At 44.5% G+C, this 72,089-nt stretch overlaps 1 protein-coding gene across 1 annotated transcript; it reads left to right on the top strand.

The window, feature by feature from the left end:
• Window positions 1–20,785: 20,785 nt before the first annotated feature.
• APCDD1 (APC down-regulated 1) lies at window positions 20,786–51,796 on the top strand. Its single transcript, XM_032875768.1, has 5 exons — window positions 20,786–20,968; window positions 34,093–34,276; window positions 37,287–37,818; window positions 49,454–49,775; window positions 51,264–51,796. The coding sequence occupies exons 1-5, from the start codon at window positions 20,911–20,913 to the stop codon at window positions 51,713–51,715; spliced, it is 1,548 nt and encodes a 515-aa protein (XP_032731659.1). The 5' UTR covers window positions 20,786–20,910; the 3' UTR covers window positions 51,716–51,796.
• The last annotated feature ends 20,293 nt before the right edge of the window (window positions 51,797–72,089 follow it).

The raw sequence follows: 72,089 nt of genomic DNA on the forward strand, positions 1-72,089 counted from the left end.
CTCACATCCTCCCCCGTCCTCGGGCTCCATGAAGAATGAAGGCTATAGCCACCATACAGCTGGGAGGATGTCAAAGTCACAGTGTAAACACTCGTAGTGAACAAAGAGGCAGGGCAGTGCGATAGCAAATGCTTGCTGTTGGGAAGTACTCGGTTCTCGCTCCTCCCCCAGTGGACATGTTGGCCTGGGCCACTGGGTCAAACATTCACAGTCTCCTATCTCCGCCTCTGAAAGGATGCTCTGTTCATCAGCACCCTCCACTCAGCTACCCTCCAGTCCTTGATGCCTGGAATCCAGGGCAGCGGGTCCAGCAATCGGTTGGCTAGAATATTTCCTATCTTTCTCCCTTACCCATCACAACTCAAACGCCTTGCGTCAGGTCGCACGTGCTCTCGCTGGGTCCTTGAGTTCATTCACCCCAGCGTCTTCTTCCCTGCTCGCCTTCCATGGCTCCCTCTTTTAATCGAGACCATCCACCAGACTTTTGAAGTGATTTTCCTAAAACATAAACCTTACTAAGATTCTCTACTGAGGGTCCTTTCATGGCTAACATGGCTTCCCTGTTGGAGGTAAAGCCCTGTGACTTGGCTCCAGGGAAGGTTGGGGTGTGACTCATGCCCACCTGCCTGGCTTCATCCCCTGTTGTTCCTAAGTGAACAATCATCCAGGTTTGTCCTGGTTTTAGTCTTGTATCCTGGGAACCTCCCAGTCATTGAACAACCAGAAGGACTGGTATCCCCACTGGGGCTCTTCTCTACAGCCCTAAGGGCTATTTATAGCTTTCCAGAGGCTCCCTATCTAGGCCCTCACACTCCGTAGACTTTCTAAACTTAGAATGATCCTGTCTTTCTCCTTTGACAAAACTCAGCCAAGCACCTCATCATCTGGGACAGCGGTTCCCAAGCAGGGGGTCCCCAGTAGCAGGTTCAGCATTCCCCTGTGAACATGTCAGGAGTGCATAGCCTTGGGCCCTACCCCAGCCCCACTGAATCAGGAACTCTGGGTTGGAGCCTGCTAATCTGTGTTATAACAAGCCCTTCAGGGGAATCTGATGCTCCCTGAAGTAGGAGAACCACGACTCCAGAAATCTTCCCTGAGTAAGTGTCCCTCCCCCCGCAGCAGCCTTGCCAACTGCCCACTCTCTGCTACCAGGAGGCCAGTTCAAATTTGTATCGTTGTACTTAGACATCAGACTGCAATTATTTGAGGACATAGCGATCTCCCCAGTCTGACTACAAAGTTCTTTGAAGGTAGCCTTGCCACTTTCTACTGCTTTCCAGGTAATATCAGTCTGTTTATAAATTTGGGGAAGTTTTATTAACTCTTTTATGAAGGGAACAGACTTACTAAATTATATTTAGTTCCCTAAGTCAAACCATGTTGTCCAGAAGTGTGTAATCCCAGGAGAAAGAATGTCAGAGAACGACGAAGAAGCAGGTGTTCGCATGCTGCCTGGAAGAATTGGTAGATTTTGCCCTAATTCTCATTAAAAGCCACGATTCTTGGCCACCCTTATTTAATTGTAATGATAGACATTCTTTTCCTGCTCAAAGGATTATCACTACTTTTCAAAATATCTTATTCCTTGAGCTCTAAGTCTCCACACTACATTTTTAAGCATTAAAAAAAAAATCCTGAGGTACTAAAAATTGATTTTGAAAATTTCACAGCCTCTGAGTTTGCACCGTCTTTGTGCTATGAAGAACCCACACTTTTGGTCTCAATTAAAAACATTGCCACATGTCTGCTATTAATAATGACAGTAATTTACTTCTGTTGAAATTAAAAGCCTTCAATTCTCTTTGAAAAACCTAAATGCAATTCACATGGTTTACAGACATGTTTCAAAGCTTTCTTCCCCTCTATAGTTGTTTTTTTTTTCTTTGTCGGGGGGGTGTTGTTTTTTTTTTAAATAGACTTAAATCTTCAAAGTTTATGATTGCCATTTGGTGTCTGAAGATACAGATCTGAGCACACACATAAGCATATGCGTGTGCGCGTTTACATTGATATCGATATTTGTATGTTGCGGCCAAACGAATTGTCTGCCTTCTGAGGTAACTTGTTATTGGTTCATGCGAATGTAATTTAACTGATATTTTTTCCCTAGCATTTTTACTTGACATTTAAGAGTCAGTGAAACTATGAAGAGAAAAAGAAAGAAAAGAAGAAAGAAGAAAACCTTTCAATGAAAAAACATAATTGTTTTCAGTAAACCACATGTGTCATTTCAGATGCATGTTTTATATGGTATTGTCTTGGAAGAGTATACATTAGGGGAAATTTTTTAAAAAGTAAATCATTAGACAAAACCTTAAACAACTAATTAACATTCATCAAATACATAAGAAGAAGAGATGCAATTTGAACCACATCAAATGTCCAAGTCTTAATGGTCCAGTTTCAGACACTGAACATTGGAAAAACAGATTCTGATTCAAAAGGATCATTCCCTCCCCCAAACAAGTGCATATGTTCCAGAGTTGCTGGTGTGGGTTTAGGGAGAGCCATCTGGAAGCAATTGGGAAAAGACTTCCCCAATACTCACTTGGAAGCAAATCCTATGCCAGGGTCCTGGATTTCTGAAGGACTAGGAAAATTTAGGGTCAAAATTAAGTGGAAAGTTTTTAAGGCAATAATGCAAAAAATTCATTTAAACATTTTCTTAAAGCCATTAATAACAATGCTTGAGATTTTGTTTGAAATTTGTTCAGTTTGACCCATGTCCATTGATATTTGTTGAAAGGGCTTGTCTGCCCCATTTTGCTGAATAGACACAAAATAAACTCATAGACCATCATGTAATCACACACAATACAGTTCATACAGAAAATGTTCTATATTTGTGACAGCTCAAATGGGCATTTTGGGTTTTTTGTTATCCCCCACGCCCACCCCAGTTAGTTTTATTTATTTATTTACTTATTTTTCTTTCAAGATTTTATTTAAATTCAAGTTAGTTAATGTATAGTAAAGTATGAGTTTCTGGTCAAAAGAGCATTTCGCCTTAGGTGCTTATTTGCTCACTGCTGAAACAATGATTGGTTCATTATAGATGCTTGATAGGTTGGATGTTTTAGTAATTGTTCAATCACTATGGTAAATTCCTAACAGACATTGTCTTGCACTAGATTGTCTTTTTAACTTAACTTTGTGTGTAGGAGCTGAACAGACTGGATATTTCAGGGTTATTCAGTTTGGCTATATTTGGAGACATGACATGAAAAGAGTGTATAGATACATAGACGTGGGTGGTGATAAAGTAGAAATGAGTTGGAAGTGACCATGTTTGGGTGGATCAAAAGTAACCAGGTAAATAGACCCAAAACCCAAACGCTGCTGTCACTTGCTCCAAAGGATTCTGTAATTAAAATCAAGTGAAACGCTAATTATGAAGAGCTAAGTTAACATAACTAGATTTCGCTGAACCTGTAGAACATATAAATCTTTTGGATGAAGTTAATGTGGTATAAACATTACCCAAACCTCTGCTTAAAAGTATATTATTTATGTTCTAAAAATCCTTTAAAAAAAAGTTCTGATATTTATTAAACCATTATCTAAAATGTCTCAAAATTAGAAGCTGAAAATAAGTATTTTAAGATAAATAGAAATTAAACAGCCTAAAATTCTTCTGACTATATTCAACTGGTCAATTTTGTCTGTCCTATTAGAATTTTTAATCTACCACAACCAACTGTTTTTGACCTTCACTTATTCAGGCAATGTTTTAAAAAATTTAATAATCAACATATTTATAAATAGCTCAGCAAAATCATACGCATTTTCTCAAGTTAGTACTTTAAACTTTGTCCTTAACTTTTTGAGACACAAAATTGGCAAAGTTCAATAAACCCCTTGAGGTTTTAAATTTAGCTTTACATGGTACACGCCTCTAATGGATGAGAAGACCATCTTCCATTTGCCTTTCCTATAGGATGGGGTCCAATTTTGCCCAGTTTTGTAAAACATCTAAAGCTGAGATCTCTTAACATTTTTGGTTTTATAGCCCTATCAGTTAAAAAAAAAAAAAAAGGCAGTACTTTACGACATCCTTGATAAAACATACATAAAGACGATTTTTAAAAGGATGAAATAAAGTTAAACTAAACGGTATCTTAAAAATTATTAATGGTGTTAAACAATATCTTTTTGCCTTATACTTTTTTTTTTGGACTGTGCTGTTTAAAAAAAAAACTTTGAAAATCTTGCTTTAATCCTTTGTGATAAGGGGAATTAAATGGTTATCTTCATTCTTGCCTGTAAGATCTCTGGCAACTGAAGCAGGCAATACTCACTTACATCCCTCCAGATGGAAGAAACTTTGTAGTGGTTGGGTGCCCTAAATCATGACATTCATTTTTCAATCCTATCTACCATTTGATCAAGGTTTCCATTGAAATTGGCTAAAAAAAATTCCATTTTCTTATGTCAATCAAAACTTCGAACTGTTCTATTTCATTGCAAACTAGTCAGAAACTTTGACACTTTAGTATCTGGGCATTTCATTGGACAGTTTAGAAAGTTTTCTTTCCAAGTGTTTTAGGGGAAGAAATATGAGGGTGTTTATACTATGTATATTATGTGTTTATACCATACAGTGATTACAACTGCAAGAATATATTTGCAATATTTGAGGGTAGAATAGTCTCCTTTGAAAACCAGTTTCTTCCTCATTTATTATTTTTATAGTCACCTTTGTTTGGAGGGTAATAAGTAACTCCTGATTACTTATTTTTGAGCCTTGCTTTTTCAAAAGATTACTTCCCTCATCTGCCCCTTCCCCACCTGTCCCCCCAAAACACCCGACTAGGTAGCTTTCCAATGACATGGACTTATGGTTAAAGAAAAGGTCAGAGTTCCTTGGGTTCCTGGGTGGTTCAGTCAGTTAAGCATCTGCCTTTGGTTCAGGTCATGATCCCAGGGTCCTTGGATTGAGTCCCGCATCAGGCTCAAGACTCCTAGGATGTGCACAGCCGTGCCTTCACAGGCCGTAACCAGCACCTGTGAGGGTCCTGCCAGGGCCAGGCATTTGATCCCTGAGACCACCTCCCACCCCACCCTCCCCTGACATGCACAGACCAAATGAGGGTGACAGGTCAGTCTCTGTGTGAAAAGTTAAGAAACCTTCATTCTTCTTATCTTTGACACAAGAATAAAAGTGCTGCTATCTTCTTCCATCCTCTCTTGAGCCAGGAAGTGCACAAGACCACTTTAGAAGTCACTGTCTTGTGGCTTTCCCAAACATGTCTGTGTATCCATCCTCCTGTCTCCAATCTAAGGTCTGGGATAAGGCAAAAGTATAACCACGTGGTATGATGTTAAATCAGTGCCTGACAGTTATATTCAGAGAAAGCTGATGCTGGCAACTCTTTCCTCTCCATGTCATGGACCCGGGAATAGGGAAAGCATTGGTGAGCTTTCAAGGATTTTCCTGCCTTAAGTAGGAGTAGAAGTTCCATGAGCTCCCAGTAGGGGCTCCAGGAGCTTCTTCAACCCTCATCAGTACACAGGGTTGGGACAATCCATGCTGGAGCCAGGCGACAAGGCATAAGCTACTCTGAGCTGACTTCCCGGCAACCCAGAGGCTCTCCCGGAGCTTGGGAGGAGAGCCAGTGATACGCTGGGGATTTTGAACCTATGCCTTTGGCTGACTTCCCTTCTCAAAACCCAGTGATGTCCTCTTTCATACTCATATTTCCATATATTGCTTTCTATTCCCACTGTGTGTTCTGTCATTTAACCCCCTGGATGTCTTCTGCATGGAGACCCACCAGTTCCCACTTTCTAAGCTTCAGGGAAGACAGAGACCGTTACAGATGGGTGGGCCGAAACACCCAGAGCCCAGCCACCAACCAGTTCTCAAATATCCTTTCTTGAGCCACAACTGGCAGGTGCTGAAACAAACTTGATCCCCACTCCGGAATCAGGCAACCCCTAGGGGGCAGTAGTGCAGTCAGCCGGAATGAGGGCACGCCTCCTTCCCCAAAGAGTAACTTCAAGGGATTCCAAGAGTGCCAATCCAACTCACCCACCCCAGGTTTGTAGCTGGAGTTCATGGTGACAAAAGGGGTCCCCTAGGAATCCATGCTGGTGTGGGTGTAACCAGCAGGTGAAGTCAGTCATCATCTTTGAGGGGAAGGGACAGTAGTTCTAGTGGTCATTCCCAGGGTTCAGTGTCAGTGGGGCCCACTGGGCAATCTTCAGGGACAGCCATGGCTGTGTCTTTACCAGACCAGCTATGTGCTTTCAGTTTAAACCAACTGAAGTTGGTCTCTGTTGCTTTATAGGCAAGAATCCTAGCTTGTACAATTAGTGATTCAAACAGATTTCAGGGAGAACGTGAAGAGTTGCCACGGGCTCTCATACTGGCTGCTGGCACCATCTAGCACCATTAAGAACTCATCTGCCCAGCTTATCTCAAAGGCAGCTCAGCTCTTCCCACTAAACACTCTTTTATTGGCATCTGCTAGGCGCCAGGCACGGTGCACAGAGCTTTCGGTGTCATCTCAGCTAATCCTCACACGATGCCATGAGATCCGCACAGCTGTCATTACCATTTTACAAAAAAAAAAAAAAAAAAAAAGTGTTTCGAGAGATTGACTAATGCACCAAAGCCCCATCGCTATAGTAAAGATTCAAAACTGGCCCCATCATACACCCAAGCCCATGTACTGACCTCCAGTCCTGTCTTCTCTTTCCCCCAGATGCATAGTTATCTACCACCGTGCAGACCAACAACACGTTCCTAACCCTGACCGGACCTCACAATTTGATCCGGCATGAACTAATTTTAAAACCGGGAGCAGTTTGCAACCTAGACGTCAGACCTTTGCTGCCAAAATGTAGGTTTGAGAGACAGCTGTCAACTTGGCCAGTTCGCGTCACTGTAGCCATGGCCATGACTTTCAGGGTCACTGAAAAAGAAATCGCTGAAAACCATCATTGATGCCATAGCCTTAAGTAGCAGAAGAGAAACCTGTCTCCCACCATGCAGCACTATGTGGGTCTCTCTGCTGGGACAGATTACTCCTTTGAATCAAGTGGTTGAGTGACCTTATCTGACTGAACGCTTACCAGGAGACATTATCAGAATTTTCCCTAAACATCTTATCAGCAGCCTTCCTGCTTTATATGTAAGCCAGTGCCCACCACATAGGTGCTACCTAATTGAACATCTCTTTTGTCATCTGTCTTGAGGCTGAGCAATGTCAACGCTGATGCTGGGACAATAGAAAATCAGCGCACTGAATGCTCTCATTCATTGCAGATCCTAGCCCCGGTCACGCCTTCCCTGCGCACCGGTCTTTGCCCAGCAGATGGTTTAGTTTACTTTTACAAAGCTGTGTTGTCTAATCTAGTGACACCATCTACACTTCATACACTTCATAAAAGGGGTTGATTCTCTTCGCTATGGTTTTAATATTTTCCCTCTTTGTAGGAATGTTAGTGCTCAAATGCTCACAGGAGATTGTTAACTGGCTGACATGTGAACTTCGTCCAGTCCTGTTGTGTTTTTCTCTGGTTTATTCATATTACCATGTGTGTTCCGTGAATATGAAGCAGGCACCCCCCACCCTCACACCCACACAAAGCTTGATTGTTTAACAGCTGCCTGAAGATGGCTTCATTGTGTAGTAAGATACAATGTTGTTTAATATGATTACTATTTTTCTTTGTGTGTGTGATTTCAAGCTAGCTTTTAGCCATGCTGTATATTTTATGGATTATAAGTAAAATTGAGCCCCCAAAAGCAAATGAGTTAAAACTAAACTATTCCATTTTCCCTTTGTAATAACTTCCGTTTCCACTGGAAATTACCTGAATATGTTGAAGATGCTACATCTTTGAATTACTAGAAGAAGTTTTTCTACTTTGAAAGAAGAAAATAAGCCAAAGGGAAATTTTAAATAAACATGGACAGCCCACCTCTCAGTGGGACAACAACAAAATACACACCACTTTTCTTTGCATTTCCTATCTCATAAAGAATCACAAGGCTTACTGCAATCCAGAGAAATGTTTTTTGTTTTGCTGTTTGTTTTCTGCCTTCTTATTTCTATTTATTTTAGCTTCAAAGAACTTTGCATCCAAAAGAAATAGAAATTGTAAAAAGTTATTTTGGAACTCTGATACGAAAATGTCTCTGCTTTCATCCTCAAAAGGGGAAACCTCTTTCCAAATGAAAGAAGTGATAGTAAGTTGTTTGCTAGAACGTGTCCTGTTTGTTTATTTATTTATTTAAGCTAGCTACACTAATTTTCATAATGAGTTAAAAAATAAGTTTGTTATAGCTGAAATTTATCACACCAAGTCCCACATGTAAAAATAGACTTAAATTTTCCCTTAGTTAATACTGAAATAGCAGTGTGACTTTCTCAGCTCTGGGGCCAGGCAAACCTCAACTCCAGGCCACCATGACCATTTTCAGGGTCTTTGACCCATCTTTAGATTCATCTAGAGCCTGCAAAGTCCATCCTGACACAAAGGGCTTCTTCCAGCGGCCATCCACATTTTCCCATTTCATAGGTGCTCTTAGACAGCAGGGGAGACCATCAGCATGTTCAATGATGGGACCATCAACCACCTCTTGAAATGCGCCAACTTCCCATCTATTACAGAGAACTCATCTATTACTAGACCTCATCGGGATGCCACTGGCCAATAGAGAACAGGAGCCAGGAATCTCGATCCCTTCTGACTGATGGTGGAGAATTCGCCACCAGGAAAGCTAAGATACAGAAATCTGAGCACAGCAGGTTATGAAAACCAGGTAGCGCTTCCAGTTACACCGTGTAGGTTAAGTCTTTCCTCAGTGATACTTTAGAGAAGATACTGACTAGCCAAGCGATAGTAAAAGAAGAGGAGATGAGAGAACCTCTCTACATGTGAGAAGCAAATGATGCTACAAATCTAACTAAATATGGGGGCACCTGGACAACTCAGTTAAGTGTCTGCCTTCAGCTCACGTCATGATCCCAGCATCCTGGGATCGGGCCCCTCATCAGGCTCCCTACTCCACGGGGAGCCTGCTTCTCCCTCTCCCATTCCCCCTGCTTGTGTTCTCTCTCTCTCTCTTTCTCTCTCTCAAATAAATAAATAAAATCTAAACAACAACAACAACAAATCTAACTAAATATGTACACGACTATCTGTAGCCATGTCTCATATTCCTCTCGGCTTTCACATGGGAAAAGGAAGGGTTTTGCAACCCAATTAATGGTTCAGGTAATCTAGATACTGAAGTTATATTACATAAAGTGGAAAACAGAATAGAACGAGATAACATTTACAAGTTAGAACAGAGCGAGCAGACAACACTCCAGTGGTGTCACCAATTCTCCACCCCCAGCTAGAAAGAAAACATAAAACAACCAGAGTCATAATGTAAACGAAAGAGAAATCTGGCTTCTCCGGAGTTCAAAACAAACACAGCAAAGCCAAGTCTCCACCACTCCCTCACTCACACCCCCACAGGGGAGTGAGCAGCCTCTTACATTATGAGCACAGAGGTTCACAGGCAACGTGAGTGCTGCGAGAAGGTGAGATGCTCTGGGATCTGGTGGTTACTCAAAATGGTGCTTGGATATCCTTCTACTTCCAACTGAGATGCTCTGGGGTCGGGGTTGTTACTCAAGACAGTGCTTGGAGAGCCCTCTGCTTCCAACTGATCCCTAAAACTCCACCTCTCCAGTTTCATTCTGGGTCAGGGTTTCATGGGCAGTTTAAATGCTGACACTTCAGACTGATTAATTCTTTGCATTTTAGTATGACTGGTTTTATGAGATCAACTCTTGTTTTGTTAGGGAATAAGGGCAGAGGACATAAGAGCATTCTGGTATCTTTGGGGAGGAAGGAAGAAGGTCAAGTCAGATGAGTGCTGAACATGACCCAGGGCAGCACCAGGGAGAAGGGGATCTTTTGGAGACTTATTTCTCTAATCCTGATGCTCTTCTGTGTTTTTCTGGTAAAAATAGTGGTGCACTTATGTAAACAGAGTCTGAAATACAGTGGATGCTAAGTAAATGTTTATTGAATGAATGTATGATTTAAGGTAAATGTGGAAGGCTCTTGGGCTGTTCGAGCAATGTTACAAAGGAGGCCCAGAATGCAGGAGGACCTCATGGCAAGAATAATATCCTTTGGAGAACATATTTCTTAAGATCAAGTTCACAAGCTACACTTTCAGTGGGTTCTGAAAAGTACATAGCATCGTGCCAGGAAATCAACAAAAAGATAATTTAGAGTTTCCCCCGGCTGCATTTTCTCCTTCCAGCAAAGTCCAATTGATATAAAAATTCTTCCACTCCTCCTTCAAGACAGGACTTAGCGCTGGGAGGGGCCTAAGAAAACCCTGGTATTGCAAATGGGGAAACTGAGACCTTTAGCTGTCAGGAGCAGAGCTGAAAATAAATGTCCCCACCCTCCTCCTCATGGTCTCCCAGATTCCATGTGGTCTCATGTTGCCCTGACTCAGATTATCAACAGAATGTGTCCAGAAGAAGATATGATTCTCAACATACTCTTCACACTGACTGTGAGATCCCAGGGGCAGAATTCTACTGGATTCTCATTTATATTTCTAGCACCTAGCTAGATGTCTAGAACATGGTATTCATTCTCTTAACCATTCAGCAAAAACGTAGTTAATGCACAGTTGTGCCATGCCTGTCTTCGAGGCTGGCCTAAGGCCCTGCCTTCCCACAGTCATCGAGTCAAGTGGACTGGCATCACTCCTCGAGGTCCAGGCTGGTGTGTGGGATGGCCTGAGGCCCAGGAAGTCTTCTAGGAGGAAGGGGCATCTGAATTCTGACCTGCGGGATGTGTAAGAGGAGAAATAAGACTCAATGAATATTTGTTAAACAAAGCAAAAAATGTATTGAATATTTTCCTTTCTTTGCATTTGGCTCTCTGTATACATCAGCTTTATTCTAAGATTGTTCAGTTATGTTTTTTTCCTTATTCTTCTTTATTCTTAGCTTGTTCCTGTTCTTTGGTTCATTGGAGAGAGCTGCTATTTGTTTTCAAATTATTTTGTTATCATAGGATTTCCGTGATGGCTTGTGCAGAAGTCTCTGATTAGAGACATGCTTAACCACCGACTTATCTCTTTGAGCTGACCTGGTCAGCCATGGAACTTACTTATCCAAGATGGGAGTTTGGTTTTGTTTTGTTTTTAATTAAGGTTTTTATTATAATTCCCGTATAGTCAAAATACAGTGTGATATTAGTTTCAGGCATGCAATAAAGTGATTCAGCACTTCCATACATCACCCAATGCTTATCATCACAAGTGCCCTCCTTAATCCCATCATCTACTTCACCCATCCCCCACTCACCTCCCCTCCAGTGACTTTCAGTGTGTTCTCTAAGTTAAGAGTCTGTTTTTTCGGTCTGTCTTCCCCCCCCACCCCTGTTCATTTGCTTTGTTACTTAAATTCCATATACAAGGGCAATCATATGGTACTTGTCATTCTATGACTGATTTCACTTAGCACTGTCTGGCTCCATCCATGTGGTGCAAATGGCAAGATTTCATTCTTTTTGATGACTGTGTAATATTCCAGTATACATATAGTGTATATTCCATAATATACTCCATATATAATGGACATATATACCATATCTATTATAGATATATATTCTATACATATAGAATATACATATATATTCTATGTATGGGATATGTATAGAATATATATCTATAATAGAATATATTATATATAACGGAATATATTATATATAATGGAATATATTTTATATGTAAGGGTATGTTGGACACTTTATATGTAAGGGTATATTGATGGACACTTGAAGGTGAAGACTTTAAAAGTGTTGGAGACAGACAACTGCCCATGTGGCCTTGTCCCCTGGCAGCCATTGTAATAACCACTGCTGACTGTCCAGTGCTTTGTGGCTCTTCTGCTCCAGCGCCCACCTCCTGCAGCCAGACTCAGCTCTGTGCAAATGCTTGGGCTCCATGGGAAGGTCACATCTCTAGGGCAGAGCCATAGAGGTGTGTGTGGGAGGGGGGAATGGAGGGTCTTTTGTGAAAAATTGTATCCAGGAGATTGGATTAAGATGTTAAATCTGAGTCACTGAATTCAAGTATGATATGTGGGGTCAGCCGTCTTCAAATGGCCTTCCAGAAAGCTGTCCCACCTCTAAAAAGTGGCAAGTCTCAGGAGGTCTATCTGTCACCGTGGATTCCAGGGAACTGATGGCAACAGGGCACTGTGTTAAATTCAGTGTGGGTCAGGCATGCTTCAGCCTCTCCTCCGAGAAGCATGGAATCAACCATTGCCCCTCTCCCTACCTACCATGTTCCTGGAGAGCCACCAAGTGTTGGCATACTTGTCAGTTATGCAATGGCAAGGAAGAGGTCTCTGCATTTCATTCTGCATTAAAATATTAGAAAGATGAATTGGAGGGTCTAGGAAGGTATGACAGAGTCTGTATCAACAAATAACCTCCAATTTCTTTCCTTGTCTGTCTCTCCCCAGGCCTGCTCCACAACATGAATGAATTTTCAAGAGTAGTTTTCCCCAGCAGGTCATCTCACAGAATCACAGTGGCCCTTCTGCACAGAAGGGCACAAAGTCAACAGCTACTGTGATGGAGACTTAAAGAAAAAAAAATTGTAAGTACCACAGATAAAGTTGAATTACTTAGTATACCACGTTAAAAACTTATAAATTAGGAGCTTTTTGTAAAGTAGAAAATATTTTGATCCAGGACAGAAAGACCTCATGTACCTCCAGAAGCAGCAAAGGCAGAAGAGATGCAGTGAAGGAAAGAATTAATGATGCAGAATATACAGTGACGAGGAAATCCAAAGTGTAAGTAATTCAACAAACCTAATGCCTCATGAGGTTCTGCTTTCCAGGATTTTTCCAGGTTTTTGATCATTATGAGAAATAAAATACAGATCTGAAGCAACAGGTGGAAGGGAGAGATGCTCTGGAATGAGATGGGACACCTGGAGTCTGGCCCCGGCTCTGGACCCAGACCCTGGTTTGTGTAACCTCGGGAAAGTTTGACATCAAGAGGCCTCCATCTCCTTGTGGCTGTGAGCCCTCTGGTTAACCTCAAGGTGTGCATGACTCAGATTGTTCCCTCCTTGTCTGTTTTTCTAGCACAATTTGCCAACATATGTGCTGCTTTTCATTTCGCTCAATGGAGACATTGCAGTACAACGTTAGGTTAGGTCCCATCTCATCAACTGAGGGTCTGTGAATAACTACTAATTTAGGCACCAGGCTAAAGCATATGAAAAACCTAGAGATAAAATGTGAAAAAAATAAACTATATACCCTTATAGCTTACCTAGATTAATATGATTAATTTATTTTTTTAAGATCTTATTTATTTATTTGACAGAGAGAGAGCACAAGCAGGGGGAGAGGCAGAGGGAGAAGCAGGCTCTCTGCCGAGCAGGGAGCCTAGTGTGGGGCTCAATCCCAGGACCCTAGGATCATGACTTGAGCCAAAGGCAGACGCTTCACCGACTGAGCCACCCAGGTGCCCCTGATTAATTTATTTTTAACTGAACTCTGGTGCTTTTTGAGTGCTCTGTCTATTCAAAAAAGATTCCCTCTGCTGCCTGCATAAGGGTAGAGGCAGCAAGGACACCAAGTTCTGTATAAAAAACAAAACAGTTATGGGGGCCTGGGTGGGTCCGTCTTTAAGTGCTCCACAGGAAGCCTGCTTCTCCTTCTCCCACTCCCCCTGCTTGTGTTCCCCCTCTCTCTGTGTCTCTCTCTGTCAAATAAACAAATATATTTTTAAAATTTTAAAACATAAAAAATAAAATAAACAAAACAGTTAGGGCCTAAGCTAGGGCCTCCTGTGCCCCAACAGAGCTGGAGTAATATTGTCAGTGTGTGGAGATGCAAAATGGTCTAGTGTTCTGTGTCATGAGATCTTAGCACGAACATCGTAATCCTCTCTGAAACTCGAGTTGGCATCCCGACATCAGCACAGCCCTGGCGGTCCTCTGGCCTTCACCAGATTGCACGAAGGTCAAAAGAGAACATGTCCTTGGACATCTTTTGAGAATTACAAAGTGTAACACCGTCCCGGAGGTTAGACGTTGCTACAGACTCCGTGAGGTTGCCATTGGTGGCCCAGAGGACTGTTTTGTTTAAGTGCCTTAGAGACCTGCACTTCAGGAAGACGAGATATGAGTGCATCTAGTTATGCCTGCGCAGCTCATCACCCTGAATATATGCCGCAGAAAGTGCATATAAGCTTACGAAAGCGTGAAAGCACGGTGACACAGACCTGGACCTTCTGATGGGGCCGGGCCCGCCCTCCTGCGGAAAAGTTGGAGTCGCAGCAGCGCACAGCCCTTTATGACCTCCTGCTCAACCGCCCTATCTTACAGACCTCAAGAATCTACTAGAAATTAGGCTCTTCGGATATTTTACATGTGGAGCTGCAGCACCAACCATCCAGATGACCGTTGCAAGAAATGTCCAAAGAGCCTCAATGGCATTGTCTTTTTAAGTTTGTATGTCTCAAAACCCAACTCAAGGTTGTTTGTTTGTTTTTACTTCTGAGAGGTAAAAGGCATTTATTCTTGGTGGTATGGCCTTAGAGCTGAAGGTAACACCTCCTTTGGAAGTTAGGAACCCTACCAACTCTGACCCTGGAAATCTGTAAGACTTTTATGCAAACCACTTAATCTCTTTGGCCTTGACCTTAGCGTTCGATCTGTGAAGAGAGCTAGTAATTGTTGAAGTATCTAAATCAAAGATAAACAACATTTGAATGTGATATCATGATGATGTAATCAGATGGTAGAATGCCATACCAGATGGTCAGTTGAAGTAAAACATTTGGTTTCATATAATCAAAACGTATCAAGTGAATTAAAGAATCGAAGTTATTATAAACAGTTGCTGTATGATTAATTACAATAGGACTCCCTTAATTTCATTCCTCTAGTACTGTTACTCAGACTCTTCTCATTATTGGCCCCCAAGGAGCCTTTTATTTTTTATTTTTTTTTAAGATTTTATCTATCTATTTGACAGAGAGAGACACAGTGAGAGAGGGAACACAAGCAGGGGGAGAGGGAGAGGGAGAAGCAGGCTTCCCGTGGAGCAGGGAGCTCGATGCAGGGCTCCATCCCAGGACCCCAGGATCATGACCTGAGCTGAAGGCAGAGGCTTAACGACTGAGCCACCTAGGCGCCCTGTCCCCAAGGAGCCTTTTAGACATTTATTTCTAACTGCTTCCTGCCCCCATTAAATCGTAAGTAATGTGGATATACAGTACACCTGTTTAAGCCCTGTGTCCCTTTGGAAAGCCACAAACCATCAGAAGAGCTTTGTTTTTGTTTTTGTTTTTGTTTTTGTTTTCCACACCCTCTTCCCACCCAAACTCAATTTTCACCCTCTTGGGGGCCATTTCACCGTCACTGAGAATGTATGGGCTCGTCTGACATCATCATTGTCAATAAGTGATTTATTTCAGGGTGCGCTGGCATTGCTCTTGACCCTGTGCAGGTATCTGCTACTCTTATTCCCACTTCACAGCCACGTTAAGTAACCCAAGGTCCTGGAGCTATGAGACCTGAGCCTGGTAGATCTGGCTCCTTACCAAGCGTGCCACACTGCCTGCCATTTGACAAACATGTTTGAGCGTTGCTATGTGTGCCATAACAACACAGGGCGTGCTCGGATTGAAACCCAGGGTTTTTGTGTCTTCTTGTTTCTATAGTTGTGTGCTGCAGTGGCTTAGGGAGGTATCGGCCTCATAAAGACCCTTTCTTGATGGTCTGATCTTATCCTTCCTCATCTACCAGCCTAACAAATGCCCATTATGGAAAGACTTGTGAAGGGAGGGGATGGGGGGAGAGGCAAACATAATACCCAATTTTCTTCCCGCCCTCCAAGAGCTAAGTAATTTCGTTAAGCAGATAAAGCAGTTAGACCTACAGGGCAACCAGGCAGACAAGAAAAGATGTTCTAAGGGGCACATGAAAGTATAAACAAAAAATGTTACTGAGGTCCGTTATTGCCTCCTGTCCCCATTGATCTCATATTTTCCTTCGGTATTAAGGGTCCCAAGTCTTGTCATTGGCCCTGCAAAGGCTTGTGACATGGGATAAATGGATGGGTAAGCTGGGCCATCCTCGTATACCTCTCTCCCTATTTTGGGATGATTGTACATATATACCTATATTCAGCAGTGGTCACGTGTTGGATGATTGACTGGATGAATGAATGAATGCTAAGGTCACAGACATTTTAGTGGTTTCCTCTGATAACCGCCAAGAGGATGCAATGGAACGTAACCTTTAATTTCTGAAGCTCAGAAGACCATGTCGCTCAGAAACACAGCTCAGAAACCACACTTTATTTTCAAAATAGAGTTTGTTCTAGCAAATGTATTTTTAAAATGTAAGTCAGACATATGTCCCTTTCTAAGGACTTCTCAGGATAATGTTATCAGCTCTGCCTCTGAGGAAGCTGTACAAGATTTTCTAAATGTAATGTCTTTATCAACTACGGAAGTCCTGCTAGGAGCAAAAGACTGAGAACACTGACACAGGTGCTCAAAGTGGGGCTGAGTCATGACTAGACACCATTCCTGTCCTCCAGTCTCCCACACTCAAAGGCATTTCCACGGTGTTGTAGGCTGGTCACTGATGTCCAGCAGGTTTCGAGAAAAGTCTATTCCCAGTGAACCTGCCCATCTTCTGAGGATGCAGGTGCAGTAAAATGCTTTCAACTTTATTCATAGGTGCAGTAAAATGCTTTCAACTTTCAACTGAATTCAACTACAGAATTCACATTTTCATTCCTCCAACCCTTCTTGACACTATCATTTTCTCCAAGAAAGACATGGAATCTTCAACATTACAAATGACATGCCTGATGGTATGCCTTCAGTCAGTTTTCCCAAGGACTGATTGGGAAACCAAATTTTGGCACAGGTTTTAAAGGACATAGGTCCTTGTGCCTTCCGGGATATCAACGCAGTTGAGCTTTCCGCTACTCTGCTCGGTCATACTTGAGACAACCTCCTAAGAAAACCAAGCCAGAGTGATCCACTCAAGCTGTGTGGCCAGTACAGTCCATTCCAGAAAATGTGCTCATGGTTCAGAGTGACTGGGAAAGAGCAAGAGGGTGGTTCTGACTCAGAGACGGAGTCGAATGTAGAGGCTCAGAGTTAGGATCAGCAGTAATGGTAGGAAAAGACTACTCCCTGGACATGTGAGAGGCCCTGTGAGCTGGTGATTGAATAATCACGGAGCTCCAAGTGCACCCCTGACTTGCCGCGTGCCTGAGAACTTAGCCCCTTTGACTTTCCTCTTCCCCATCGACACGCCCAAAGTTAGTTGAGTAGCTCTATTGCAACGTACTGGTTGATACTGGTGAGGGTATCTTGTCCAGCTGTCCGGGCTAGGGACTCTCTCATTATCACCAGGACCTGGCTACACACACTCCTGCTCAAGGAGTTGTTGAATGTGGACTTGGTCCTTGCATGTGGCCCCGGGAAAATTCCTTGCAGGTGGCCAGCTTCTGAGCTGGAACTCACTGCCACTCTGTTACCTCCCAGAAAAGGCCCTCCCAATTCTATTACTCTAGCCACATACTATACAATCACTCTAATACAAATTCCTACTGTTGTTTTCATTAGTCCCTTCCAGAAATGAGCACACTCAGGACAAAAGCAAAAATGAATACAGAGAGTGAACCCTACAGCTAGGACAAGGCAGAAGGCAATGGGGAATTTCTGGGAGCAGCGTTTTGGGCTGGATATTATGTGGAGCGTTGAGGGTCAAACCTTTAAGTCTATGACACTACATGTAGAAAATAAACTGGCAAAACACATTTTAAACTGATGACACCATTCTGGCTATGTTTATACCACACCAGTAAAACCAGTTGGAAAAACAAAAATTGAATGAAATTGACTGTCAAGATGATACCCAATTATTGGCTGGCCTGCTGGTTTTCTTCTTCTTTTTCTTAAATAACAGAACCAAATAATTATTTAACTAAATACATGACCTAATTTTTCTCCTAACATGTGATGAATGACCTTAACCTTTTTCTTACTTTTTTTTTTTTTAAAGATTTTATTTACTTGAGAGAGAGAGATCACAAATAGGCAGAGAGAGAGAGAGGGGAAGCAGGCTCTCCGCTGAGCAGACAGCCCGACGCAGGGCTCGATCCCAGGACGCTGAGACCATGACCTGAGCAGAAGGCAGAGGCTCAACCCACCGAGCCACCCAGGCGCCCCGAACTTAACCTTTTTCAATCACTATCAACTCAGTCTCTTATTCATCCCTAATGTTCTCCCCTCTTGTTTGCTTCTTTCAAATATTCGCTGATAGACTTAAAAAAGCATCAAATGACTAGAAGGCATAGAAAAGTTAAACACTGCCTAGTATGGGTTCTTGGTGACAAGGCGAATGTTCTGCTGGAAGCAGCCAAGTCGTCCGTTTACATCATTTCCAACTGCCCAGCACTAGTGAGGAAACCAAGTTCCTGCTTTAAACTGGACTGACCTTTGGGCAACATTCAAATCCAGCAAGTCATAATCTGCTACCCAAACCTCTTAATGGGGACAAGCCAGAGGCGGGGGGAACAAAATGGGCCCAGAAAGATGCTGCAAAACAAACCCAGCACAAAAGAATGCTCCGGCTCAACCTTGCCTTCTCTCCCACAGTGAGAGAGTCTTTCATCTCTGAGATTTGCAAACATTGGCTTGGAATCCTCACAACAACCTTGTGAGCCAGGCAGGTGGTACATGTTATGATCCCCTCGTATTAAAGATGGAAAAGATGAAAATGATGGTGATAAAAACTGAAGCACATCAAACAGTACCAGCACCGTCCCATGAAAAGTCCCATGGCTTTCTCAGGAAGAAAGAGAAAGAAGGAAGGGAGGAAGGGAGGAAGGGAGGAAGGAAGGAAGGAAGGAGAAAGAAAGAAAGAGAGAAAGAAAGGAAGGAAGAAAGAAAGAAAGAAAGAAACGAGAGGGAGGAAGGAAGGAAGGAAGGAAGGGAAAAGTAGAAACTGTCAAATATATTCTTATCTATTTTACGAAGTTTTACACCCATGCTAAGGTCCCACTAGTTTTGAAAGTCTAGAGCATAAGGAGTTGAATTGTTACATTGTTCAAAGGGGCAGAGAACTCTCTTGGGAAATTAGGCATTCTTTTTAAGTGTTTTATTTATGAAAAACACTGGCAGAGTCAAGAAATGTTCTCTTGATTCCATCTGGTCCCGTGGCTGCTCCTTATCCCAGTGTGAGGAGGGGGTGACATTTAGCCTAAGAGCCTGCAGAAACCTCCAGGGAGTTGGTGAAAGGCCCATGGAGGAGCTCTGCAGAGACTAGGACTCCAGAGAATTCAGAGAGCCCTGGCACATCAGCCCAGCGGGGTAGCTGCCATGGACGGAAACAGCTTGTCCCCCTGCCCTGGGGGAATCAAGGGAGTGGAAGCCATTCCCGCCTTTGGGTCTTAAAAGCCACTGTAAAATTGGCCATACCCCCCAAAGGCCCACAGAACATAGATAAAATCAAGTTTTCGGCCGGGCGAGAGGAGGAATCAGAGAAGGGGCCTCGGTGCACTTTCCTGGGGACTGACAGCGAGTGTTTCTCGGAGATTTCTCCCGTGTTTCAACAAGTCTTTTGCCTCCTGGAAGGGGAAGGGGAGCAAGAGCTCCTGTTGCCTCCACCATTCCCTTCACAGGTTGGGGCCTGCGACAGGGCTCCTTGCTCCCGAGGGTAAGATTGTCGGCGAAGCCGCACACGGCACCCCTGAGGCAGCAGACACTGCAGCGTCCCCACCCTGAGCAATTTTCCAGAACTCAACTCCTCTTTGCACTAATCTCCTGTCTCTCCTACTCTCTTTTTCCCTCCTGCGCCCGGACACGCGCGCGTGCGAACACACACATACACGGACTTTTCTCAGGCGCCCTCCACGAGTCCTCCAGCCCTGCAGGGCCCCCCACCCCTCTTCGGAACACCTTTCACAAGAGGTGCCCCCACCCCAGCGGAGGGGAGGGAAAGGGTCCAGAGTGCCCGGGGTAGAGGCCAGGATGGCGTAGGGCACCTCTTTCCAGGCCGGCGCGGAGAGGAGGGAGAGGGGCGCGGAGCCCGGGGCTGGGAGAGGGGGGGATGCTGGCGGGAGGGAGGAGGTTAAGGACTGGGAGGGGAAGGGAAGGTGCAGGGGAGCGGCGGCGGGGAGGGAGAGGGAGGAGGAGGCAGGAGGAGGCGAAGGGGCTGGAGAGTAGGAGGGTGGGAGAGGAGGCTGGAGGAGGAGGCGGGAGAGGCGGTGCCCCATGCGCCCTTTCAAGTCTCGGCGCCCCCGGCCCCCGGCCCCCCGCCCACAGTCTGCGGCCGGGGAGGCGGTGGCCCGGCGGTGCCGCCCCGACTCCTCCCCCGACTCCTCCCCCGGCCCCTCCCCCGGCCCGCGGCCCGGCCGCCCCGCCGGCGGCGCTCGGGAAATATGAAGAGACGCTGCAGCTGCGGCGGTGGTGGCGGCCAGTGCAGCTCGGAGCGGCGCGCGCTGCGGTGGTGGTGGCGGCGGCGGCGGCGGCGGCCGGGGAGGGACTCAGAGGGCCCGGGTGCTGGGAGGCCGGGAGCAGGGACCGGACCGGGCCGGGCGCGCGGGGCCCCGACGGCGCCCAGAGAGCGCGCGCCCCGCAGCCCCCGCGCCGCGCCGCGCCTTCCGAGCATGGGGCGCGCCGCTGCCGCCTGACGCGCGGGGCCTGGGCCGGCCGCCCGTGTCCCCGCGCCGCCGCGCTCGCCTTGCTGGGCGCCGCCGCCTCGTCGCGTCCTCCGGGTTGGAGGCGGGGGGACAGAGCGCGCGCGGCGCCGCGGCCGTTCCCGGGGAGCGGCGTCCCTGGACGGCGGGCGGCTCGGGCGGTCCCGGAGGAGGACTGGAGATGTCCTGTCTGTGCCGCCTCCTGCTCGCGTACCTGTTCCCGGCCCTCCTGCTTCACGGTGAGTTCCTGCGCGGGCGACCGCCGCTCCCCCTGCCCGCCTCCCGGGAGAGGGTGCTCGCGGGTCCCCCGGCGGCGGCCGGAGCCGGTTTGCGGCTGGAGCTTGCTTTCTGGAAGGGTGCGGAGCTCACACACAGACCCCTTTTAGCTCCTGAATGGATTGCATCAAGTTCCAGGGAAGACTTTTACGCGCTCTTGGGGTTTCAGAGTGCGGACTGTCATGAAATCGTGGGCTTGGCCATCCCGTCTCCAAAGTGTCAAGAGTGCCTGCCAGAGGGGCTCTTGATGTGGTGCAAGCTTTTGTGGGGCTGGAAAGCGAAACCGTGGTCATTTAAGAGGGAAAACAGCCCGCGCGCGTTTCTCTGTGCCCTCGGAGAGGACTAGTGTTTGCTGAAGGTGTGGTGGTGGGGCTCTCCCCCAAGTGGACTGGGTGCAGTCTCAGGGAGCAGGGGACTCTGAACAGTCAAGGTGTAATTATGAAAATCGGTCTCCGAAGGTTCTCCGGCCCCGGACACCTTGTTTGCCTTCAGACTCTTGCTTAATGGTTTTGTTTCTGCGCCTCATGGGCCCCATTTCCTCGGGGGCTCCAGTAAACCTTAGCCGGAGAACATCAGCTCTTTCAAAGAGTTCCAGGAATTGCACTGAGAAAAATAAGGCCGATTTTGTGGGAGATTGGTGTTGATCCTCGCTGCAGTCGGTGGCAGAACACGTTGTGCTGATTGAGAAGTCCTGAGTGAATTTTCCCTAATGGTGGGCACCTGACATTTAAGGGAGCATCTCCACCCGGAGCGTGGCTCTCCTTCCTCCACACCACCAAGCCTCCCCAACCTCTGCAGGTCAGATGAGCACCCTCAAAGACAGTTTCTCTCGTGGAGCTTCAGAATGCATGGATGCACCTGTATGTAGCTAGCACCCAGACCAGACTGTGACCCCCATCCCACCCCACTGCAGCCCCCCACCCTGTGTGATCTAGAAAGGCAGGAGCCAGTGAATCCTGGAGCTATGGAAGTGGCTCTTTGCTTTGTAGTCCTGCTTCAGGGCAGACAGCTCCAGGCCCTGCTAAGGTGTCCAGTGGGGCCAGACCTGCCGGATTGCCAAGGTGTGTCTGTGAGCCCCAGTGATCCCAGACTTTAAAAGTCAGGATGGAAGGCTTGCAGTTCCAGGGCCAAAGAGAGAGGGTATAATTATAGGGTTGCACTCCTAGGCCCATCTGCTTAGAATTACAGAGCAGTTTTAATCTTTGGCTGAAACATGAAACAAATCAGAGCCAATGAACAGATCAAACAGCAGCTGCCACACACACCAGAAGAAAGAGAGTGAGAGAGATGAAACAGAGAAAATTGTCCCCCTAAAAAAAAAATCTGTTGTAATATCTGCAAACAAAAATGGCAGGATGGTCAAATGACTTTAACATGAGAGATTACTTGAAAATTGGGCATAAACGGAATTTTTTTTTTTTTTTTTGCATTTTGAACTACAGAAGTGGTCCACATATGCATCGTGGACCGGCTAGTTCTGAACGCTTTCTCCCTCCTTTCAGAGACGGGTGTTGTAATTATACTTCCTACCCTGCCCGCTAGTCTAAGCTGGAATGGTAACTAATAGTTAGTAATAAAAGCCCCAGTATACCCTTGTGAGTGTAGCCCCAAATCTCCCAATTTGAGTCTGTGTTGGCCTGAACTTCTCTGGATTAGAGATTGACCCAGTTGTGCTAGAAGGAGAACCTTGTGATGAGGAAGGAAGGGGTCAGTCTTCACTCTAACCCGAGTGTGGGGGCGGGGGGGGGGAGCGCATCAGACCCTGTGCATGGTGATGAAGAGGATATAAGAGAAAAAAGGCAGTTTGCAAATTCTAACTGGATGACATGGATACCCTGAAAAAAATGACCCAATTTAAAAGTGAATCTGCAAAGGCAAAATTATTCATGCTGTAGTTGCTCACAGATCCCCTTGGATCTGGCAGGGAGTGTTGGACTCTAGCTCAAAAAATAAACAGATAGAATGGTGGTTCAACGTATAAATCCTTGGGATTTAAGAAAGGCTTGTCATAATTCGTTAGGATAACGTAAAGCACCAGGAAATGATTGAGTATTCTCCTTTTCCTCCTGATTTTTCCCGATTCATGTTAATTTTAACTGAAAATGGGTATTGATCGTCTTAACCCTAGTGAATGGCTTGATGAATGTGTCCTACTCTATAGGAGGTTTTACAAGCATTTAAAAATTCTGTAGTGACAGATGAGCTTAATCGTATATTTTAGTAGTTATGAGTTGAAGGAAATTACCTAAAATCTTCTTAGAATTGCTTAATGGTTTTTTTCCTGATACCTAGGCATCTTATTTTACTAACCCTAGGACATTATTTGTCTGTTTATGGTAGCAATTGTTAGGTAACAACAGATTTTTTGGGGTCAGGAGTGTATTTGTGACAAACTTTGAATATAGTTTCAGACATCATTTATAGATAGTTACACTAGCAAGTCACATTAATAAGATTAAAAAGTACACGAGGCCTTCAGGAAGATTCTGTGTAAGGGTGACATAGAAAAACTATGATGTTTGGCCTCCAGTCTTTGCTCAGTTTGTTGGTTACTTTTATTTCAACTCATTGCAAGTCATAAATCACCCCCATGTCCTACTGGTGAGTAAATTAGGCTCTGGCCAGACTTGGAGCCTGTTGTTTGTTTTTGCTGTTTTTTAAACTGTAAATGTAGAGCAGGACTCAAGTTCAAAATCTAATGGCATAAAAGTATACACGTCAGTTTTACTTTCCTCTCCTTCCACTTCTGAAAACAATTGAATTTCTTAATCCAAATAAAACCTATTGAATGTCACGGAGGTATGCAGCTGGAAGACGTCCGTTATCACTGTTTTCTTTGCTTAGATGAAAAGCCACAAAAATCATCCGGCTCCAGAAACACAGATTAGCATGAGGTATTCCAGATTAAGTGGTGCTTTAATGCACAGCAAAGTGCAGACTCCCCTTGCTAATGGAAATATTTGATTTTAAGTTTTGGAACTGATGTTGGGGGAGATGTTCTACCCCCCATGCCGTTTACTTGTGTAGCATTCGTTGACTTTTCTGAAAGGTGAAGGCACTTTTGAGCTATTCCCTTTCATCCAAAGAATTCTAGCAAAATGGGAAAAAAAGAAAGAAAGAAAAACTAAATTTCCAAATGCGAGCTTACCCAACAAAATTGGCCAAAACACTTAAATAGGGTAAAATAAGAATCTTTGAAATACCGTTATACCAAAGAAGACAGTTTTTGTAACCAAGAAAACACTGTGTTTCCTACACCCTCTCCCCCTTGGTCATAAAATGAAATCTTGAGAAGAAATCTGACTCAGTGGTACATAACAAGGGGCAAGGGTCTTAGATGTTAAATATTCTCTTGCGAAATCAATTGACTTGCTTCAAATACACAGCTAGGCAGATCTATAATAACAATGTTCATTCTTTTTCTCCCCAAACAAGAAGAGAACTAAACCTTAAGTGGATTATATGACTGTGTAATTACATAGTGTTTAGGGACAGACTGATGACAACTTGATATAATCAGTTAAAGTGAAGCATAAAACATTTAAGACTTGAAACATGAAAAGCTAGGTTAGTGATTGTTTACATCTGCTGAAAGCTCACACAGCAGGACGTGTCTTCGATAGACCCCCGCGTGTAGCTTTGAAATGAAGACCCTGCCATCGTTGTCCACGCACGCCTTCTTACTGTGTCAAGATTGTATGTGTTCGGGTCCTTGTGTAGCTCTGATTTGGGAATAGAATTATTCTGGGATGTTATGGGATGGGTATCGAGGTCAGAGAAATGATAGGGGAACACCCTAAAATTATTAAGGGTGTTCTGTTCTGTAAGGGTTTTCCAGTTTCATTCATTCAGCAAGTACATTTATGAGGCCCTACTGTGTGCCAAGTACCACTGTGTGCCAGGGACAGGAGCTGTGAGGAGGCCCATACTCCCTTTCCTGCAGAGCCCCAAAGAATATTGAGGGGGGAGGAAGGAAAGCTTGTTGCAAGGCTCCAGAGCTGGGAGGATGGCATGCTCTGTAGTACTTTCCTTGCTGAGAATCCCACCAAACTGTCCCAAACCTACATATACCCCACGCACACCATGCACGTGTGCTTGCACATGCACACATGCACAGACACACAGACACACACACACCTGCACATGTGCACGACTGTGCTGAAGAACATTGTGCGGCAGCAACAGTCAGCTACAGATGCAACATGCAAATTGTGCAATTGACACAGGATGTCAACCCCAGTGTCTAACCTGGAGACTGTGGCATTAGAAGAAAATGACATAGACAATTACCTCATTTGCAGCTACGGTTGAATGGAGCCAGGAATTTGAAATCTTGACTTTATTATATTTCTCATAAAGGGAAAAATAGTTTTAGATAAAAAGGTTTAAAGATTGGCAAGAGCTGTTCTTTCAGCTTTTATCTCAAAAAACAATTTGGAAATAAAAATAAGAGCTTGGTAGGCATAGCTACCCACATGGTAATGAAATCCAGTTTGTCTGCAACACATACAGGCTTTTATTCCAACAGCATGAAAAGCTGTGCTGGAGTTTATCTAGCAGAATCCATGGTAAAGCATACGTTTACAGTAATGACTGCTTATTTAATTGGGCAGGGCAATTTCATGGCTAAGTAATTACCTGCATTTAATCTAATCAGTCGCATTTTATCTGCTTTGGGTTTTTACATATCCCACCAGTTCTAACTTGAGAATACTTTCTCACTCTGATTATCCAAGTGATACATGTCACATTATTTAAAACAGAGGCATGCAAAGTGAACGAGAAAAGCATCACTCAGAACCCCCTCCTCGGAGACAACCATTGTTAATATTTTTCCATATGCTTATTTAGCCTTTAAAAAGTTTCTTTAAAGGATTGCACTACATGTTATAGAGACTGTCCTGATCAAAGATTAGTTTAAGTCCCAAGTATGCTTGAAAATCATTTCCTTCCCCACTAATTTTACATTTTATTACACATAAAATAGTGTGGAGCTTTTGCTTCTCCATCTCGAGTGGCAGGTGAGAAGCTCTGGAATGTATCTAAATAATTCAAATTTTTTAAAATGTTATTGAAAAATTGGGAATTTGGACATGGGGCATATTTTCCTTCTATTTCACATTTCCTTTCATTTAAAAACAATGGTCCACACGTGAGGGAGAACCTCACAGGTATTCAGCTATTTGGTAAATGAATGAATGTTGACTTTCAAACATTCAAGTAGTCATTGCTCACCAGTTCCCTGTTCCCCCATCTTTCACTCTTCTGTTTAGTCCCTCCCTGTCCCTGGACTGGCTACTTTCTGAAAACACCCTGGATTTAGGAACAAGCTTTGCTGGGGATGACCACAGCAAAACTAATATATTCATTCCCTTTGAGAGCTATGCTAAGGACTGCTTTCTGAATGCAAACTGGTGACTTCAGTGGTGTCAATGGTCACCTGGTCACACGGGCTTTGTATTTGGGGTGTCAGTCTCTGCCTAAATGGTCAACCCTATGCTTCCTTTCATTTCGGGAAATCTGGGGCTTTTTATTGATGTCCCTGAGAGTTTTCAGTCTCTGAACGGTAGACCATGACAATTATGATAGTGCTTGAGGTCTTTCTGCAGTCATTTTGGATTACTGTTACAGAGTGATTTATTCCCTGGGAGTAAATCACTCGTGCACACACACACACACACATGCAGGCATGTGAGTCAGCCTTCCAGAGCTCCGGGATCTCGTTTAGTTCTCTAGAAGTGGTAACCTGTAAAATAATACCCTAAAGCCTTCATGATTTTTTTTTTTTCAGTAGGTGAATAATTTTCTTCCAGAGTCTACTATTCTCTCCCACATTTACTTGAAAGAAATACTCACTTGTCGTCATAATTTTATCTGAGCCCAGGCCCTAAGACCCCCAGTCTTGGAGACCATTTTATGGGGAAGTCCTTTTCCTGATTGAGAGCTCTGCTGGACAGGGAACAGGGCTATGGAGAGCTTCCGGCTTAGTCGGTGTCATGGACTGGCAATTTATAGAATACTGCACATTTAAAAGTGGTTCTCTGCTTCTAACTTTCTATACCTAGGTAGTAACTGGCATTTGAGAATGAGATAGCCTGTGCATAAAGTAAATTGTTCATTGTCACACAAACTTTACTTATTATTATTATTATAATTTTTACTTTTATCCAAATAGTAGGCACATATGGGATGATCTGCCCAAAGCCACCTTGAAGACCAAATTCACAGTCACTTTCTTACTGGATGGTGGTTATTTTTTAATCCTTTGAGGTATTTTTTTTCCCTTATTAAGCAAAATCTTAATAAAAGAACCCAATTAACTTATCTTCTCAGTTAACCAAAATATCTAGAATCCTCAGTTGACCCATATGTTGACATGGTTTGTGCCTGCACTCCCCCACACAGACTTCATCACTCTAGTCTTCTAAGAAATAAAAAAAAGAAAGAAAAAAGAAAAAAATACACTTCATGGCTTAAACAGGGCTGTTACCTGTTCCGTCCAGCATTTCTGTATCCGGCACTGATGTTCCTCATAATGACCTTGAGTCACTTTGAGAACCTGAATCATCAAAGAACGACCATAAATGTCAACTGCATTCAACATAAAACGGCAGAAATTTCAACAACCAGCTCTTGTGATTAGCCACACTTTCAGTTACATAGGTAGTCCAATTAAATGGGGGTTTTAAAAAGTTATATATAACAAGCGGATTTATTATAAATAATAGACAGCAGCTATTCTAATAGTTGCCACCCCTGAGTACTGCATTGCTAAGTACCGGGATGACGGATTTACATAATTTAAGATTAGTACATATAGGACATATAAATTAGGACTCGTAGGACCTAAAAATATTTTGCACAAGTCTTTTTAGATGCAGTGCTAAATTAGTATTCATTCCTACTTTTCTCTCTCCCTCCCTTCCCTCCTCTTTCCTTTCTTTGACTATAACTTCTTATGTACCTTCTCCACAACATGTAAAAGATGGTCAGGACAAAAAAAAACTCAAGAGACTGTGAAAGAGATTTACTGCTGTTTGTCCAGAGTGCTTCCCATCTCTTATCTTTCTCATTTATTCAGGCAAAAATGATATGCTGAGCCATCGTCATAGAAGCTTCAGAATGGATCTTCCTGTTTCCCATCTGTTTCCCATACCTCCGAAATTGGGAAAAGTGATCTTCCCAAAATGGAATTCCTGTTGTGCTAGGACACTGGTAGCATCTTTCATGGTTTCTCTTCACCTTTCCAGTGAAGGGCACGTTCTGTCTGTTATGTGGCACTCTTGATCATGGATCTGCCTCTCTCCTTCTGCTCCTCTATTGTGGGCCACCCCGTGGTGCCCGCTCCTGAGCCCAGCCCCAGTTCCTCCTACGTGAACCCCTCCTGTCCACGTCCTTATATTTGGGTATGCTATATACTCTGCCCAGACCACTTCCACTCAGCATTCAAGGCACGGTTGTCCCTCTACGAACCTTCCAATGATGAATTCAGAGCCTGTTCTCTCTGTCCTACGAGTCCCTCTACAAGCCCACTTGGGGTCTGGTTTCTGGTCCAACTGAGACTCCCTCAGGCCATAATGTTTACAGCTTCCATGTCTAGAACAGAGCCTGGCCCTTCAGAACCTTTCTGATGGTTAGAATGAATGAGTTGCTAGTTTCAGTCCCAAACTGGAATTGACCTATTCTGAGCAACACAGTGAACACCGGGGTCCCTGGGTTGACCAGAAGTCCTTGGAGGGTGCTCCATGGGCGATCCTAAGATGGAAGTCTGGGGGATAAGGAAAGCTGTTAACCTTGACCTCTCCTACAGCTAGACTTGGCGCTTCAAATGGCCTTTTAATTCTAAAAGGCATTTCATAGAAGTAGCACTCATGAGAAGGCCAACCAGAGTTTCCATGCCAGAAAAACTAAATAAATATTAGAGACCACTCCTGGCAGTTGACTGTAGACCTAAGAGACAAGCTTCTCTGACTGTACAGCAGCCCCGGCTTTCACATGACCCATTTAATTTTGTTCCCACCAAGGTGATGGGTCCTGGAAGGGCAAAGATAGAAAGGAACCAATCCCATTTTTTTCTACCTTAAAAATACAATATCAGGGGGCGCCTGGGTGGCTCAGTGGGTTAAAGCCTGTGCCTTCGGCTCGGGTCATGATCTCAGGGTCCTGGGATCGAGCCCCACATCTGGCTCCCTGCTCAGCGGGGAGCCTGCTTCCCTTCCTCTCTCTCTCTCTGCCTGCCTCTCTGCCTACTTGTGATCTCTGTCAGATAAATAAAATCTTAAAAAAAAAAAAAATACAGTATCAGCCTCAAGTATGAACCCTAACTTACTGTATGCTGAAGAGCTATGCTAACTGTAGAATTCTACCTGGCTGTTTATGCTGCTGCCTTTCTGCACTGACAGTCTTGCTGTGTCTGTGACCTTTGGTCTGTGACCATAAGAGCAATGGCCAAGTGCAGAGTTGTCCCTAGAAACCCGAGTGACGTATGATCTTGTGCCTGCTTTCGAATGATCGGCGTATTGGTGGTTCTGGGATTTTATTTCTTCCACCCCTGGTTAAAAAGCATCCCTGTAGTTCCCTTCCTTTGTGACTGGCCTTATGAACGACCCATGCATATTCTGACCACCACTCCCTCTTCCTCTGTCTTTGAACTCCCAGCTTCCTTCCCAGAAACCCCCTTCATCATCCCCACCCTTGTTCTTTGACATTCAGGCCAGTGAGCCCTTGAGAGCCTCAAGGTCGGAAAAAACTTATCTTCATTCTTCTTCATGCTTCCGGCTCCTAAAATATACAAAAGAGTGAATAGGTATTTGTTAAACTGAGCCACAGAGCCCAGCGCTTTGGGTCCCGCCTCTTCTGCACAGGGGTCACCAGTTAACTTGGTCACAGAGCCCTGTGTCTTTTTTTACTCTGAGCTCTCTGGCCTTCTCAGCGCTCAGAGGGAGCCTGGCTGTGGCTGACTTTCACCGTTATTTTAACTCTGCTGTTAGTTAGGAGGGACTTTTTGAGGGTGGTCTAAAAGCCTAATCATTATGGAAAATAATAACACATTTCATGAGAACTATGTCTGCGCTCGGGAAAACAGTCTCAGCAAATCCTGAAACCAACCCTGAGAGATGGGTAATGTTATCCCCTCTTCATAGATGAGTAGACGGAAGCTTGGAGGTTAAGTTGTTTGTTTCAGGTAACCATGCTAATGGTGTGTTACATTGATTGGAAGACCCACCTTTTTTTTTTTTTTTCCCCTTATTTTAAGATCTCTGCAGTGGAAGTGCATCTGAGAGTTGATGGGGGTCCCAGTCCACGTTAGCTTGCAGGCAGCAGTCACGGGCGGGGTGCTGCAGGCTTGGCCTGCGTGAGTCTGGACACAGCAGCTCACACTGTCATCACATCACTTCCTTTACGTGGCCCCTAGTTACTCCCTGTCTATGGACTAGTTGCAAATAGGTCAGTTTTGAAAATAGAGTCGATGTCTGAATCACGCATGCTTGGCTATTTTCTCCATAAGTCACTTAATAAATTTCACCCTTCAAAACCAGCGTGGCTTGGAGCAGAGCAGTAGGGGGCAAGTTTGACCTCAGTGAGGCAGATACTTACATTGCAACCGTCAATTACATAGAAAGGAAGATACCCACCAAAAGATGAGGCCCTGTTCCTGTTTTGCTGTTGAGATATGTGCAAAGCAAACCCATTACCTGCGTTGTAATGGAAGGCAAGAAATGTTGTCAGATCTCTCTGACCAGAGCAATGTCAGAGAAGTGGGGTGCTGCTGTGCACGATTCAGGGGGATTTCGGGACCCTCGTGCAGAAATCATTGAGCGGCAAGTGTTTTTGTCACTGGTTGTAAAATAATAATGCATCTTAATAATCCTTGAAGTCTTGGATTCGGGGAAATTCTTTAAGTGGCAGATCTAGTTTCAGACTCAGGCAGCCTAGCTCCAGAATCTTCACCCACATCCACTCTCCTTCCGGCTTTTATCATCTTTACGGGAAAGCAGTTGCAGGGTGTAAAGAGGTTTACAAATCAATTTTTAGAACACAGCATGGTCGATAGGGAGATGATGATGGTTCTTTGCCGCACGCTCGGTGTCCCATTTAAAGCAGCATCTTCCCCAGCTCCCAGTGCTTCATAACTTGAATTCAAATCTGTTTTAAGTTAGCCACGTCGTAATTGATCACATAGACGGTTGAGACACCAGAGAGCGAGCTGTCCTGTCCTTTATTTCTTGATTGCCTAAAGGGGAATTCAGGAACTGCTTCCCATCTTCGAGGTAATTACAACTCTTGGGATTCATAGAGGTCCCTAGTAACCCCCTCTTCCTCCTCTAGTTCAAAGCCAACAGAGAGATCAGCAGAGGTCTCAGACAGATGGGGGTGAAAACATGAGAACTGTGATAATACGCAGTCAGAAATCACAGTATCGGGGCACCTGGGTGGGTCAGTGGGTTAAGCCTCTGCCTTCGGCTCAGGTCATGATCTCCGGGTCCTGGGATCGAGCTCTGCATCAGGCTCCCTACTCAGCGGGGAGCCTGCTTCCCCCTCTCTCTCTCTGCCTGCCTCTCTGCCTACTTGTGATCTCTGTCAAATAAATAAAATCTTTAAAAAAATGAAAGAAATCGCAGTATCGACAGATGTCCATGGTGGGATTGCTAACAGTTCACCCCTGAATTTCTTGGCCTTTCTACCTCGTGCCACAGCCAGACAGCCAAAGGGTCCAGGTGCCTACTACATAGCAGGGCAGGCACTAATAAAATGCATGTGCAGTTGGTCCTTGAACAACACAGCTTTGACCTGCGTGGGTTCATTTATATGAGGCTTTTTTTTCCATAAAGACAGTACAGTACTGTATGAATATTTTCTGTTCTTGATAACATTTTCTTTTCTCTAGCTTACTTTACTGTAAGAATACAGTGTATAACACATAGAACATGGTGTTCAAGGATGAACTGTATTTTGAAAAGAGGCCAGCGCGGCAGACGGAAAAAGACGAATGGTGTAGTTACGCACACCTGTTCCCGTCGTGCACACAGCTTCAGAGGGTTGGGGAGAGAACTCCCAGAAATGTCATTCTGCCGTCCTCCGTGCAAGCAGAGGCCACTGGTAGGAAGGGCCTCATTGAACCTCCAAGAACCCATGAGCACCGACACCGCCAGATGTGGATTTCAGGGTTTTAATATTTCTTACATATTCTTGCTGGGGCCTGAATCACTGGGTTGGACTAAGCAGGGTTGGTGATGAGGTTGCATTTCGTTGGAACGCAGCACTGTCCTCTCATTTCGAATCTTTTTTCACTCTTTTTGAATTAGTTGAATCCTACTCATGGGTGTCTCTCCCTCATTCGTTGCCTTTTGCTTCACTTAAGATCCATGGGAACAATTCAAAGTCACTGCTCTAGTCCAAGGCCAGCATTTTGCTCAGAGGAAGAGCCCAGAGTTCCCATGTGTCTTCTCAGTACCAAAGACTTCCAACAGAAGATTAGTTCAGCCCTCTCAGTTATGGCCAATATCTGAATATTTTCTAAATATCTGAATGTTATCAGCATGTCATCCGTGTTTCTCCTATAGATTTTCACCCTGTTGCTCTGAGTCACCATGTTCTGGGTCTAACTTTTCATTTTTAAACTATCCCCCCTCAAGCCCTGGTTTCTCTATGAAGTTATTTAGGTGTTGATTACAAAGTATATAATTGCCTCTTCCTAGTACAATTCTGAGGGGTGCATTTTATTTATTTTGTGTACATTTTTATTTTGCTTTTGTCTATTTGTCAGGGGCTTTTGGTTTTGGGTCTTTTTTTCTTTTTTGGTTAACAAGGTGCTGAATACTTAGTAGGTCTACAATAAAGACCTACTAATGTGTTAGTTACTTCAGGAGTAATTGACAGCAGAAGTCAGTCAATTTCCTTTGAGAAGGAAAGGAAAGCAAAGGAAAGGAAAGGAAAAGGAAAGGGAGAGTAGGCTTTCAGATTATAACTCAGCTGACTATGCTTTCCTCTGAACAGGGGCTGGTGGTTATTTTTGCATTCCTTTAAGTGTCTGCCAACCTAAACTGCTTATACTGAAGATGAACTGAGTCAGAATATTCCTTTACCTGTGGAAAATAAAAATATGTAGTCTTCTTGGAGTTATTCTTAATTTAGAACCCTGTATTAGCACTGCCTTTATGGGTGTGAGGGGCTGGAGTGGGAAGGTAATTGGGGAAAAATGTCCCCCACGTCCCCCACTGAAGGGGGGTATATGACTTATGCCCCACTGATGGGCAGCCCTGTAGAAGGTGTCCATCTAGAGACAGAGAGAACCAGAAGATGCCCGGCTTGCGGGGAGCCGCCGGGAGCCGAGCCAGGGAACAAATGTCAGTTAGGAGCCCTCTGAGTTATTCCTGGGCCTTTTTCCGCTCCATCAGAATTCCCCTTCCACTGAGGCTGGTCTCCATGCTCTTGCCCCTCCTCATCTTAATGTGTCACCGCACAAGACCACCCTTCCTGCCGACCCCTTTCTTACGCCTCCGTTGGGTGGCTTTGGAACATATTAATTTCTCTCTTCAGCCCCTGTTACATTCATTTGTCTGCACTGTAAGCTGCTCCCTTAGATGCACCGTTTTATATGCCATTGCAGAGAGGCACAGGTTTGAGCTCAGGCTTTGCCAGGAACTAGCCAAGAGATCTCCCAGGAGTCTGCATTGTCTCCCTGGGGTTTGGTTTTCCTGGCTTTCCCACCTGGGAAATACGTCCCCCTTTGAGATGTGAACTCCAGGAGAGCAGAGGCAGTGATAAACCTGGTAGGGTAGAAGTACATTTCCTACTTGCAGTGATTTCTTTTTTAATCATTTTTAAAAAGATTTTATTTATTTATTTGAGAGAGAGATACAGAGAAAGAGCAGGAGCAGAGGGGAGGGGCAAAGGGAGAGAAGCAGACTCCCCGCTGAGCGAGTAGGCTGAGATCAGGACCTGAGCAAAAGGCAGACACTTAGCCAACTGAGCCACCCAGGCGCCCCGGCCATTTGCGGCGATGTCTTGTCAAGGAGGCCGTTCCTCAGCCTGACTCCAGTGTACTGCTCAATCTCCCTTCAGCAAACTTCCACTTTTTTTTCAGGGCTGGGAGAGGGCTCTGCCCTCCTTCATCCAGACAGCAGATCCCATCCCAGGTCCTTAGAGAAAAGTTCCTGGAGGGCTTTCAAGGAATCACAGTGCCATCACATGCTCAAACATCTCCACAATGGCGCCAGGATCACCGTGCAGATGCCGCCAGCAATCGAGGGCCACTGGGTGTCCACTGGGTAAGAGGGTCGGGGCTGGACCAAGGCGGGGAAGGTGGAGGGTGGGGGTGGACCAGAGAGCACACATCTGTGGAAGGCCTTCCTCGGGGCTTCTCAGATGCCCAGAGACTGTATCCTATCTGCAATGGTGCATGTGTTATCTAAGTTCTAACTAAAAACCAAGCAACACTTTGAGACTTCAGTGGGTAAAGCACGGAGCTCAGGACTTTAGAAATGTTAGCCAAAGCAGAGATGATGCTTACCACTGTTAACCACAGGCTGTGAGTGAATGGGTCCTTGTTTACCGAACTCTCCTGTATGAAAAGAAATCATTAGCAAGTGAAATTAGGAGTCTGTGTTTCACCAACCCTGAAACATGACTTGCAAGCTTCTGAGGGTCTAAATATTCTAGCCATATTCTGGTAATTTAATATATGGCTTCAGGGTTCTAAGAGTAGGTGGAGAGGTACTCAGGCTACCTCCACCAGCCAGGGCGTAGTTCTTGGACTCGAGACCAGGCTACAGAGCTGAGATTTATCCCAGTTTGAGCTCTGGCTTATCTTCCATTAGAGCTTTTAAAAATAGCCTAGAGGCAGACCTGCAGTTTTTCCCCTACCCATTAAATTGTTGAGAATTAACAAGGCTCGCTCTGGGATCTGATCACTTCTCCCTTGCAGCCTGCGGGTACCCCCGGGGAGGGATCAAATGCGCACAGAGAAGAGAAAAAAAGGAATTTTTATAAGATGATGAAGACCCAGAGGTGGTTCCCCCCCCCCCAAAGAGGGGGTTTCTTAAAATAACCGCATGATAAATATTTGCACAATCTTAATGTGATGTACTTTTAAAGAATTTATCATCTTATTCAAACACCTATTTATTGAGTGTACAAATATTTACAGTGTGCCCAGCACCATTCTAGATTTTGTGTATCTAGCAGTGAACAAAACAAGACACGATCCCTGTCTTCAGGAATTTTACAAATAAACATACAAAGAAGTACTTTGAAGAGGGAAAAAAACAACAGGTGCTAAAGGAGGATACCAGGGGCCTTATTTTAGGAAGGGGGTGGGGTCAGGAAAGGCTACCAGAGGAAAGGACACTTGAGCTGGGATGTCCTTAGCTGTGCAAAGATCCAGGGAAGAGCTTTCCATCTGGAAGAACTAGCAAAGACTGGGTTGGAGAAGCAACTGACCAGGAGTCCTTTAGCAGGGGAGTAGTAAACCCCGGTGGAGGGACTGGGACGGGGGCGGTGAGGCAGGGCAGCTCCAGATGAGGCTGCCAGGGAGGGCAGGGACAACTCCAGAGCAGATCTGGCCAGATTGGGGTTAGAACTGGACGGTCATTGAGCAGTTCGCAGTATGGGCCATGCTTAAGACACGATCCAGCTTTCACATGAGGCACTGTGGCTGCAGTGCGGCAAATGGGTAGTAGAAAAAGTGAGAGGAGGATGACCAATTAAAAGATGGTTGTAACAGGTGCATCTAGAGATGACAACGTGTAGGTGAGGGGGTGGCAGGCCGGTGCAGTGCCTGAGGACTTAAGATACGTTGAGCCCTGAGGTCAGGCAGCACACCTTCAGGGCCCTTATGAACAGATCGCGATTACGGCTCTCGCTGGACAGGGCCTCCTTCACAGCGGGGAGGACCTTTGCAGCCCCTCTCGTGCCTTCTCTGCAGAATGCTGGGCTCAGGGTTCCACCGAGTGCCTTCTGAGCATGCGCCCTCCCCCGACTTCCACCGACAGCCTTTCCCAGAAGCGGGTGTCCGCTTGGAGTGATGTTTACCTTTCAGCAGTGTGTTAACTGAAAAATGGAAGTGTTTAGCAGTTTTGAGAATGACAGGTCTTTAGGATTTCAGCTCAAACCATGCTGAGTCTGCTCAAACCATAATTTCTATAAATAATGCATAGTAAATATATATATGTAATATACTATATATTACTGAGTTCTGATATTATATCATTATATTTTATATATATAATATATATGTAAACATATATATGTAAATATATATATATATATATATATATATATATATATATATATATATATCACAGACTCGAGTTATAAGGCCAAACCTGATGGATGTAAGTCATGATGTAACTGAGATTCTGATCTACTGGAGAGTTCCAAAGGTTGGATTCTGTGGTGGGTATGTTGAAGAAGCCCGCCAGCGTTTCCCTGGTATGGGCTGCGCTGCAGCGATAGGAACGGGCCTCAGGTAGGGCAGTGATCAGTTCCTGCTGGCCATATGTGTGCTATAGACCTAGTCCAAGTATTTCTGGCCAGCGAACCTAGTATTGATCTAAGGCCACAGCAGAAAACCACTTTGTCATTGCCATTTTGTCAATCAGCACAATCAAAAGGAACCCTTAGTTCTGTTCCTTTACCTTTGCTTTCACTAATGGACCCTTTTCCCCAGTAGAGGGAAAATTCATTTTCACGAGATGAGAGGGTGAATTTCCACTTGTCCCTAAGAGACTTCTCCCCAGACTAGATTCCATGGCAGAATGACAGACATTCGGCACCCGCCTGCTCTAGACAAGGACCATAAAATGGAAGTGTTCAGGGGATCAGCTCTTTTTGAGCTAGCATAAGGAGCCTTCCTTCATAGGCCAGCACCACTCTCTTCCCTCTTTCCACCGGAAAGACCCTTCTCTGAAGTCAGGCCCCCAGGGAGGAGTGAGAATGGCAGGTTTGGGCTCTGGTGGCTTGTTCCTACAACGAATAAAGACTGTGGTGTAGAGAGATTAGGAACACTGCTTGGAGCCAGACTGCCTGGATTCAAGGTCTGGCTTTTCTCCTGGTTACATGGCCTGGGGGCACCTTCCCTAATCTCTCAGGCCTTGGTTTCTGCACTGTGCAATGGAAATGATACCTCCTTTAGCCCTAGGTCGTTGTGGGGAGTCAATACGTGGGTGTCTGTGAAGGCACAGAACAGTACCTGTGACCCTAGTTTCTTGACACCGTAGCGAATCTGCCCCTCAGCGCTTTTGGGCTTGAAAATGTTTTCCCTCCCTTTTCCTCCTGCAGCTGTGAAGTGAGGTCGGGCCCAGAGTTCATCACGAGGTCCTACAGGTTCTACCACAATAACACCTTCAAGGCCTACCAGTTCTACTATGGCGGCAACCGGTGCACCAGCCCCACCTACACCCTGGTCATCCGGGGCAAGGTCCGCCTGCGCCAGGCCTCCTGGATCATCCGAGGGGGCACCGAGGCCGACTACCAGCTGCACAACGTGCAGGTCGTCTGCCACACGGAGGCTGTCGCCGAGAGGCTCAGCCAGCTGGTGAACCGCACATGCCCGGGTTTCGTGCCCGCCGGGAGCCCCTGGGTGCGGGATGTGCCCTACGACCTGTGGCGGGAAGAGAACGGCTGCGAGTGCACCAAGGCCGTGAACTTCGCCATGCACGAGCTGCAGCTGATCCGGGTGGAGAAGCAGTATCTGCAGCACAACCTGGACCGCCTGGTGGAGGAGCTCTTCCTCGGGGACATCCACACGGACACCTCGCAGAGGACGTTCTACCGGCCGTCCAGCTACCAGCCCCCCCTGCAGAACGCCAAGGTACCCCACAGCTGACCACACTCGGGACCCGCGGACAGGTCTTTATGAAGTAAGATGAGCGAGCCACGGAGAGGCATGGCGGTGGGGTCCGTAGGGATCTCTGCGAGGTGACCAGCATCACGGGGGAGATTGCAGAGGGCCGCCCAGGGAGGGACCCGCAGCAGAGTCAGGACACCCGGCTGGGCCACCCGCTTGCTCTGCCGTGGGGGTGCTGTGCTTTTCTGCATGATGTGGGTAATGGCAGTGGGCTTGTTGGTGTGCTAGGGGCCTGGTGTTGCTAGGTTCTAGCATATTCCGAAGGCTCTCCTCAGCTCTAACACTCCACAGACATCTTTGATTCTGGAAGGAAAGCACAAAGGCAACATGGAGATGTTAGAACCATGTTTGGGAGAGATGCCATGGCAGGAGTGATCCCGGCCCTGGGGGAGAGGGCGAGGCAGCTGAGGGGAATAGGGACAGTGCTCTTGTAGGCTGCAGAGCTGATGATCTCCCACCCCCACTACTGCTTCTGGTCTTCCCAGCCAACCCCTAAGGCAGATATGGCTGCCCCCTTAGGCAGAAGGGGGAGGTAGTGGAGATTCAGGGGGTTGTCTCTTTTGCCCAGTGTCACCCAGGCAGTGAGGTTCTGCACTGGAACTTGATCCCAGACCTCCTTCTCCAGACCCCACGTTCTTTCCATTCAGCTAAGTGAAATATAAAGTCACTGTGATCCCCCGGGGGAGGACGGAGTGGGGCAGGAAACAATTAAAACCTTATAATGTTCTTTTTGTGAATGATAGTCCAGTAATTATATTTGGAATTCACAAAACATTTCCTTTCCATGGGCTCAGGATCCGTGTCAGCCTGTAGCACCATCTTCCACCGCAGAAGCTCCAGGCAGGGAGGGGCATGCAGGGAGGGGGTCAAGGGAGATTTCTCCTGTGGCCGCCCCCACCCCCGCCACCATCAGATTGGCTTCTGTGGAATCCTCTCTCCAACAAGGACTCTCTAAATGAGGGGCCCCGTTTGACTTTTGTTTGATGGTTTATTCATTATTTTAATCTTTATTTTTTTCTTAGTCCTTTGAGCTTATTTATGACTGGTAGAGATATCCCAGAGTACTTCTCCTGCCAGAGACCACTCGGTGTTATCTTCTGTTTATCTGTGTTATTGTGAGCTCCTGTAATGAAAGTCGCCTTTATTCTAATTGTGGGAAATCTGCTGAGGAAGCCCACTTGGCCAAGACTCCTTCCTCTGGATGCGCCTCACCAGGGACGGTCCCCATGTGTGAGGTGAAGCCCTCCCTGGGCTCACAGCATGACTTTGGGCGCCAAACGGGAGTCAGGGCTCCTGCATTCTGCCTCGAGATTCCAGATGCGCTGAGGAGGAAGAAGGGAACAGGGCAGTGAGAGCATGGCCTTTCTTGTCTGTCTCCATCCCAGTATCACTCTGGGATGCCCCAGGCCTCCTCAGGAGGGGTAGGGAGCAGAGGAGCTGAAGCTGCACCCATTCCATGGGTCACACAAAGGCATCAAGAGGACAGTGGCCATAGGTGGCCCCTAGGCAAGGGCATGGTCTGTTGGGGGAGGGGCAGACAGGACTCATGGGCTCCCCGTCCATCCTGAGATGCTTCCACATGGAAACATGGTCCGGAGTCGGTGCTAAACACTGCAGCTGAACAGCACTTCTCTTGATCGAAATCTCTGGTGCGAGAGAGCAGCAGGGTAAAAGGAGCTCCTCGTCTGAACATTTGGCTTCCTCTGAGTCCGGTCTAGCCAACTTTTAAATTATCTCTGGTAATGGGAGGTAAGAATGTCATGAATAAAAATGACCCACAGATAATCCAGAAACTTTCTGTCAGCCAGGAGCGCTAGCCCGGTCCTTTCTGCGCCTGCTCACCCTCCAGCAGAGACACTAACAGGCAGCGAAGGGCCCAGAGGCAGGAGCAGTGAGGCAGGGAACTGAGTAAGGAGGAGGCAGTCTGAGGGAGGAGGCAGGTAACATCCTGGAGCTGTCTGGGCTGGAGTCTGGCTGCTCTCCCGTCCACTCCTGACCTTGGATTAGTCCTTTGCACACACTCAGATTCACATTCCTTTTCCTCAACTGTGGACACCCACGGAGGCTCTTTTTAGGACTGAAAAGAAAAAAGGACGAACCGTAATACCTTTCTTTTCTTACGTCCGTTCCCTCACTCTGATCTTCCGGTGGCTGCCCGGTCAGCAGGCTCGATAAGTAAAATCAGTATTCCTAAGACTTGCAGCTCTGGGAGATTCTCTCCCACTCCCTCCCCAGACCCGTAGGAGGCATTTCTCCTGCTGTCAGTCGACTCCCTGAACAGAGCCTGTCTGTTGGGAGAGCAAAGGCACACACTTGTGGTTCCTGGAGGGAAAATGTCTTGACCATGAGTTATTACCATTGGCATGAGGACTAAGGATGATAGTTGTAAGGCTGGCCTTAGAATTTTTATAAACACAAAAGTGGGAGACACGCTTTTTTTTTTTTTTTTTAAACACTGTCTGGATTAACTGGCAAGAATGCGGACTTGGGAGAGGGTAGCCAATCCTGGAGTCCACTTCTTCTGTGGCCATCAGCTGCGAGGTGCTGGTGGCGTCGTCTGACCTTTGGGAGCCTTGATTTTTTTTTCCATAAAGTGGTAAGAATAGAAGAATCAACTGGATTAGCGTGCTGAATGCTATCTGCCATCTGGAAAAGACCCTTCACCGAAGTTCCTGTCTTGCCCACTCCTGGAGTAGGTAGCTCTTCTGGGCAGGTGTCTCCTGGAGGGATGACAATGACAATGACATTGACCAGGGATCTCCAGGTGTTTGATGATGCTTCACCATGAAGCATCTCCTCCCATTTTCTCCTCCCCTCCCTACTAAGGCAACTGTGAAGACATTGACCCAGATACTTAAGAGGGAGACCCTCTAAACCCTAGGCCTGAGGCCCTGATTTAAGAAATTTTAAGGATAGAAAGAACCTTGGGCATACTGTTAAATACAAAACAAAAGAAGATCATCTAGAATAGCATGAACAGTATGATACCATCATGTGAAACTAATCGTGGAAGAAGAATAAGGTAAACTTACAAAGGAAGCAGTATTTTTGGAAGGACACATGAGAAACCTGACAGTTGCCTCTGAGGAAGGGAACAGTTGGGGGACAGTTGGACTGCAACTCATCACTGTATGCCTTTTTTGTATCTTTTGCATTTTGTGCCATGATCTTGTATTGTCCAAACAGAGTCATCGTGCAAGAAGGAAATAGATTTTGGAAGCTAGGGCTCTGAGGCTCAGAGGGGAGCTCTAGCCACCGCCAGAACTTGTGGCAGGACTGGGAGGAGGACCCAGGCGGCCGTCCAGGGCCAGTGTGTGCTGCCGTCTGCTTCCGTAGCCAGCCTGCATGGCCATGGGCGTCCTTCGAAGGCCAGTGAGGTCTGCATGGCTCTGGGAGCTGAAAGGGCCCCTTCTTCTCTTGTTGTCCCTGGCATTGAACATCTTGGCCCACAGCATGCTGCAGAGTCCTCAGGAAGTTTTTAGATCCCTCCACGGGACAGCTCAGAAGGAAGAAGCGGACTTCGCCATTGGTGCGTTTCCGGACTCAGCGCAGGCAGAGCCCCAGGTGCTCCCCACCCACTGGCCAGTGGCAGGTCGCCTCACCCGCTGGGAACTGGGAACGGGAAGGAGGAGGGCTGGGAATGCATCCGGAGAGACCACACTCCCCCCTGCCACCCGCCTCTTTGAACTTTTTGCCTCCTCTAATTGCTGGTCCATAGAGACCTGGCTGAAAATTAGTTTAAATGCTAAATTGAGTTTGAAACCACTCATCTCAGCCCCTCTGGAAACGGGACACCATGTAAAAATAGAAACTTTAAATCAACTTGTTTTTCTAAGCTTTATACAGCTTTGCTGTGAGGTTCAGAGTCCTTTGGCAAATGCATCATGTTTGAAGAGAATCAGGTGTGCTGGGAGGATTCTTCCAGGATGAAATTGGCCGCTCTTCACTAGGAAAATCAAGACCACATAAAATAACCGTCCAAGAAGATGGTTTCCCTCAACTGAGTTTCCCAAAAGCCATCGCCCTCTGCTTTTCGTGCCATTGAAGGGTGAGCGAGCCGAATTCTTTCAGTGGTAGAATCAAATAGTAATTAAAAGCAAATGATCACCGGGGTTGTTGAGGATGCCAAGAGCCTCGGGATCAGACTTGTAAGCAAATGGAGTTGGTCTCCCTCCAAAACCCTGCACTGATTTAGCCACAGCATCATACATCAGAGAGGTTGTCTGAAACCAGACAGCCTTCCCCAAGTCATGCATCTCCAACATTCTGCCCCAGCGTGTCCACAGCCCCTCTGGGGAAGACAGGCACCTAAGTATTTTCAAGAGTCTCTGAGCACTAAAAATGAAGAAGGTGATACTCCCATGCTTTCGCTCTTGAATTCTGTAGAAACCTCTAGACTGAGAACGAGCGTTCGTTTTTGAGGGAGCTGGTCTTTCTGAGCCTTTTCAGAGTCTGTGAGAAATACAGATGGACCGTGAGACTTTCTGTATCAGGGACATCTGAGGCACCGTGTATCAGGTGGCCACGGGCAGTGCACTTTTCTGCCCATGCCCAGGAGCTGGCTCTGCCACAGGACGGGGTGGGGGAGGGGCTCCTCAGGTGAGTGCTTGGTGGGCTCCTGGGGCGGGGGACTGGGTGAGTGGGCATCACAGGACTAATGGCAGGAGGAGCCGGGGAAGGTGGTTGTGGAAGAATTTGCCTGCCTTCTGTTTCTGCCTCTGGAGGGAGAGGAAAGGGGTTCATGGAGATGACAGGGAACAGAAGAGGTGGTAGAGGACCAGTGAATTCAAGGAGTCATGACCTAATCAAAAGCCCGTCTCACATCAAAGAGGAATCCTAAAGAAAAGTGTGGCCCTGCTCCCCAGGGCTGGGTGTTTACTACAGAGCAGCCAATGTTGCACGTGGTTGGAGAAGTCAGAGCTGACGATGGGGGTTGGGTGATGGGGTCTTGACTTGAAAAGGCTTGCCTGTGTGGACCTTTGATTTGGGCCAAAGTATGAAGTATCGTGCCTTCGATCTCTGTTCCCCACAGCTGCTGGCGTCTACTTTCCTCGCAGAAACAGTTCGTTACATTTCTTGACTCCAGAGCATTTCAGCAGATAAACAGACATGCGAGGTTGCTTTATTTAAGGAGTTGGCCGACCAGGAAATACTTGTTGTCAGGGACAGGATAAGTGGTAAACAGTTCATCCCTTAAAAGGCAAGAGAGCCCAGAGGACGGAGAGCGAGCCCCGGGCGTGCCGGAAGTCAGCTGTTCAGTCTGGAGTAGGCCTCTAGTGTGCAGGGGGGCCGGCTCGGCACTGGGGAGATCTTGGAGGAGGGGAAGAGGGCCTGACCTCGGCGGGTGGGGGGGTAAAGGGGGGTATCTGGATTTACAGTAGATTTAATGTCATTATTACAATGAGCCTACTTTAACTATTGAAATGAATATAAATTGACAGGAGTGGAAGACACAATCAAGTAAAAACATCAATCAGAAATTTTTTTCCGAAACCGTTCTTGAGGAACTTTGTTTTAAAGAATTGGCTGCTCATGGCCCTTTCTGGCTGTTGAGTCTGTACATGATGGGTGTATATAGGCAAGGTGGAAGCAAACTTATCTTTGGATGATTTCCTAATGTTCTGTAAACTGGAAAGGCCTTTGTGAGCTAACTTCTTAGCTTCTAAACTTCTTAGAAAACCTCTTTTTAGAAAATGAAGGGTTGCTCCCAGCGAGACCCCTCCCCTGCCCCCAAGTACCCCTTAACTCCAGGACAGTGTTGGGTTAACTTTTGTCTCACTGAGCGGTCAGGAGACAAATGTGAAGCCTGAGACATTGGCAGCTCACACTTCTTATGTCCTTCCGTTCTCCTTTCGTCCCCCATCCCTTCGTGGCTACTAACAGCCCCCTCCAGCTCCTAAAGCCGCTGTTGGAGAGACACAGCAGACGTGACCATGGCTGTTCCACATCCTCCTGAAAGTGGAATCATCGTGACCCATCGAGGTGGTCAAAATGAGCCCAGGTTCATGAATTCCTGCGACCCCAGATCTGAAATGCACCCCAGGAGGCCCCTTCCACAAGGCCGTCAGCTTTCATCATTTGCGATGACTGCTGCCTACTCTGTTCATACTGTTAAAGAGTCAGTGACAACATTCTAGCAATCAGTCTGCCATGATCCCCCAAAAGTCATGGGAGAGTACTCTGGTCTTGGCCTCCAAGAGCTTGGAGAAATTCTTCTCCAGTGAAATAGAGAGGCTCCAGGAAGGCTATGTGTGTAGAAATACCTACAGTAGAAATGCAATCAAATGCACAGAGAATTGCTGTTGTTAAAAAAAAAAAAAAAAAGCTTAGCTTCAGTCATTGGCAGGTCTCTTCCTGAGAAACATGAATGTGTTTTTGATCCCATGGAAGGAAACTCTGTGAAAGGAAGTTTCCATCATCTGTTCCCATTTCTCCTCCTCCTTGGGCAAAACTTTTAGCCCAAGAAATGTTTTATTCATCCTGCTTCTCTAGTTGATCAGTTCACGGCAAGATGATATCAAGTAATTTCTTCCGTTCTGGGAAGAGGCTGGAAACAAGTGGATACTGTCAGCAAATGTTGTTGGTGAACCATCTTTCCAGAAATAAATGTTGGCAGGGAACAGAAGAGAGACTGGAGAATCCCTATCAGTCATCGGCCAGAGAAGACCATTTCTAGGGACCAGAGTCCTTGATAGACATCTGTTCTCAGCCTGAGGGGCAGCCTGGGGCCAGGGGATAGTGCTCAGCAAGCCCCAAGACCAGAGTATGTTCCAGACTCTACTTTTGGCTTGTAAACTTATCTGGGCCATGTTATTCTATCTCTCCGTGCCTTGGTGGCCTCATCTGTAAAGTGTACCCATGGTCTCTTCGAGAGGTTGTAAAGCTAAGGGGATGGTGTACTTGAACTTGCTCAGACTCATTGTGCTGGACGTGCAAGCTGTGGGTAGGGTGCTGGACAGGAATTGGAATGCAGAGTGGGCAAAACCCCACTCTTTGCTAAAACATTGCACACTTATGAAGTTGAAGGTTGACATTTTTTGAATAAGTTTGATTATCTTCTTTTAGGAAATTAATTCTATGGGGACTTTTTTTTCTCCCCTCCTCCTTCAAAATTAAAGCTTTTTATAGTTGGTGTGAAGAGTAGCAACAAAGAAACACATTCTGGTCCTGCTGCTTTAACCTTCGGATCTTCTGTGTCCAGAAACCCTAACTTTAAAGTAGGCCATTCTAAGATCCCAGAGGAGGGAGGGAGGTAGAAGCCCAGTGGGAGAGCCTACAAAAGTATAGCTTCTCAGAGGAGAATCAGTATCAGAGCGCGGACCTTAAAAGAGAGGAATTTCATAAAGCAAATGATATTTCAAAGTACACATCACTCTTCATGTCAAGAAACTCTTCCCATTTGTTCTTTTTGAAAAGCTACTATTTATTTATTTATTTAAGATTTTTATTTGAGAGGGGTGCCTGTGTGGCTCAGTGGGTTAAAGCCTCTGCCTTCGACTCAGGTCATGATCCCAGGACTCCGGGCTCATGACCCGAGCCAAAGACAGAAGCTTAACCAACTGAGCCACCCAGGAGCCCCAGAAAGCTGCTGTTTTAAGAAAAGCATCTGGAAGAAGAGAAAATTTAGAGCCAGAATATAGGCCTTAATTTCTGCTTCCATGTAATTGTTCCTATAGGTCTTTCAAGTTTTATTCAAGCCAAGGATGGTGGAAATGAACAGCACAAATTAGATTTTTTTAAAAAATCTGTCCATATAACAGAGAGGTTTCCCCCTTATCTAACCATGGCTAAAACTGTCTGCTTGGTGACAGTATGCACAGAGAGGCCAAAAATCCCACCCATGTTTATGACATCTTGGTTTCTTAATGGCTACTCAAGAGTTGTTACGATAGGTTACTAGTCAGTTCAACAGTAACAAAACTATTACAAAATGGGCAAAGGACTTGAATGAACATGTCTCTAAAGAAGATCTACAGGTAGGCCCTTAAGCACATGAAAAGATGCTCAAGATCACTAATCATTAGGGAAATGCAAATAAAAACTACAGTGTGATATCACACCATACCCATTTGACTGGCTATTATCAGAAAGAGAAAAAAAAAATAGTTGTGTGTAAGGATGTGGAGAAATGGGAACCCTTGTGCACTGGGGGTGGGAATGTAAAATGGTGCAGCTGCTTTAGAAAAACAATATGGTGGTGGTTCTTCCAGAAGTTACGCGTGGGATTATGGTATGATCCAGAAACTTCACTTCTGAATGGATGCTCAACAGAACTGAAAGTGGGGTCTTTAAATAGATTGTATATCTGTGCTCATCGCATTGTTATTCACAGTAGGCAAAAAATGGAATGTTCATCAGTGGATGAATGGATAAACAAAACATGGTACATACATACACCGAACTCTTCTTATTCAGCCTTAAAACGAAAGGAGATTCTAACATGTGCTACAACATGGGCAAACCTTGAGGACATTATGCTAAGTGAGCTAAGCCAGTCACAAAAAGGACAGATTCTGTGTGTTTTCACATTTTTGAGGTACCTAGGGTAGACAGATCTATACAGACAGAAAGTAGAATGGTGGTTGCCAAGGACTGGTATTGAAAGAATGGGGAATTGAGTCTATTGGGTACAAAGTTTCAATTTGGGAAGATGAGAAAGTTCTAGAAATGGACCGTGGTAATGGTTGCATAATGTGTGATTGTGCTTAGCGCCACTTAACTATGCCCTTAAAATGGTTAAAATGTTAAGTTTTACGTCATGTATATTTTACCATAATAAAAAAAGTAGGAATTTGGCAAGACTAGTAGCTAAGAGCCAGATTCCTCCCACTCCATACCACTCCATCCCTAAATTTTCACAGACTCAGCTGATGGATGGCAAGCTTCCCTTGCCTGTGGCTTTTCTCTGCTGACGAACAGAAATGCTTCAGCCGGGTCCCCATCTCTGAGGTCAGACCTCTGTGCCATTGTTCTTAAGAGCATCACGTGAATGCCACATGCTACCATGGCACCTTTCTGAGAGACCCTGGGCCCGAGGGCTGTGCCTACCTCCTGTCACCAAGCCTGTTCTGGTTCTGACGGAAGAGCGCTTGATCCCTAGTGTTATGCTGGGGGCAGAAGCTCTTGTGAGAAGACCCCTATTCCCCCACCCCCTCTGCCCTATCCAAGAAGCTTTCTGGGAGGTTCCCAAACTGATACTGGTATTTGAGGAGCCAAATTCTGTCAGGAAATAAGACTCCTATCTCAGAATGGCCAGAAATGAAGTGGTCACAAGTGATGTTTTTAAATCCCCAAACTACTGGGGCACCTGGGTGTGGCAGTCATTAAGCGTCTACCTTCTCTCAGGTCACGATCCCAGGGTCCTGGGATCAAGCCCCGCATCAAGCTCCCTGCTCAGCAGGAAGCCTACTTCTCCCTCTTCCACTCCCCCTGCTTGTGTTCCCTTTCTTGCTATCTCTGTCTCTGTCAAATAAATAAAATGCTTGAAAGAAATAATCAGGCAATCCCCGAACCACAGATAGCAAACCCATTTGTGGGGAATGACACGAAAGAGCATTGTTAGTGAGCATTGAGAACTCCGCAGAGATCTGTGGAGGCATGACGGCCAAGAGCCTTCTCCCACTGTCCCGCTCTCCTGCTCTCTGAGATCTCCAGCCACCTAACCGGACAACTGCAACGTCCCCCTGAGTCACTGCTGGACAAGAAAAGGCCTTTAAAATCTGGATTTTTGACTCTGGGAGGCATGGGCGTGCCCTCCTGGGCATTCCTGTCAGTGCCTGCTGTTAGGCCTGAGAACACACCAGTGAGCTGCCCCATACCATGGATCCCATGGCTGGGGAAGCCCAAGGCCAGTGTCCACAAGCTGTTTCCCCCGACAGTTGGCTGCAATGGTGACCCTCCCGCCACTGCACAGATCAGATTTGCCTCGTGCTTATGTTAGCCCTGTCAGCTTTAGCACACCTGGTGTGGGAGGGAGGGTACCAGAGACGTGGCCCGACGTCCAGGGGCAGGCAGCCCACAGCCCACAGGTGTCCCATGGCTCCAATTAAACAGGCCAAGGAAGGTCGGGCCCAGAACCCAGCTGTCCTACCCTCTGGACTGTGGCATTCGAAGGGGAGCCCCAAGCCCGCTGGGCAAACAGCGTTTACGTGGCTGGCAGTCTCCAGCCACCTCTGCTGCTTCGAACGGTTTCTCGGCCACTGCTGTGGACAGACAGCCATCGTCGGGAGGCTGGGAGAGTGTTCTGAAGCAGACACTCAGGGAGACAGCCCCTGGAAGGCAGAGCTGCAGTTATCTTGATCTAGTGAAACGGCTTAAAGCTATAGAGCAGGGAGCAAGTGAAGAGACCATAAACCGTCAGGCCTCGAGGCCGGTCTCAATGTGTGCAGGCTGCCTTCACGGAGGCCTCTGCTCCTGCCCACTTGCCGGCCGCCTCCTTAAGGCACTCCTTTGAAAGGACCCCTGCTTTACTACACAGCTCCCTTTGTCATCCCAGCAAAAAAAGCCTGGCCTTTTTTTTTTTTTTTTAAGTTTCATGTGTCTCCTAATTGTTTTTAAAAGTGGGAAAAAAAATCTGATTGTAAAAGATGCATAACATTTCCATCTTAGCTATTAGACGGGTCCAGTCCTGCAGCATTAAGAACATTCATACCATTGTGCGACTGTCTCCCCCATCCACCCACAGACATTTTTCATCTTCCTGACCTGAAGCTGTGTCCCCATTAAACACGAGCTCCCCATCTCCCCTCCCCCAGCCCCTGGCCACCATGATTCTACTCTCTCTCTCTCTCTCTCTCTGAATTTGATCACTCTGGGTGGCCCATAGAAGAGGGACTGGGATCGTACAGTATTTGTCCTTTGGTATCTGGCTTATTTCACTTCGTATCCTGTCATCGGGGTTCATCTGTGTTACGGCCTGGGTCAGAATTTCTTTCCTTCTTCCAGATTGAATAATCTTTCATTGTAGGTGTGGACCACATCTTATGTCTCCATTCACCTGTTGACATATACTGGGTGGTTTTCATCATTTGGCCCTGTGACTGCACTGCGAGGAACATGGATGCGTGGCTGTCTCTTCAAGACTCTGGTGTCCTTTGGACATAAACCAGAGGAGGAATTGCTGCATCGTATTGGAATTCTTTCCCTCAGCCACTGTCCCATTTTAGCTTCCCAACAGGGCGCACGCGGGTTCCAGCTCCCCCCACCCTCCTTGTCCACACTGTTCTTTTCAGATTTTGTCCCTAGTACCCATCCCAGTGGTAACCCTATAGCCTTGCTGAAGTCAAGCATCTGGGACATGTGGTAGGATTCTAAAGAGAGTACACTTCACAGCTGACATATTTAGGTAAGTTTGGCTGATGTCAGCCAAACACACATGTGCACTTGTGAGCCTACACTTAGACACACACACACACACATACACACCCCACCCCACCCCCTCCGTGCCCGAGGGCCTAGCTCCAGGTGCCTCCTGGGTCCCCAGGTGACAAATGACGGGACCCCCTCCAGTCCCACCGTGGGCCTCATTTGAAGTCAGCACGCGTGCACTGCCCAGTCACGATGACCGAGATCTCTCCACATGTGTGTTTCTCATCCCCAGAACCACGACCACGCCTGCATCGCCTGCCGCATCATCCACAGGTCGGATGAACACCGCCCGCCCCTCCTGCCCCCCAAGGCCGACCTGACCGTCGGCCTGCACGGCGAGTGGGTGAGCCAGCGCTGCGAGGTGCGGCCCGAGGTCCTGTTCCTCACGCGCCATTTCATCTTTCATGACAACAACAACACCTGGGAAGGGCATTACTACCACTACTCCGACCCCGTCTGCAAGCACCCCACCTTCACCATCTACGCCAAGGGCCGCTACAGCCGGGGGGTGCACTCCTCCAGGGTCATGGGAGGAACGGAGTTCGTGTTCAAAGGTAGGGCTCCTGCCGCGACTCGCAAAGTCACAGCCCAGCCGGTGAGGAACTGAGCGGTTTGGGGACCTTTGTGTTCAGGCAGAGCCTGAGAGAAAGGGCCTTTTCTTTTTTTTCTGGGACAGATGTTGGGGGAGAAATTAGGGAGTCCTTTCTGCTTCAAGGTCATCATTCACATCAGCCTCCGAGGTTCCCCTCTGTTCATAATGGGGCCGGCAGGGGCGGCTCAGCCCGTGGGCCACAGTGCGAAAGGGCCCACACAGCTCTGCACGGTGTCAGAGGTGGCCAGGGAGGACGTGACTAGGAATGAAGCCTCACGTCTGCACATTGCCTTTTTTTTCTTTTTTTTTTTTAAGAGAGAACACAAGTTGGGGGTTGGGGAGTGGGAGAAGCAGGCTTCCCGCTGAGCAGGGAGCCCAACTCGGGGCTTGATCCCCTGTGTCAGGTCCTGGGATCAGGACCTGAGCCAAAGGTAGATGCTTAACTGACTGAGCCGCCCAGGCACCCCTACCCATTTCCTTTTTTGTACACCGCTCAGGCTGCTTTTGAGCTGCCCCTGTGATAGCATCATGCTTATCGCCGTGTCTGTCATGCACCTGAAAGTTGTCCTGTGCCTGGAGGTGGGAGGTTTGGGTTTTGTAATGATTACTTAAGCGAGGAACATAAGGGGTGAAATTCACCAGGCTGTTATCAGCAAGGGAGGTCTCGCAGCCTCTCTTTCTAGAATTTCTTTCTGCACTTATACATCTTTTCAAGCTGGTGTCAGTCATATCACAGACAAGTAACAGAGACGTGGCCCATGTACTGCGTGTGACCCCTCCTAGGGTAGCATTCCATGGTTCCGTCTATTTAATAGGAAGTATTTCTGCCAACCTGATAAGACTTAGGCCTTCTTAATCCCCCACCTAGGAAGGAAGGTTTTCTCCAGGAAGGGTGGACCTTTGCTAAATGCAGCCAAGAAAACAGCCACCTTGGCCAGGTTCCACCCTGAAGCTGCCATGGTACACATAAGATACATTCCCTTGGGGTCCTTCAGAAACAGCCCTCTCTAAGTGCTGGGATTTCTGTTTCATACATTCACGCATATTTTTCTTGCTTGCAGCCTCATTCATTTTAGATGCCTGATCTGTGGGCCAGTATGAATTTGCAAGGCTCCCAGCTAGGATAGGCATTCAACACCAAAAGTATTTAAAAACCTCAAAGCCCTTTTCATGAAAACAGAATTCCAGTTTGCATTGAATATTGTGTCAGTCCCAAAGATGCAGTGACACCAAAGGCAAGTCCTGGGAGACACTCTGCGTGACAGTTTGAGTTCACGTTAACAGCGGCAGTCACATTCACATGTGGAACTCTCCCAACTAGGGTGGGAGCTGCTCTTAAAGGCTGCAACCAGTGGGTGGCCGCGAGGGACTGGGTTTAGAGCTAGAGTGCTTTCTGTACCACATGCCGCGCCCGGCTTGGTGTCACCGACCTGTCCTCTCTCCTTCGCAGTGAACCACATGAAGGTCACCCCCATGGACGCGGCCACTGCCTCGCTCCTCAACGTTTTCAACGGGAATGAGTGTGGGGCCGAGGGCTCCTGGCAGGTGGGCGTCCAGCAGGACGTGACACACACCAATGGCTGCGTGGCACTGGGGATCAAGCTACCTCACACTGAATATGAGATCTTCAAAATGGAGCAGGATGCCCGCGGCCACTATCTGCTGTTCAATGGCCAGAGGCCCAGCGATGGGTCCAGTCCGGACAGGCCCGAGAAGAGAGCCACCTCCTACCAGATGCCCTTAGTCCAGTGTGCGTCCTCTGCACCCAGAGCTGATGACTTCTCCGAGGACCCCCGGGGTCACCAGTACGGGAGCTGGGCACCCGAGAAGAGCACTTGTTCCCTGCTTCTCGCTGGGCTCGCTGGCCTTTTGACTCTCCTGCACTGGAATTTCCTCAGATAGATGTTTCTTAAAAAGCAATCTTTTTCCAAGCCAGGATTCCTTACAATGGACAAATTTCTTTACCAAAAAAAAAAAAAAAAAGAGAGAGAGAGAGAGAAGAAGAAAAGAAAGGGCACTCCTTCTCATGATGCACTTGAGTGCTCCAGAACTGTGGCTCCCTTTCTGCTGCCAGGCCCCCCTCCCTCCCAGCCTGAGTCCTGAGCAACCCTTTTTGAAGTTTCTGCTTTGAACTCTGGCCAGTGGGATCCCAGGCCGCCAGGACGCCTTCTCAAGAGTAATTGCACTTTAAGACCGCAGAGAGCGTGGAGCTCATGTGTTTGGTAGATGGAGCAGGGTGACAGCGAAGTCCTCTTCTTCTCTCCCTCATGATTATTAATCTATTTCTGAGTTACACGTAGACGGATATCAAGCTCCAGCTTTTCCTGCCACTGTCCTCCCCCGAAACTGTGTTACGACCTGGAATCCAGTGCAGATTTGGGTTAGGACCACCAGCAAAACACCTTCTATTAATAAAGAAGAGACTCGAGTGTAGATATGTATATAGGGAAAGACACACGGTTTCACTTCACCATCCTGACAGCCTTAATGCAAAAAAAAAAAAAAAAAAAAAAAAAGAGGAAACCCCAGCTTTCCAATGTGGAGGGGAAAAGTACTGTAATTAAAGGTTCAACGTAATTTAAACTATCCGTTGTTTGAACTTGTGGGGAAAGGAGACTCGGCGAGATGCTGGTTTCTGGGTGGTCGTGGAATGCACGCTGCTTGATGACTGCCCGGCTGATGAGTGTGGTCGAGAAAATACCAGAAGCAGTACCCACAGGACCAGCAATGTACGGGATGGTGACAGTGCATTAAATGCCAACAGGATGATTAAAAAAAAAAAAAAAAGTTCCTGTTCATTCCAAAGTTTCCTCTTCGTGGGCCCTCGTCCCGGCTCATGCTGTATCTGGTCAAGGGTGGGCAGACGGAGCCTCGCGTGGCCATCCTGGCTACCTTCAAAGATGACTACGCAGAGACCACACTTTACTATTCAAAGACAGTGTAGCAGGGATATCCTCACCAGGGCTGTACTAAACCCTCAGTGTGCCTGAAACCCAGGCTTCCGGTAAAGCCCCTTTATCACCAGATGCGACATCTTGACTCTTTTTCTGTCCTGCTGTTGCCTTTGTCTGTGGCTGCACAGGGTCTCAGGGTCACCTTCCAGAGAGTCTGTGAGCTTCTTCCTCGCAGACGTTGGGAGGGGCCGTGAGTCATGTCTGCCCACGTCTACTTTGGACTGTTACAGATGGTACTCTCTGAACACCAAGTGCTATTGCGGGTAGAGACCGACGGAGGGGAGTACCAAGTCTGCAGAAGCCTGGACGGAACCGGAAGTGAGCGTGGAAACCACAGTCAAGGTCGAGAGTCGTACTTGTATTTAAAAAATAACTTTATGAAATGCTGTAGCATTCAGTGTGGTGATGAGTTATCAGGATAGCATGGAGTCCCAAAGTGCTTTATCTTTAGAATATATTTTAAGTTGTGGGGCATACTGAGGGGGTTTATTCAAATGAAAATACTAACTTAATGTCTGCCAAGTTTAATAAACAAAGATGTCAAAAATACTCCCATAGAATACGTTTTACCTGTGGATCTATTTAATTAATGCTAACGCTAACGCTATCTTTAAAGGATATAATAAAATTACGTGAAAAACTATGTTCACTGCTAAAGAATACCTCAGTGATTCGTCATAGAAGTGATAGATTTATAGCCACTTAATTCACAGGCACTCACCCAGACTTAGCTACTCAAACTTTTAAACAATACACACACACACACACGTATATCCAAATATATAGGTATTTACATGTGTATAATGTATGCGTATGTATATATGTCTTAGAGACAACATGACATTCATGAGATCATATCACTTTCTGATACACCAGAAATCATTACAGAGAATGGCCGATGTATTTTAATCACAGATTATCAACACAATTAGATGTACGCCTGTCACTCGCTCTATCACCCACAAGTATCACATCTTGGTTATGTCATATTGACAAAAATAAGGGTCAGTACATTAGTGGCAGGTAGCTCCACTCTAAATCCTGGGCTTGGTGGAAGAAGTAAGTAACTAAAGGATGGCTGTCCTTGATCGCCCTGGCCGGGAACTAGACTTCCTCTCTTCCTGGGTAGCAGGCTGATGATGGTCAGGGTCAGAAAGTCGTTCCTCGGGCAACCCTTGTCAACTCCAGGTGGACCTGGGCTCAGGAGCTTCCTATAGCCTCCAGTCACCCCGTACGGAACAAAGGTAATTTGTGCAGGCATGACAAATCTGGTCATCTGCATAGATGGCCAGCATCTGTGACTTCCAGGTTGTGTCCGTCCTGTCATCCTGAACAGTCGTCGTGGCATCCCTGTGCTGTGGCTGCCCACTAGGGTAACTCTTAGCAGCGCCCAGCACTAAGGTTCCCTGTGCGAGAGGCTGGGGGGTCAGGGCGTCTTCGACATGGTTTCATACACACTTGTAAAAACAACTGGACTGTAAGACCTGCAGTTCTGGGTTGAAGGGAAAGCTCTCAAAAGAATAGAAGAGATTCTCCAACCCACCCCCTCCTTAAATAGATCTTGAAAACAGAGATGATGTTCAAAGTGATCCACACACATTGCAATATTTCATTTAGAACGGTAGCCCCCCCCGTTCTGTCCCTATGACTTATCAGGCGCATGACAATGGAGGGCAGCAACCAACAGATAGCATCTAAGTGGGCATTTCTGGACACTGTTCTCAAAGGAAAATGCAGACCATTCCGAGGTGGCGTTAGGGGAGCAGTGATATGGGTGGAAACACACAGGAAATGGACTCACTCTGACACAGAGAATTTATCTATCTGACACAGATTTTTTCGGGCCTTTTTAAGACATTTAAAGCTTTCATGAATCCAAACATCTTTCATAAGGATACACCTGCAGCAAGAGGATATAAAGGTAGCTTAGATAAACGTTTCTCACTGATTTCTAGACTCCTGAGAATTGCATAAGCATTCTTCTCTTATAAGTAAGAGAATCCTATGTCCTAAGACACCAATTGAATCCTTTAAGTCCCTTTGATGACCCAAGAGCCTTTGGCTTGCAGGGTAAATGATCTGCACATGTCTGTGGGGCTCCTATTTTAACACGACCCCATTTCCCTGGGGTTTCAGTAGGTAGAAGTAACACTATCACGAGAAAATACTGGGGAGGTGATGCCCTCCCACTTCTCCATTGACTGAGACCTGATGACACAGACACTTGACATAATCATACTGCTCCAGGGGAAACCTAACACACTGGCCAAACCCACACCTCACACTGGACAGCAGGTTGCGGGATCTGACTGGTGGCCTCCCATGGTGGCCTCCCATGGTGTCCATGGATTCATTTGGGTCTCTTGGTTTCTGAAATCGCTGTACAACCACCTCTGTGACCCCTCTGCCCTCTGGAACACCACCCGAGCGATTCCATGCCCCTGTCACTTAATCCATCTCGTAGTTAGAATCTGGAAGCCAGAGGCTTTGTGAGTGCAGATAGCAACACATTGCAAACCCAGGACTCCAAGCTTCTTCAACCACCAGCTGCATCTTTGTCCTCCTGAGCTGGAGGGCCACCTGGCAGCTTTGTCCGCTGCTCGGGGACTGTTCCAGCCTCTTTAATCCTCATGAAGTCTCTCCCTCTTAAGTGATGGGAAAGGCTGAGAGAGATCCTCGGCAGGTTCAGGATTGTACTTCCTGAAGACTTTAAGCTTTTGAGGTCTGAGTTTTTTCTGCAGCAGATGAGGAAGCATATGTAGGACAATCGAGAGGACATGACCTTCAGAAAATCAGGTTATAATAAGCAAGGGAGGAATACTGTGTGTTAAGAAACTTATTTGCAGAATGTCTTCCCATTCCCTAAATAACGCAGTCCATGTTCTCACATGCTGGGCCCAGGGTAACATGTCTGCCCCAGAATCAGCTGGAAACGCTGAGCTATCTCATTGAAACTGAGATTTCCCATAGATTGAAAAATCGAAATACATGTTGCATGTTGCAGTTTTATCCTCCAACTTATTTGGTAAGTGGAGCTATAGTATATCGGAGTCTCAGCATCCCTTACATGGAAGAGACGAGTGAATCAGCCTCATAGCACCTAAGTAGAGCATTAAAAGAAAAAAGTTCCTGAAAAGAGTGTGTCATCTCGAAGCAGAAGAGAGTATTGTGCATTGTATTAGAAGCCGGTAGCTTGGCAGGGGAAACTCACATAGGCGAGAAGAGAGCTCCCTTCCACTGTGGCAGCCTTGCTATCCCTGAAAACAAAAGACACCTTAGTAACATATAAGACCGCTTTGCCTTCAAAGCCCTTTGCATCCATTAAGCTTTTGAAATGAATTGTCTTCCCAGTATCAGATGGAGAGCACAGCAGTACGAGTACTATGGCCCGTTAGAAAGACATAGCATTTGTTACAGGGTTTGTTGCCACTTACATAGGAAGAGAAGCAATCGGTATCCAGTTCCAGTGGACACTTGTGTCCATTTTCAATGCTTCTTCCACCCTTTGTCAATGTGAAGATCTTTCTGTTTTTTAATTGTATGTATGTTTCGCCAATCTACAAATCAATTCTCCTTTCCCACTAACTACATGTTCCAGATTAAATCTGACCCATTGTTGAAGTGTTTGTTAAAGTAAGGCTAGCGAATAGAGCATTGGATTCCTTGGAAACCTCAGCCGGCTCTAGAGAAGACCAAAAAGGCATGACTAATTTCTGGTTCTAGATGATAAAGGTGACGATCCCTGAGGTCAGGGATTAGGGAATCAAAGAGTTGTTGTGGGAGCCGTTCTTTTCACGCCCCAGAATTTCAGCCTGACCTTCTCAAGCACAGCAACTGTTTCTCGAATGCGCAGTGTCTGAGGCGTTGAAACCTGTTCTTTACATCCATTATCTTGTTTCATCTTCACTACACCCTAGTACTTTACCGTTGTGAATTCTTGAGGGGAAATCCGGTTAGGGTTTGCAGAATGCTTGTCCTAACTCCCCGCAAACAAGCCAATTTTTCTTTAGGCACTTTATCACCCACCCTTCCAGAACCCAGGAGACACAGCAAAGCTGGTGAAGCATATGTCATTCCCTGATTTCAGGGGAGAGAGAGTAGAAACTAGGGTAGCGTCAGCCTCTGCTTTTAACTTTGCGAGCTCCTTATATGATCATTACCCCCTGATCAGGCTTAGGGAAGCCGAGGGAGGCTCCTTCCTCCCAGAAGCCTTCGGGAACCATCTGGATGGAACGACGCATACCCTCTTTGCAACAAGTGGGCATTTTCAACTTCCAAACATCATCAGGCTTCAGTGACCCTCAGTTCCTCAGCCAGATCTTTCCTGGTCCAAGGTCTCCAGACCAGTGAGGGAAGGTGACTTTGGGATGGGCTTCTGCATCCACGAGCACACACTTGATATTTCAAGCTCAAGGGACAGGTATTTGAGCAGCTCGGGTCAAGCCGGAGAGAGATTTAATGCATTCACTGAAACTCCTGAGAAGAAACCTGGTGTGCAGTATAAGGGATCCTCTGGGTAGAAGTACGTTACCAGTGTCTCTGCTCTCTGGGGCCAAAGTAGGTTCTAGCGAATTCTTGGAGCAGGCCAGCTTTCATCTTGGCCTTGGCTTAGCACAGCGTCCTGGTCAAGCCACGTCTGCCTGTGTTTATTAAATAAACACTGCCCAGGCAATCACTCACTTGAGCTCCCCATACTTTCCTTCAGTCTTTGTACTCAAGTCAAACATTTGGCCATGGCTCCCATCCATGGTGGGGTGGTGGTATCCTCCAGGCCATAAGCTGGTCATTTTAGACAGACAGGCTTGTCCACATCTTGAGGATGAAGGACTCAAAAGTCACGTTCAGCAAAAGAGGCCCCAAGGAAAATCCAGGAGAAGCACGTATGGTAAGCTGGGCAGGATATTGTCCACTGGGCTCTCCACGTCCAAATCCAGGCTCCACCCTTCCTGACCTGGGTCCCCATACAGATAGCAGCCATGGGGTCCCCTTGCCTCTGTCATCTGACTGAAATCTGTCAACAGGGGTGTAGACGTGCAGTCCCAGCCAAAACAGGAGGAGAGGGGTGGGGGAGTTATCCTCCAGCTGTCTACCTGCTGGGTCCCTGTAGGGTCAGCTGCCAGAGCCACAGTTCCTATCTGATGGTCCTCTCCAAAGAGCTGCCCTCTCTGCTCTCTCTGGAAGCCCTTCTGCCCACACCTTTCATGGCTCCCCACCAGGCTTACCCTTGGAGTACCGCACTCACCCTTATTGTTTGTCCTTAATTTTTGGTACATTCCTTCATAAATAATAGTCCTTTCCCCTTTCTGGTGACCAGCTCTGTTTTTCTATCTCTGTGGCTCATGGGATCATTTTAGAGGGAACACAGAAATATGAGTTTGCCTCGTTTTTTTCAGAGGATGCCTCTTGTAAATGCAATCCTATAGCATTTGTCTTTCTGAGTGGCTGATTGCACTTAGCAGAATGTACTTCTAGCTCATTCACGCTATCACATTTGTAGGATTTCCTTCTTTTTGAACGCCAAGTAATATTTCATGGTGTGCGTATACTATCTTTTGTTTACCCATTTGTCTGTCTATGGACATTTAGGTTGTTTCTACTTCTTGGTTATTAGAAATAATGCCGCAGTGAACATGGTATGGGTAGCTTTTTAAGATAATGATTTTGTTTCCTTTGAATAAATACCCAGAAGTGGAATTTCTGGAGAGATGGTAATTCTATTTTTAATTAACTGAGGAACGACCATTTTATTTCCCACAGGGGTCACACCATTTTACCTTCTTATCCACAGTATACAAGGGTTCCAATTTCTCCACCTCTTCTCCAACACTTGTTAGTGGTTTGTGATAGTGGTGGTGGGCAGGGGGGTGGTTTCATAGTGACCATCTAAGCATGTAGAATGTGATATTTCATTGTGGTTTTGTTTGCATTTCCCTGAAAATTTTAGTATGCTTATTGGCCATTTGTAAATCTCTTTGGAGAAATGCTTATTTAAGTCCTTTCCCCATTTTTAAAAGTCAGACTATGAAGTTTTTGGAGCAGTTTAAAGTTCACAGCAGAATTTCGGGGTAGGTACAGAGATTTCCCATATACCTCCTGCCCCCACACATGCACAGCCCTCCCTCCCATCCCCCATTATCCACATCCGGACACCAGAGTGGTACATTTGTTAGGACTGATGAACCTACATTGACATGTCGTTATCACCCAAAGTCCAGAGTTTACCTTACAGTTCACTCGTGGTGTTGTACATTCTATGGGTTTGGCCGAACATACGTAATGATGTATACATCATTATGGTGTCACACAGAGTATTTTCATTGTCCTAAAAATCCTCTGTGTTCTTCCTATTCATCTGTCCCCCATTCTATCCCCCCCAAGCCCCTAGCAACTACTGATCATTTTACCGTCTCCATAGTTTTACATTTTCCAGAATACCATGTAGTTGGAATCACACAGTATGTAGTGTTTTCAGATTGGCTTCTTTCACTTAGTGATAGGCATGTAAGCTTCCTCTGTGTTCTTCTCATGGCTTGATCAGTCATTTATTTCTAGCACTGAATAATATTTAATTTTCTGAATGTAGCACAGTTTATCAATTCACACACTGAAAGACATTTTGTTCCTTCTAAGTTTGGGCAATTATGAATAAAAATTATTATGAATATCCATGTGCAGGTTTCTGTGTAGACATGAGTTTTCAACTCCTTTGGCTATACCAAAGAGTGTTCTTGCTGGAGCATACAGTAAGGGTATATTTATTTAATTTTATAAGTTTTAAATAAATTTTATTTAATAAATAAATAAATACATAAATACATAAATTTATTAAATAAATAAGGGTACATTTATTTAATTTTATAAATTATATAAATTTTATAATTTATATATATTTATTTTATTTAATTTATAGAATTTTATAATATATAATATATAATATATTATATAATTAATATATAAAATTGTTATATATTAATTATATAATATATAATTTATATATATTTAATTTTATAAGAAACCACTAAACTCTCTTGCAAGTGGCTGTACCAGTTTGCATTCCCATCAGCAGTGAATGAGAGTTCCTGCTGCTCTACTGTCTTACCAGCATTTGGTGTGGTCCATTCTAATAGGTGTGTAGCAGCATCTCATTTTAATCTGCATTCCCCTAATGATATATGATATGCAGCATCTTTTCATGTGCTTATTTTCCTTCCCCATCCATATATCTTCTTTGGTGAGGTTTCTGTTAAGGGCTTTAAGCCCATTTTTAAAAATTGAGTGGCTTGTTTTCTTATTGTTGGATTTTAAAAGTTCTTTGTATATTTTGGCTAACATTCTTTATCAGATGTTTATTTTGTAAGTATTTTCTTCCAGTCTGCAGCTTGTCTTCTCATTCTCTTGATGTTGTATTTCACAAAGCCAAAGTTTTTAATTTTAATAAGTCTAGCTTATCAATTATTTTTCTCATGGATCATGCCTTTGATGTCCTATCTAAAAAGTCATTGCCATACCCAAGGTCATCTAGGTCTTTTCCTATGTTATATCTTCTACAAGTTTCATGTTTTCCATTTAGGTCTACAGTTCATTTTGAGTTAATTTTTGTAATGGGTGAAAGGTCTGTGTCTAAATTCATTTTTTAAAAGATTTTATTTATTTATTTGACAGATATCACAAGTAGGCAGAGAGGCAGGCAGAGAGAGAGAGAGAGGAGGAAGCAGGCTCCCGGCTGAGCAGAGAGCCTGATGCGGGGCTCGATCCCAGGATCCTGGGATCATGATTTGAGCCAAAAGCAGAGGCTTTAACCCACTGAGCCACCCAGGTGCCCCTAAATTCATTTTTTTGCACGTCCGCTTGTTCCAGTACCATTTCTGGATCCATTGCTTTGTCTTTGTTCTTTGTCAAAGATCAGTTGAGTTACAATAATGTGAGTCTTGAAATTCAGTAGTGTCAGCCCTCCAACTTTGTTCCTCTTCAAAATTGTGTTGGTTATTCTGGTTCTTATCCCTCTGTATATAAATGGTAGAACCCGTTTGTCAATATCCACAATAGAACTTGCTGGGATTTGGATTGGGAATGCATTGAATCTAAGATCAGTTTGGGAAGAACCGACATTTTGAAAATACTGCATCTTCCTATCAATGAGAATGGGAATGTTTCTTAATTTATTTAGTTACCTTTTGTCTTTTATCAAAGGTTTGTAGTTTTCCTCATAGAGATCTTGTACAATATATTCTCTTTGGTTTATAGCTACATATTAGTTTTTTTAAGATGCTAATGTAAATGGTATTGTGTTTCTGATTTTAAATTCCACTTATTTGTTGCTAGTATATAGGAAAATGATTGACTTTTGTGTATTAACCTTGTGTCCTGCAACCTTGCTATAATCATCTATTAGTCCTGAAAGGTTTTTTTTGTTGTTGATTCTTTTAGATTTTCTATGTAGGTGATCATGTCAACTATGAACAGTTTTATTTCTTCCTTCCCAATCTGTATACACTTTATTTCCTTTTCATGCCTCTTGCATTAGCTAGAACATCTAGTATGATATTGAAAAGTGATGGTGAGAGGGGGTATGCTTGCATTGTACTTGATTTTTGTGTGGAAGCTTCCAGTTTCTTACCCTAGATATAATGTTAGCTGCAGGTTTTTGTAAATAGTCTTTATTAAGTTGGGGACTTAGTCAAGTCCTCTATTCTTAGTTTAGTGAGAGTTTTTATCATGAATGTATGCTGGATTTTGTCAAATACTTTTACTGTATCTATTGATGTCATCATGTGGTTTTTCTTTTTTACCCTATTGATGTGATGGATTAGATTTTTGATTTTCAATACTGAACCAGAATTGCATCCCTGAAATAATTTTCACTTAGTCATTGTGCATAATTCTTTTCATTATTTATTGTATAATCAAAATATTTATTTTTTGTTCTTGGGTTATAAGAGTTCCTTATAATTTTTCAAATATTAACCCTTTGTCAGATATATAGTTTGCAAATATTTTCTCCAATTCCAAAACTTGCTTTTCACATTAGAATGAACTTAAGAAAGTGAAAGACTTGTACACTGAAAACTACAAAACACTGATGAAAGAAATTAAAGAAGACTTACAAAATGGAAAGGCATCCCTGTTCATGGATTGGACAAATTAATATTGTTAAAATGTCCATACTCCCCAGAGAGATATATAGAGTCAATGTAATTCCTTCAAAATCTCAGTGGCATTCTTGTAGAAATAGAAAAAATAATCTTAAAATTTATATGGAACCACAAAGGACTCTGAAGAGCTGAAGCTGTCTTGAGAAAGAAGAACAAAACTGGAGGCATCATACGCCTTGATTTCCAAATATATTACAAAGTTACAGTAATTAAAACAGTGTGGCATTGGCATAAAGACACAGACCAATAGAACAGAATAGAGAGCCCAGAAATAAACTCAGATTTATACAGTCAACTGATCTTTGAAAAGGGTACTAAAACTACATGGGAACAGTCTCTTAAGAAAATGGTGATGGGAAAATTGGACATCCACACCCAAAGAGTGAAATTGGATCCTTTACCATACACAAAATTCAAACCAAAATGGATTAAAAGCTTAAAGTCCTGAAACTGTAAATTTCCTAAGAAAAAACAGAAGATCCTCATGACATTGGTTTTGGCAATGATTTCTTGACTCCAAAACAGAAGGAAAAATAAACAAGTGAGCCTATATCAAACCAAAAACTTCTGCACAGCAAAATCAATAGAATGAAAAGGCAAGCTATGAAATGGGAAAAAATATTACAAATCATATATCTGATAAGGGGTTAATATCTAAGAAATATAAAGTACGTATTCTTTATAAAATACAACTCAATAGCCAAACACAAAGGAAATAACTCAATTTTCAAAAATGGGCAAAGGACTTTCCTCCAAAAACAATATTATATTTTATATTGTTTCTTCCTTGGCTTTTTCTAAACTTTTTAATTACTTTTTTTTTTTTTTTGTCTTGGAAATAACTGAATGATGTCACAGATTCCATAAACACGGAAGTTCAGACTTCACAAAAGAGTTGGTCAAAGATGAGAAATAGCTCTGATTTCTATATACAAATGAGTTCAATAGCCAAAAAAACAAAGTCCCTGGTACGATAAAATGCATTCTCTGAAGAAACTCCTTTGAGTGTGTTCCAGCACTAATGTCTACCTACAATATTCATAGCAAACTCTAGCCAACCTCTTCATTTCCTTATTAGCTTGAAACTAAATGGCAGGAAACACCCAGGGGCACCAATAACACTTCAGAATCTTGTGCCAATTCCAAACTGGGTAGACAGTACTCTGCAGCTAGTTTCTTAATACTTTGAAAAATTCCATTGAAATGAGAGATAACGAACTTGAAAGGCAAGTCCCCTTTTTGCATCAATAAATAAAACATCAAAGTGATTATTGAGCCAAAGATCCAAAGAAGTCATGTGCAATTTTCAGCATAATAAGGCAGTGAATATGAATTCAAATGAGCAGCCTGATGGGGAAAAAAAAAAAAAAAAAAACTTTCTATTTCTGGAGGAACCTTTCTTCTAAGGAATGATGTAGGCACTAACATCACTGTATTATGCCCGATTGTTCACTTGTGCCTAGTTTCTGATAATTTTTCCAGACAACAGAGAGCCAATATGTTCACTTTCCGGTTGCAATTCACTTGAAGAGCACTGGGGTATTGGAGAAAATGGTGGTGATAAAAATAATTAAGAACTCATGAGAACCCTGCAAGCCCCAAATGTTTGTGACAATACGTACATTTAAGGAAGAGAATGTGAGGTCTCTTACCTTTAGCTGACCCTTCTAATGATCTATATGAGATCCAGAAAGTCACTGATTTTTCCCTGGAAACTGTTTTCTCCTTTTTGCTGTTTCCTCTGAGCAAGTGAGGCAAAGCGGTCTTCATTTCCTGCAGCCCTTCCCTGGGTTTTTGTGCAGGACATCCAGTCGTAAGAGCACAGGCTTTGGAGCCAAACAGACCCCTGTTTGAGTCCCTGCTCACCCACTGTCCACTTGCCTTCACTGGTAAGTCCTTCAGCTTCTCTGTGTTCAGCCTCTGCATTTATAGAATGAGATTCAGAACCTGGTGAAATTGAAGCTTTTAGAGCAGACCTGCACTTCTCAGTGACCTGCATTCATGGACTCTCCCATTCCCTCCCGAAAATATCCTGGCTATTGCCACGGAGAGCCTCACCACCTTGCTTCTCAGAGTATGGACCGTGAACTAGTGACACTGTGTCACTTGGGAGTTTATTAGAATTGCACAGTCCCAGGGGCACATGGATGGCTCAGTCGGATAAGTGTCTGCCTTCGGCTTAGGTCATGATCTCAGGGTCCAGGATGAAGTCCTGAGTTGGGCTCTCTGATCAGCAGCAAGCCTGCTTCTTCTCCCTCTCCCTCTGTGTTTTCCCTCCTCAAATAAATAAATAAAATCTTAGAAGGAAGGAAGGACGGAAGGAAGGAAGGAAAAGAAAGAAAGAAGAAAGTCACAATCCCGAGCCCCATTGCAGACTTCCTAAATCAGAACCTGCATTTCAGTAAGATTTCCCTCTCTAGGTAGTTCCTGTGCATGTTCAAGTTTGCGAAGTCTGACTTTAGATTGCCCTGGGGTATACTCAACACTTCTGCTGCTACCCCTGACTTGTATACCTATTAAGTTGTTTTAATTCCCATGCTTATTTTTTTTTAAAGATTTTATTTATTTATTCGACAGAGAGAGAGATCACAAGTAGGCAGAGAGGCAGGCAGAGAGAGAGGAGGGGAAGCAGGCTCCCTGCTGAGCAGAGAGCCTGATGCAGGGCTCCATCCCAGGACCCTGGGATCATGACCTGAGCCGAAGGCAGAGGCTTAACCCACTGAGCCACCCAGGCGCCCCTCCCACGCTTATTTATGCTTGCTTTTCTTTTTATTGTCATTATATAAATAACTTCAAAGCTGATTTTTATAATGAGAGAAAAGAGAGACGCCTGGGTCGCTCAGTTGGTTAAGCATCTGCCTTCTGTTGGGGTTATGGGATCGAGTCCCACATTGGGCTCCCTGCTCAGTGGAAAGTCTGCCTCTCCCTCTACCCCCTGCTTGTGGTCTCTCTCATTATCTCTGTTGCTCTCTCTGTCTCTCTCTCTCAAATAGATAAATAAAATCTTTAAAAAAATTTTAGAAAAGAGGAAAATTAATAAACAAAATAATGATAAAAAATCTCAAAAGAAAATTGTTGTCTCCATGAAATTGACATTGAATGTGTTGGGAAGACAGTATGAAAAGGGAATGAAAAATGTTCCTGCTGGGTAAGGTGGAAATAAGACAACCCTATGTCATTGGCTTGGTTGGTGGGATGTAACAATATAGAGGGAATCTGAGCTCTAATAATTTCACAAGTGTTTGGAAATTCTCCCTTCTCTTGGAAGAAAGCCAAATTGGAAATTGGGAGACTGGGTCACATGTTATAAGTGAGCTGTACAAAAGGAATCAATGAACCAATGGGCAAAGCAAATTCTTAGCTCCTTATGAAAAGACTAATGAATAAATGTAAGTTTATATGTTTTCAGTTAAAATAAAATGTTCAAAGATATATTTGGATCATCATCTAGAATATTTTCATTTTAACGCACCCTTGGTATCAGTGGGCCAGTTGTCATCTCCACCCCCCAACTCTGCGGCATGGGTTCTCTATTGTACCCACTTTGTAGAACTGTTGTAAAGATTAGAAATGATGAATGTGCTCGGTTCAGGGTAGGTGTTCAAGAATTTAAGTTATTACAGTGGTCATGCTGCTTGTTGTCGTGCATTTTGGGGCTTTGGGGCTTTGATGCACCTGGGGGCCTCTTTCCTCCCCATGAAGCATTTTACTTTAAGGACGTTGAAAGCAGCACTGTGAAAAATACCAAGTGTTTAGTACACTGACTCTGGCTTCCAAGCGTTTGCCATTGAATATTGATAAAACAACAGAAATAACATTCATTTCAGGCAAGCTGTTATCTGTGCATTTTGATATTCACTTTCAGAAAAACATGACACCCAGTGAAGTGTAGACAATGCCTATAAATTACCATTTGAATAATAATGGTTTTTATTGTGCTTAAAGTCACGTAACTTAACATCCTCCGTTTTAACTACTTAACTGAGTAAACTAAGTATTCAGTGCTCACAATGTTAGACACCCATCACCACCACTTAGTTCCCAAGCACTCTCATCACCCTTTAAGCAACCACTCCCATGACCCACTACCAACCCCCCACCCGCCCCAGGCAATCACTAATCTCCTTTCTGTCTCTATGGGTTTGCCTATTCTAGATACTTCATTTGAATGGGCTCATACAATATGTTGCCTTTTCTGTCTGGCTTCTTCACTCACCATGTTTTCTGTGTTCATCCTGTTGGGACATTTATCAAGTACTTCATTCCTCTTTATGGCTGAATAATATTCTCTTGCATATCCCATTTTGCTTATTCATTCATTAGCTCCTGAGCATTTCAATTGTTTCCAACTCCAATCTTTTGCAGATAGTGCTGTTATGCGCATTTGTGTACAAGTTTTTGTCTGAACACCTGTTTTCAAATCTTTTGGTCCCCCCACCCCGCCCCCAGGAGTAGAATTGCTAGGTCACAGTGTAATGTTGAACTGATCGAGGGACAGCTGCATCAGTGTATGTCTCAACCAGCCGTGTATGAGGTTTTCAATTTCTCTACACCCTTGCCAACACTTGTTATTTCCCACTCTTTGTTGTTATAGCCATCCTGGTGTTTGTGAATTTGTATCTCATGGGAGTTTTAATTTGCATTTCTCTAATGACTATTGAGGTTGAACATCTTTTCATACGCTCAGTAACCATTTGTACATCTTCTCCAAAGAAATGTCTATTCCAGTTTTTCGCATCTTTTGAATGGGTTATTTGTCATTTAGTTGTTGGGTTATAAGAGTTCTTTACATCTTTTGGATCTTGGGTCGTGATTGAATATATGATTTACAAATATTTTCTCTGGATTCTGTGACTTTTCCTTTTTGTTGACTGTGTTCTTTGATGCCCAAAAGTTTTTAACTTTGATGAAGTTCAATTCATATTTTTTTCTTTTCTCAATTATACTTTTGATATCATACATAAGAAATTATTGCCAAATCTAAGGTTATAAAGATTTACTCCTTTCTTTTCTTCTAGGAATTTCATAGTTTTAAACACTCTTATATTTAGGCCTTCAGATCATTTTGCATTAATTCTTGTATATGGGGTGAGATAAAGTTCCAACATTCTTTTTTTATTCTTGGATATCCTATTGTCTCAGCAAATTTGTTGAGAAGACTATTCTTTTCCCATTAAATGACCTTGATAGACTTGTTGAAAAATGGATGTAGGGGCACCTGGGTGGCTCAGTGGGTTAAGCCTCTGCCTTTGGCTCAGGTCATGATCTCAAAGTCCTGGGATCGAGCCCCACATCGGGTTTCCTGCTCAGCAGGGAGCCTGCTTCCCCCCCCTCTCTCTGCCTGTCTGTCTGCCTACTTGTGATCTCTCTGTCAAATAAATAAATAAAATCTTAAAAAAAAAGAAAAATAGATGTATAGATAATTTATAAAGTCTCAATTCTATTCCATGATCTATATGAATATGATCTCATGTATACCTTTATTTATAGAGTATCCTTAAGCCAATACCTTATTTTGATTACTGTAGCTTTGTAGTTTTGAGATTGGGAAATATTAATACTGCGACTTTGCCTTTCTTTTTCAATATTGTTTCGACTGTTTAGAATGCTCTACAAATCCATGTGAACTTTAGGATTGGCTTTCTCCATTGCTGCAGAAAAGGGTTCTTGGAATTTTGATAGGAATTGCACTGGATCTGTAAATTGCTTTGGGGAGTACTGCTATTTTAACAGTATTAAGTCTTTTTTTTTTTTAAGATGTATTTATTTATTTGAGAGAGAGGGAGAGAGAGAAAGGAAGAGAGAGACAGAGGGAGAGAATCTTAAGCAGACTCCTGACTGAGCAGGAGCCTGACTTGGGGCTTGATCCCACAACTCTGAGATCATGACCTGAGCCAAAATCAAGAATCAGATGCTCAACCAACTGAGCCACCCAGGGACCCCATCAGTATTAAGCCTTCTAACCCATTGACACAGATGAGTTTCAATTTACTTAGGTCTTCTCAAATTTCTTTTAACAATATTTTGTGGTTTTCAGTTCACAAGTCTTGTACCTTTTCAGTTAAGTTTATTCAGAACTGTTTTATTCTTTTAAATGCTATTATAAAAAATGCAACTGCTTTTTTTTAACTTCCCTTTAGATTGTTCCTTGCTAGTATATAGAAATACAACTGATTTTTGTGTGATCAAGTGTCTTGCAACTTGCTGAATTCATTTATTAGTCCTAATAGTTCTTATAAGGATGTTGTAGGATTGTCATACGTGAAATATGGAGTTTTATTTCTTTATATTTGGATGTCTTTTCTTCCTTTTATTTTTCTTAACTATTCTGGATAGAGCATAAAATTTTGAATAAAAGTGGCAAAAGTAGGCATCCTTGCCTTGTTCCTGATATTAGCTGGAAAGTTTTCAGTTTTTCATCATGGAGTAGTATTATGTTAGCTGTGGGGTTTTTCATAAATGCCCATTGCCATTTTGAGAATGTCCATTTTAGTCCTAGTCTGTTGAATGTTTTTATGATGAAAGGGTATTGGGTTTTGTCAAATGCTTTTTCTCCACCATTTGAGGTGTTCATGGGGTGTTTTTTCTTTCTTTGTTTTATTAATGTAGGGTTTTGAATTGATTGATTTTCCTATGTTGCATTTCTGGGATAAATCCCACTTGATCATTACGTATAATGTGTTCAGTATGCTACTAGGTTCAGTTTGCTAGCATTTTGTTCGGAAATTTTTAGTCTATAATCATTGGGGATGTTGGTCTATCATTTTCATTTTCATTTTTTTTAAAGATTTTATGTATGTATGTATGTATGTATTTGAGAAAGAGAGAGCTAGAAAGAGCACAAGCAGGGTGAAGGGCAGAGGGGGAAGCAGACTCCCCACTGAGTAGGGAGTCCAAAGTGGGATTTGAACCTGGGACTTCAGGATCATGACCTGAGCCAAAGGCAGACACTTACTCAACTGAGCCACCCAGGAACCCCTATTGTTTTCATTTTCTTGTAATGTCTTTGTCTGGCTTTGGTATTAGGGTAATGCTGGTCTCATAGAATGAGCTAAGAAGTGTTCTTTCCTCTACTATTTTTTAAAAGTATCTGAGAAAATCTTAGGTTTAATTTTTTTAGTATTTGGTAGAAGTCACCATCCTGGGCTTCTCTTTTTTGGCAGGTTTTTGATTACTGATTTAACTCTTTCCTTCTTATAGGTAATTGAGATTTTCTATTTCTTCTTCAGTCAGTTTTGATAGTGTCTTGTTTCTAGGAGTTTGTTTATTTTGTCTAGATTATCTCATTTGTCATGTACAAGTTTTCATATTATTATTTTATAATCCTTATTTCTACAGAGTTGATGCTTTCATTTCTTATTTCAGTAATTTCATTGTTCTTTTTTCTTAGTTTTTCAATTCTGTTGATCTTTTCAAAGAACTAATTTTTAATCTATCCATTTTTATACTTTATTTCATTTATTACAATAGTTACAAATTTCTCTGAGTACTGCTTTCACCATAACCCATAAGTTTTGGTATGTGATGTTTTTGGTGTCATTTGTCTCAAAGTATTTTCTTATTTTCTCTTGCAATTTTTTCTTCAATCCGTTGGTGGTTTAAAAGTTTGTTGTTTAATTTTCACAAATTTGTGCATTTTCTAGTTTATTTCTATTACGGATTTCTTGTTTCATTCCACAGTGGTCCAAGAAGATACTTTGTAAAATTTTAATCTTTTAAATTTTATGTGGTTGTTTGTGGCCTAACATATAGCCATCCTTGAGAATGTTTCATGAGTACTTGAGAAGAATGTGTGTTCTGCTATTGTCGGGTAGTATGTTCTATGGAACGTGAAGCCTGATGTGAGGCTGGATCTCACAACCCTGAGATCACAACCTGAGCTAAAACCAAGAGTCTGCCACTCAACCAACTCAGCAACCCAGGTGCCCCTGCTTAGTGACTTTTCTAAAAGAAAAGTCATTTTTCTAAATGACTCATTTCTAAAATGAGTTTTGTAAACTCTAAATGAGTTTTGTAAAGGCTGTATTCCTTGTTACTCAAGGTAACTGATTCTGTATTTTTAAATAATTTTTTTTTTTTTTTTAGATTTTATTTATTTGACAGAGAGAGAGATCACAAGTAGGCAGAACGGTAGGAGAGAGAGAGGAGGAGCAGGCTCTCCGCTGAGCAGAGAGCCCAATGTGGGGCTCGATCCCAGGACCCTGAGATCATGACCTGAGTGAAGGCAGAGGCTTAACCCACTGAGCCACCCAGGTGCCCCCTGATTCTGTATTTTGTTAGCTTTGTCATTAGACAGATTTCCTTAAATGCCTAGAGCTAAAAACAAACAAACAAAAAAATCCTGAGTTTGCAGGGTGGTTTTTGTTGGGACACTCTTTCCACATTTACCCAGACTGTTGGCAAATCTTGTCTTAACCTTCATTTCCCATTTATCTAGAACCTAATGGTCAGTCAGAGCGGAAAGTTCAGGGTCTTCCCAGTCTTTCTTGAACATCTATCTAGCCCTGGGCATGAGCATGGCCTTCTAGATTCCGTGGTATACACAGGAGATTTTTAAAGCCCTTGTTTCGCCATGGTGTCTCCTTCCCAGCCTTTTCCTTCCCTGGTTTCTTGGTCTGCTGCTTGCCCTTTGGGGGTGGCTTCTGCTACTGTATTTGTGTTTAGAGGAACTTGACAAATACTGCCTAGGAAGCCATCCAGCCCTGAGAGAACTCCAAGGTAGGAAAACAAAGATTATCTCCACCAACCCCTAGGACCCCCACAGGAACCTCCCCAGGGCTAAGCCTCAGGGAGTCACCAGACAGATCAAAGCCCACAGACACAATCCTCTGATAACAAGGCCCACACCCCTCCTACTGGTTTTAGCAAGCTGCATCATGGATTCCTGGTTGCTGCCATACTGGGGCACAGACCATCCGGGCAGGTAAGGAAAAATGCCACCATTATCTCCTATTCAATTTCAGTAACTTCTTCCTTCTTTAATCATTCCCCAGGTGTAAGTTATTAAATTATAGTCCAGAGATCCTAAGAGTTAATTCTGACAGGTTTTGCTAGCTTAATCATTGCTTTAGTGTGGGGGGAGAGGATAGGGGGAAGTGGTTCTGGAGTTCTCTAGACTACCATTTTCAGTCATGTAATAATGTTTTAACCTAAACTTTGCTACCACTGTTACTCATGTCATATTTAATAGCACAGTTTATGCTGATCCCAGAAAAGATCTTTGTGCTGAAAGTCCAAGACTTTGCTATACCTGTGAATCAGATTTTCTTTTCAAAATTTTTAAAATTTGAATTCAATTTAGTTCATATATAGTGTATTATTAGTTTCAGAGGTGGAATTTAGTAATTCATCAGTTATATGTAACACCCAGTGCTCATCACAACAAGTGTCCTTCTTAGATCCCATCACCCAGTTACCCCATCCCCTCACCGACCTCCCCTCCAGCAACCCTTAGTTTGTCTCCTATAGTTAAGAGTCTCTTATGGCTTGCCTCCCTCTCTGTTTTTATTTTATTTTATTTTTCCTTCCCTTCCCCTATGTTCATCTGTTTTGTTTCTTAAATTCCACGTATGAGTGAAATCCTATGGTATTTGTCTTTCTCTGACTGGCTTATTTTGCTTAGCATAATTTCCTCTAGTTCCATCCACATGGTTGCAAATAGTAAGATTTAATTTTTTTGATGGCTGAGTAACATTCCATTGTATATATACCACATCTTCTTTATCCATTCATTTGTCAGTGGACATATGGGTTCTTTCCACATTTTGACTATTGTGCATATTGCTGCTATAAACATTGGGGTGCACATGCCCGTTTGAATCACTATGTTTGTATCCTTTGGATAAATACCTAGTAGTACAATTGCTGGGTCATAGGGTAGCTCTATTTTTAACTTTCTGAGGAACCTCCATACTGTTTTCCAGAGTGGCTGCACCAGCTTGCATTCCCACCAACAGTGTAGGAGGGTTCCCCTTTCTCCGCATCCCGCCAGCATATGTTGTTTCCTGACTTGCTAATTTTAACCATTCTGACTGTCCTGAAGTGATAGCTCATTGTGGTTTTGATTTGTATTTCCCTGCGGCCAAGTGATGTGGAGCATTTTATCATGTGTCTATTAGCCATTTCTATGGAGAAATGTCTTCATGACTTCTGCCCATTTTTTAAAAAGAT

This window comes from Lontra canadensis, unplaced genomic scaffold (genome assembly GCF_010015895.1).
Source record: "Lontra canadensis isolate GAN:19392208 unplaced genomic scaffold, GSC_riverotter_1.0 scaffold57, whole genome shotgun sequence".
NCBI lineage: Eukaryota > Metazoa > Chordata > Mammalia > Carnivora > Mustelidae > Lontra > Lontra canadensis.

Coding starts and splice junctions, on each gene's coding strand:
- APCDD1 (XM_032875768.1), top strand. CDS start 20,911: ATGTCCTGTCTGTGCCGCCTCCTGCTCGCGTACCTGTTCCCGGCCCTC. Junction 20,969..34,092: donor CCCGGCCCTCCTGCTTCACG/GTGAGTTCCTGC, acceptor CTTTTTTTTCAG/GGCTGGGAGAGGGCTCTGCC. Junction 49,776..51,263: donor AACGGAGTTCGTGTTCAAAG/GTAGGGCTCCTG, acceptor TCTCCTTCGCAG/TGAACCACATGAAGGTCACC.